Source organism: Pelophylax lessonae (genome assembly GCF_965119305.1).
Source record: "Pelophylax lessonae genome assembly, chromosome: 4".
NCBI lineage: Eukaryota > Metazoa > Chordata > Amphibia > Anura > Ranidae > Pelophylax > Pelophylax lessonae.
The window spans coordinates 481914652-481984892 of NC_138771.1; the positions used below are offsets into that span (position 1 = coordinate 481914652).

The 70241-nt window shown below is 44.2% G+C and overlaps 1 protein-coding gene across 1 annotated transcript; it reads right to left on the minus strand.

The window, feature by feature from the left end:
* Nucleotides 1-17574: 17574 nt before the first annotated feature.
* NDUFA9 (NADH:ubiquinone oxidoreductase subunit A9) lies at nucleotides 17575-58564 on the minus strand. The gene is made up of 11 exons (XM_082254884.1): nucleotides 58426-58564; nucleotides 50442-50612; nucleotides 50212-50309; nucleotides 41563-41654; nucleotides 39411-39552; nucleotides 35182-35284; nucleotides 33833-33900; nucleotides 31073-31149; nucleotides 25655-25750; nucleotides 21614-21680; nucleotides 17575-17846 (listed from the first exon to the last, which is right to left on the minus strand). Exons 1-11 carry the CDS (start codon nucleotides 58472-58474, stop codon nucleotides 17676-17678), a joined length of 1134 nt encoding a protein of 377 aa, XP_082111010.1. The 5' UTR covers nucleotides 58475-58564; the 3' UTR covers nucleotides 17575-17675.
* Between the last annotated feature and the right edge of the window lie 11677 nt (nucleotides 58565-70241).

Sequence of the window (70241 nt, forward strand, 5' to 3'; positions counted from 1 at the left end):
AAAAATTAGAAAAAGCAAATGTTTTCATCATTATAGGCCAATTCGTATTCTGCCACATATTTTTGGTAAAAAAAAATCCCAATAAGTGTATATTGATTGGTTTGCGCAAAAGTTATTGCATCTACAAACTAGGGGAAAGATTTATTTCATTTTTATGTAATTATTTGTGAGGTGTGAATGGAGCCTTAGGCTACGTTCACATGTAGGCGTTTTGGGGTGTTTTTCTGCTCTAGGATCAGCTCTAAAAACGCCCAACAAGACAAATCCTATTCATTTCAATGGCCCCTGTTCACATCTGAGTGTTTTGACACCGTGAGCAAAATGCCCAACACTCAAAAAAGTACTTGAGCTTCTTTTTGGGCAGATTACAGGCGTTTTCCATTGGTCTCCAGTCAATCTAAAAACGCCTGCACAAAAAATGCCTGTAAAACGCCTGCAAAAACGCCCATAAAAATGCCTGTAAGGCTCCGTTCACATGTTAGTGTATGGATCACGGGCAGAACCGCCGCGGTTCTGCCCGCGATCCGGAGATTATTGCTAATCGCGGGACGCCTGTGCGTTGCCCGTTGATTTGCAATAGACCCCCAAACGCTGAGCGATGTTGCCGCGATTTCCGCCTGCCGAATCGCGGTAACATTGCGCAAAAAAAAATCGCGGGACGCATTACGACCAAAAAAGTACAAGAGCTTCTTTGGATCGTATTGCGTCCCGCGATTTTTTTTGCGCGATGTTACCGCAATTCGGCAGGCGGAAATCGTGGCAACATTGCTCAGCGTTTGGGGGTCTATTGCAAATCAACGGGCAACGCACAGGCGTCCCGTGATTTGCAATAATCTCCGGATCGCGGCCGGAACCGCGGCGGTTCTGCCCGTGATCCATACGCTAACATGTGAACGGAGCCTAATAGCAATGCCAAGATGTGAACGGAGCCTTATAGCTAGCCATACACAGTTTGTGTTCTATCATTCAGCCCAAGATAAACAGCAAGGATGAAAGTATTTCCATTGCTGTCTATTCTAATCAGAGAGATGCAGCGTGTGTGGCTGCCTGAATTCCCAACCACTGATTGTATCCGATAGGATGCAGTCACTGTTCAGCCAGTAATTTTTAATTCATCCCAACTGATTTTTGAACCAGGTTTTTTAAACAAGGTGGTGCGAACGGGGCCACCCATGGCTCAAATGTTGGACAATTCTGTAGGAATCTAACAAATACATCCTGCCACCTAGTGGACAGTTTTCATATTGTAACCCTAATAAAAAAGATACAAACAGCTGCATTTCAGCATCAGGTAGAGATAACACTGCATATCTGGAATCTCTACTTCCGCTTTTTAAGTAGTTGTTAACCACTTCCATACAGAGCAGGTACACCCCCTTCCTGCCCAGACCAATTTTCAGCATTCGGCGCTCTCACACTTTGAATGATAATTACTCAGTCATACAACGCTGTACCCAATCAAATCTTTTATCATTTTTTTCACACAAATAGAGCTTTCTTTTGGTGGTATTTAATCACCACTGGGTTTTTAATTTTTTGCGATATAAGTGAAAAAAGAGCGAACATTTTGAAAAAAACTCATTTTGTTTTAGTTTCTATTATAAAATTTTGCAAATAAGTAATTTTTTTCATAAATTTGGGCCAAAATTTATATTTCTACATATCTTTGGTAAAAAATAACCCAAATTAGTGGTTATTATTTAGTCTGTGTGAAAGTTATAGAGTCTACAAACAATGGTGCGAATCATTGAAAATTGATCACACCTGATGTAACGCGGCCTATCTCATTTCTTGAGGCCCTGAAATTACCCCTTTTTGGAAAGTAGACATTCCAGGGTATTTAGTAAGAGGCTGGGTGAGTTTTTTGAAGTTGTAATCTTTTCCCACAATTCTTGGGAAAATGAAGAAATATTATTTTTATTTTTTTTTACACTAATTTGTCATAATAAGTTATTTCTCACACACAGTATATGCATACTTGCAATTACACCCCAAAATACATTCTGCTACTCCTCCTGAGTATGGCGATACCACATGCAGGGAGCACCGTTAGGTGTTCTAGGAGCATAAATTACACATATAATTTCCTAATGACCTATCACACTTTTGAAGGCCCTTTTTCCACAAGTTTTTGGAAAATGTGGAAAGAAAATGAAAACGCATTTTTATTTTTACACAAAAGTTGTCAATTCATAAGATATTTCTAACACATAGCATGTACATAGCAAAAATGTACTCCTCCTGAGTATAGCGATACCACATATGTGGGACTTTGTCACAGCATAGCCACATACAAAGGCCCAACATTCAAGGAGCACCGCCAGGTGTTCTAGGAGCATAAATTACACATATAATTTCCTAACGACCTATCACACTTTTGAAGGCCCTGGAACCCCAGGACAATGGAAACCCCCACAAAATGACCCCATTTTGGAAAGCAAACACCCCAACACATAATCTAGGAGTGCAATGTATAAACTCTGCGCGAAGGAATTCTAATTGGATAAGACAAGGATGTGTAGCCTAGGTGTATGAATGTGAAAATGTAAATTAATTTAAATAAGAATAGGCTGCAGCCGCCCTGTGTTTCAGTCCGGAGACTAAATATAGAATGAATAAAGAGTAGGGTGATGGTGCTGCCTATAGGTGAGGTTAAGAAACGTAATAAACACATTCAAATAAGGTGACTGTTGCAAATAAATAAATCATCTCTTATAATGTGCACATTATAAGAGATGATTTATTTATTTGCAACAGTCACCTTATTTGAATGTGTTTATTACGTTTCTAAACCTCACCTATAGGCAGCGCCATCACCCTACTCTTTATTCACATAATCTAGGAGGCATGGGCTGCAGACAGGTACTCAGGTACACTGATCGGCTTCAGAAAGGTACTTGGGTACTCTGATGAGCTTCAGAGAGGTACTTGGGTATTCTGATGGGCTAGAGACAGGTACTCGGGTAATCTGATGGGGTGCAGATAGGTACTCGGGCACTCTGGGCTGGAGACAGGTACTCGGCTACTCCGATGACGGGTACTCGGGTACTCCGATGACGGGTACTCAAAGTACCCGAGTACCTGTCATCGGAGTACCCGAGTACCTGTCATCGGAGTACCCGAGTACCTGTCATCGGAGTACCCAAGTACCTGTCATCAGAGTACCCGATCGGGGTTGGGCTCAGTCTGAGGGACGAGCCTCACCCCCGATAGCCGCCGCTGATTAGCGGCGAGAGCGGGCAGACGTCATATGACGGCCACCCGGATCGGCAAAGACTTCCTGCCGGCGTCATTTTATAATGGCCCGGTATGGAAGTGGTTAAGTCACTTTATACCATCCTGTCTGGTCTGTTTAATAATCCTGCTCACGTGGCCCATCGGCTCTCTTCTCTGTCCGACAGCTGCCTGCAGCGGGCGGGGCCGAGGAGTCCTCACTGATGTCAGTCGGGTGGGGAGGGGGAGAGGAGGAGAGAGGTGGCAGGTAAAGTAAGCCGCGAGTGGCACTCTGAGAACTTGTAAAGAATGGCTTATTTTTATAAATCCCAGACACAGGGGCACACAGGATTATTAAACAGACTGTAGGCAGGATATGAAACTTTAAGTAAAACTACAGCAGCAGGAGGGGAGGGGGAGGACACTGACACAGGAGCAGACAGGCAGGGAGGGAGGGGGGAGAGGACAGAGGAGGACAGGAGTGTTGCAGATGACGGAGGCACGTAAACTGGCCACGGTGTCAGGGCTCAGCAGCCATGGTATACCATGGTCAGGGCTGCTGCTTGACTATTTTGCGCCCTAGGCAAGACTAACAAACACCTCGCCCCCAACACCGCACGCCCAGCCCAGCGGTGGGGGAGGGGGCGCTAGTCTTGCTTAGGGGGGCATGGGTGATTTCAGCAGGGTCAGAGCAGACTCACCGGGGCAGGATGATTTTGCCTACGTCTGGAGACCTGATGGTGCCCGCCTCATCCGGCTCCCCAGTGTCCCCTCCCCACTGTCCTCCTCTGCCTCCCCAGCTATGCCTGCCTTCTCAGGCTCCCCAGTGTCCCCTCCCCACCGTCCTCCTCTGCCTCCCCAGCTGTGCCTGCCTTGTCGGGCTCCCCCGTGTCCCCTCTCCACTGTCCTCCTCTGCTTCACCAGCTGTGTCCACCTTGTCTGGCTCCCTAGTGTCCTCTTCCCACTGTCCTCCTCTGCCTCTCCAGCTGTGCCCGCCTTGTCCGGCTCCCCAGTGTCCCCTCCCCACTGTCGTCCCCTGCCTTTTCAGCTGTGCCCGTCTTGTCCGTCTCCCCAGTGTCCCCTTCACACTGTCCTCCTCTGCCTCTCCAGCTGTGCCTGCCTTGTCCGTCTCCCCAGTGTCCCCTGCCTTTTCAGCTGTGCCCGCCTTGTCTGTCTCCCCAGTGTCCCCTCCCCACTGTCGTCCCCTGCCTTTTCAGCTGTGCCCGCCTTCTCAGGCTCCCAGTGTCCCCCTTCCCACTGTCCTCCTCTGCCTCCCCAGCTGTGCCCGCCTTGCCTGTCTCCCCAATGTCCCCTTTGTAGAACCACCTTTCACTGCAATTACAGCTGCAAGTCTTTTTGGGTAGGTCTCTACCAGTTTTACACATCTAGAGAGTGACATTTTTGCCCATTCTTCTTTGCAAAATAACTCAAGCTTTGTTAGATTGGATGGAGAACGTCTGTGAACAGCAATTTTCAAGTCTTGCCACAGATTCTCAATTGGATTTAGGTCTGAACTTACACTAGGCCATTCTAACATGTGAATATGCTTTGATTCAAATTAGCCTTTTTCAACCAGGGTGCCTTCTAGGTTCTTCAGTGGTGTCTTGACAAAATGCCTAAAATTTGCCCCAAATTGCCCATAAACTCATCAATTGGGTGGATCAGGTCTGCCTTTTTGTTAAACAAAGCCAGAGGTTTTTATTGTGCAGCACTGGAACCTTGGGCACTGTGTGGGCTAGATGCCAGCATCTAAAAACCAATGACATCATAGGTTGATAAGGTGGACATCAGGTGCTTGAGGACATCCTAATTTGCCCCTCCTCTGCTCCTCTTTTTCAGCACTTTGGTCAAGTTAGCTAAGTGAGGGAGAGAAACTGAGAAAGAAGAGAAACACATAATACTAGTCAGTACCAGCGTGCAAAGGTGTATTTGCTTTTTAAAAATAAATTGACTAATTTTGGGTGTCCTACGTGCGTGCCGCAAATGAAAGAATATTAGTTTTTAGAATTTTAGAATGGGGTGCTTCATGCATCATTTTAAAGGGTGCCTTGACTGAAAAAAAAGTTGAGAAACCCTGATCTAAACCATTCCATTGTAGCTCTGGCTGTATGTTTAGGGTCGTTGTATTGCTTGAAGGTGAACCTTCGCCCCAGTCTCAAGACTTTTGCAGACTCTTAACATGTTTCCTTCTAAGATTTCCCTGTATTTGGCTCCAGTCATCTTCCAATCAACTCTAACCAGCTTCCCTGTTCCTGCTGAAGAAAAGCATCCCCACAACATGATGCTGCCACTTCTATGTTTCACAGTGGGGATGGTGTGTTCAGGGTGGTGTGCAGTGTTAGTTTTCCGCCACACATAGCGTTTTGCCTTTAAGCCAAAAAGTTCAATTTTAGTCTCATCTGACCAGAGCACCTTCTTCCATAAGTTTGCCATGTCCCCCACATGGCTTCTTGCAAACGGGACTTTTATGGCTTTCTTTCAAAAATGTCTTTCTTCTTGGCCATGTTGGACATGTTTAAGCTGGCCAACTGCGTCAAAGTAATCCTTCTCTGGCCACCCTCTACTCTACTCTGCAAAATACTTGCTTGCAGCATACTTCAGTGGATATAATGCCAATATGGGGCAAAAATCTTTAGGAGAGCTACAGGTTCAGGTCTGGTCACTGACCTCCACCATGCAATAAACGTAAGATATACAGTATCTGTGCTCAAATCCAAAGAGTTTGTTTGTATATATATATATATATATATATATATATATATATATATATATCCCATCAGGTGCTAAAGAGGTGTGACCACATGTTAACACTATATATTCTGACTGAACCCTCTACACACTGCTATATACCCTTTCTAGTAAACTTTGCACAAAAAACAGATTTTTAGTTTACATACATTGCAATACATGTTTAAAGGGTAACTCCACTTTCGTGGGGAAAAAAAAATAGCAAATGAAGAAAAATCAATAGAACATATGCAATTGTGACACAAATCATATTGTAATTGAATATTAAAAATGACCTTTCCTTTTCAATTTGCAGCTGTTGTAATTTTCTGAAAATGCAATTCAATATGGCTACCTGGAGCTGTTCTGTACACAGAATGTGTACTGACCACACCCCAGAAACATCATTTCCTGCTTGTGTGATTGGCTCACCAATTTTCCCTGAAGTCTGCCTAAAATGCAAGTCAGATGTCATTTTTGGTGAGATACTCCCAATAGGAACACATCTAAAAGAAATGCAGGCCCAGCATATTTCCTCATTAGAGCTCTGCAGCTGCCACAGCTGGTTGATAATTATGAAACCACTCCAATTTGACCCACTAAGCACAGGAGAACAGAGGAACAAACAATGATTTCGTCAGAATAACAAAAGGTAGGAATCTGCAACAAAGGACATTGTGGAAAAAAATTATAAAAATGAAACTGTAATAAATAATAAAATTGGAAAAATAAGTAAATAAATGAAATAATAAAAATAAAAAACTGACATCGACCACTTCTCTCCTACACCACCCCCCCCCCTCCAAAAAAAAAAAAAAGCATAGAGAAAAAAACTTACATAAAATTGCAACAAATAATAAAAAAATTTGAAAAATTATTTCAAAATGTATTCGCATGGGTTCTCTTGCACATACATTGTAAATGAGCTGTTCAAATATTTAATTTGCTTTCACAAAAAATTGTTTGCATTTTCATTTTATTTATTTCATTAAAAAGGCCCATTAACATCCTCAGCCCCAGGCCCATGATGCTCCTAATCTGAACAAAGAGCAAATGACTCCTGCGCTTGAGGAGTGGCCTTGCGGCTGGTCTCCTGAAAATGCGATTCAGGTCGAATTGTAGTAAATTCAGGCTGTGCTGCCATTCTCAACGGGTCATGGTAACCCAAAGCAGATACTAGAAAAGAGAAATGGACAGAGGGCGCACCAGCCTAGCGCATTATCTTCAAAACAATTTATTGTAATAGACATATATACACATTATACTCACAAAACGATTATGAAACACGGGCAATAAGCAATGAGGGACCACCAGGGGTCTCCACTGGGCAACCTCAGCTGCTGCAGGCCGTGGAAGGATGTAGACCTCCCAAAAAACGCTTACGCGTTTCAGGGTGTTCCCCCTTCATCAGAGCTCCTAATCTGCTCCTAATCAACTGGGTCACAATTGCAACCTGGCACCATGCTCCAGGGGCCCATGCGGCTCTGTTGTATACCATTTTCCTACTGCAGCTGCTGAATGCGTGCTTCTCCTCCTCTCCCTCACACAGGCATTCAGCAGTTCCAGGAGTAAAATGGAGGGGATCGGTTCCTCTATATTCCACCTCCACCATCCCTCCTATCCAGGTTACTTGCCTCCTGCTCCAGTAGCAATGGCAGGAGATGCTGCAGTGAGAGTCTGACCTTGGTTTTCCTGCAATGTATCTGGTCGAGGCTGAGTTGACGAGAGGGTTTCCCTTACACCTCTCTCCCTCTGCCTTTCCTCTACTCTCAGACTAAAATGTATTTTTTTTCCCCTACCCTATTCCTCTCTGTAAGTTAATAAATACATACCTTTAACCAACCACACCACCAAGCTTCTAATTCACTCCCTGGTTATCTCTCGCCTCGACTACAGCAACTCCCTCCTCATTGAATTACCTTAACATAGACCCTTCAGTCCATAATGAATGCTGCTGCAAGACTCATCCACCTTGCCAACTGCTCAGTGTCCTCCACCCCTCTCTGGCAATCCCTTCACTGGCTTCCACTCACCCAACGAATACAATTCAAAGTACTAACAATAGTTTACAGCGCCACCTACATCACTAACCTGATCTCAAAATATCAACCAAGCCGCTTTCTTCGGTCCTCCCAAGACCTCCTGCTCTCTAGCTCCCTTTTCAACTCCTCCCATGCTCGCCTCCAGGATCTCTCCAGAGCTTCTCCCATCCTTTGGAACTCTCTGCTTCAATCTGTTCAACTGTCCCCTAATCCAGTGGTCCTCAACTCCGGTCCTCAGGGCCCACTAACAGGCCAGATTTTAAGTATTACCTTGGGGAGATGCAGACTAGAGTACTGAAATCACTGAGCAGCAAATTATATCACCTGGGATGGATTTAGGTTATCTTGCAAACCTGGCCTGTTAGTGGGCCCTGAGGACCAGGGTTGAGGACCACTGCTAATCTATCCATCTTTAGACGATCCCTGAAAACCCTTATCTTTAAAGAAGCCTATCCGGCTTCTAGACTGTTTCACGTTCTCCATCGGCTCATCCCCCACAGCTATTACCTTTTGTATCAATTGACCCTCCCTCTTAGATTGTAAGCTCTAACGAGCAGGGCCCCTCTGATTCCTTTTGTACCAAATTGAATTGTAACTGTTATGTCTGCCTTCATTTTGTTAGGCACTGCACAAACAGTTGGCGCTATATAAATCCTGTATAATAATATTAATACCTAACATGTTTTTTTTTTTGTTTTTAATTTATCTGACTATAACTAACCCCTTCTCCCCCTCCCCCCTCCCCCTCTTCACCCCTCCCCCTCTATTGCCTCCCCCCCCCACTCTCAGACTAAATTGTATTTTTTTTCTTTCTATTCTATAACTAATTAAATACCTAGCTACCTAACTTGTTTTTCTTTTAATTTATTTGACAAGAACTAATGTGTCTGACTATAACAAACTCCCTTTCTTCCCTTTTCTCTCTTCTCCTCTGCTTTTCTCCAATTAGCTTCCTCCCTCATGCAAACACTTTCAGCCAGGTATCTTCTCTTTTTTTGTTTTTCCATTTTCTTGCCCCCTTATCCCCGAATCTGTCCATCCTTCTCTGCTCCTCTTATTCCTTCCTCTTCTGTTCTTCTCCTCTGCTTTTATCCAGTTAGCTTCCCCCCTCTTGGTAACTTATTTCAGCTCACCAAATTATTGCAATAAATCAAATAATTGACACCAAGTTGCGCAAAATTATTAACAGATGTGAAAAATCAGTAAATCATATAAAAAATGAATAATCTAGCTGTGCAAAATTCACGTATGAACAAACTCAAAATAATGAACACACACGGTGAACATAGCATTAAAGTCCCATAATCTGTTCAAAGCGACCTCACTGCCTAAAATTGGGTAGAGTCGCTTTATAGTGTAATCAAAGTTCCAAAATAATTATACAAATAAATAAGTGCCCCTGCTAGTGGCCAATAATCCTGGAATGGTGATCTTTTCAGTTTTTGAAATCTTAATTGGACTCTCCAGGTGTGGTTCCCGTGAAGACAACAATCACATTATTACACCACCACCAATGTGCACACCATCTCCCATCGGATGGTTCCTTACCGGAGACAGTGGCCCCCATTCTCATGGTATGGGCAAAAGCGCTTGGAAATAGCAGTATCAGTAATTCCCTCCCGGTTAGATTAAGCTCAGAGGGACCTCTTGTGCACAATTCCCATGAGATAATATGGAAGAAAGAAAAAAACTCTCCTCGTGTGATACTGGTTTAAATTAACAGATTTTTTAAACGAATCCTCCTCCCATTGCAATTTAATAAATCCACAATAAGAAGTGGAGCACCCCAGTGGCCCTTACCACCATCCATTTTTCCCTCAATTCTGACCAGTTTCCAAGTCCCAACTGCTAAAAAAACATCCCCACATCATGATGCTACCACCATGTTTCACTGTGAGGATGTGTTCTTTGGGTGATGTGCTGGGTTTGCGACAGAGATAGCATTTTCTTTGATGGCTGAAAAGTTCAATTTTAGTCTCATCAGACCAGAGCACCTTCCTCCATACATTTTGGGAGTCTACCACATGCTCTTTCGCAAACTCAGAACGTGCCATTTTGTTTTTTTGCTGAAAGTAATGGCTTTTTTCTGGTCACTCTGCCATAAAGCCCAACTCTATACAGCGAATGGCTTATTGTCCTATGTACAGAGTCTCCAGTCTCTGCTGTGGAACTCTGCAGCTCCTCCAGGGTTACATTAGGTCTCTGTGCTGCCTCTCTGATTAATGCCCTCCTTGCCTGGTCTGTGAGTTTTGGTGGGCGGCCCTCTCTCAGCAGGTTTTCTGTTGTGCCACATTCTTTCCATTTGGTTATGATAGATTTGATGGTGCTCCCGGTGATCATCAATGATTTGGATATTTTTTTTATAACCTAACCCTGACTTATACTTCTCTACAACATTGTACCTTACTTATTTGGAGTTCCTTGGTCTTCATGGCAGTGTTTGGTTAGTGATGCCCTTTTGCTTAGGTGTTGCTGCCTCTGGGGCCTTTCAAAAAAAGGTGTGTATATGTAATGACGGATGATGTGACACTTCGATTGCACACAGGTGTACATCATTTCACTAATTATGCGACTTCTGAAGGTAATTGGTTGCGCCAGAGCTTTTTATGGGCTTCATAAAAAAGGGGGTAAATGCATACGCACATGCCAATTTTCTGTTTTCAATTTCTAAAAAAAGTTTTATGTATATATTTTTCTCATTTCACTTCACCAACTTAGACTATTGTGTTCTGATCCATCACATACAATTCAGATTAACATAACATTGAACTTTGTTTGCTGCAATGTAACAAAATAGGTAAAAAAGGGGGGTGAATATTTTGCAAGGCACCGTATATGTGCAGTAAATATCTCCTGAACGTGCACCATTTAGGAGATACGGACTTTAGAAGCAGCTGGTGACGTCACCGTTGCATGTGCTCTCAACAAACGGCATACCCGCGCCGTTCCTTCAAAGCCCTGTGCCGCAAACAGTGACTCCCACGCACAAGCGCGGGAATGTCATCATCACAGTTTGGCCATTCACATTGCCGAAGCCCATGAACCCGGAATTAGGACAGGGTGAAGATGGAAGCTCCTTCAGCAGTGACAGCGCCCCACGGTGCATACTAGCACATTATGTCTTAAACCGCCCGGGGCCTATTTTTATTTTATTCTTTGTCGCGGTTGTTTACTACCACTTTAAAGCAAACCTGTGACAACAAATATATGGGAACTGCCCTCACCTTTTAAAGTCATGCTGATTCACTGACTTCATTACTTTCTAAATCATGGTCCAGAACATAAATGCAGATGAGAAGTTTGGATTTGCTCTGACTTTACTGGTTTAATTTCTTTCCCAAGACAATGACTCAAAAAAGGCCACAGAGCCAGGTAACTAGCATTTTACGGAGGCCAACAATAACATCCTTACTCTCTCAGTACAAGTTTCCTCTGAAAGGAAACAATATGAAAAGCTGTCACTGCTCACTTGTAGGCCCACCTACCTTCAACAAATAAGCAATGAGAATTCATACTTTTCAAGCTGGGTTGTCTGCATGCTTGTTTCAGAACCACAAACCACTTGCACTTGAAATAGGATGAGGAAGACTGACTTATCCATAGGAGCAAGCTAGGCATAAGACTTGTTAAAAAACAAAGTAATTTACATAGACACACCTATGGGGGCTGTCCCACTGGTCCAATACCCCCTGCTATCAGCCCTCCCAACTCAGTTTGGTAGCAAGCAGTTAAAGTCCACAGAACCCCAAATAGAGGGGCGGGGGCGGTGACTGTCAGAGGACTCAGAGAAAGGAATTTTATGGTAAGATTTTAAAAAAATTCAGTTTTCTCTTACGTCCTCTGACAGTTGCCGCCCACTCATACAGTCTTCACCAATGGGATGTCCCAAAGCAGTGTAGACATGAGGGGTGGGAAACGCAACCGTCAGAAAGGCAACGCAGCACCCACCGCAGAGAAAGGAACCTTATGTAAGCAGAAAGGTATCCTCTGGGCAACAGAAAAGCTCAACTGGAGCAACAACTCAGGAAAGCAAATAAACAAGGAGGAAAACAACCCCAACAGCCAGGGACCTGCAAAACTAGGGTCCCCTTAAGGCACTGCTGCACACAGAACTTTGCGGCCAAAGGAGGCATCTGCCGATGCCAGAACATCAAGTTTGTAGAATTTTGAAAAGGTGTACACAGACGACCAAGTCGCAGCCTTGCACACCTGGACCACCGAAGCCTGATGCCGGAAGGCCCAGGACGCACTCACCGCTCTGGTAGAGTGCGCCTTGACAGGGAAGAGCGGTACCCGTTCCTTAATCGAATAGGCCTGAACAATCTTCTATTATAGAGAGTGCAGCGCAATTTCATAAATCTCCAAAAAACTCTCATAGAATATTCATATATGTGCAGATAAGTCCATCTCAGAGAGTCCAATTAATGCAGATGAAACTGGTGTGACTGGAAAATCCTTGTAAATGACATCAAACACCCAGGTGCTGGTATAACCTGAAGTCATGCAAAGGACATACAATAGGTGTATATAATCCCTTCACCACAGATATCTCTGCCTCTCACCTCCACGATACGACCCTACAGGGTCTAAGCGCATATACACAAGTATACAGCAGAAGCGATCCTCCTCTTTCTCTCTACTGCCTCCGATGTATCCAATGTGAACAGCACTCCACAATACATCAACATATGGGAAACAATAATAAGAGATCTAACTGCTCTCTGTTGGAACTGTACACACTTTATTAATAGAAGAAAAACAATGCACTCACATGATGGTGGTGGATAAAAAGCATTGCTCACATAAAGCGCACAATGGTATGAAGTCGGCGAGGTCGGCGTCTCCCTGCCTCTCTGTCTTGCTTCCGGGATGGCTTATCGGTTCGTGCGGCGTCCCCCCGTACGCGTTGCGTCCGTGGGCGGGACTTCTTCAGCGGGGCGGGGACAACCACTAACGCTAGCCTATATATCCCTAACTCCGCCCATATGTAAATCGCGGGACACGTTGCCTCGCAACGGCCCGCTCTCCTTCCATTCTGGAAGTGAACATCATGGGACGTCACTACCGCTCTGACTGAAGCATCCGGATGTCATAGCAACAACCCGAGTCCTCTCAAGAAGGGAAGACGCTTCTAAAGTGCTTTAAAAGAGCGCAAAATAAATAAATAGCCCTCTTATCAGAACATCCTATGAGGCTAAAATTATTAAATATATCCTCCTTCCTATTAAGAGGATATCATATGTTAAATACTGCCACAAAAACCATACCATCTCGGAACCACCAGATGGCAGGAGTATAAAAATATGTGTTTTATATATTTAATAAGCATTTACATTTGTAATATGGATTTTATACGCGAGAGGTCGAGGTACTCCTGCCATCTGGTGGTTCCGAGATGGTATGGTTTTTGTGGCAGTATTTAACATATCATATCCTCTTATTAGGAAGGAGGATATATTTAATAATTTTAGCCTCATAGGATGTTCTGATAAGAGGGCTATTTATTTATTTATTTTGCGCTCTTTTAAAGCACTTTAGAAGCGTCTTCCCTTCTTGAGAGGACTCGGGTTGTTGCTATGACATCTGGATGCTTCAGTCAGAGCGGTAGTGACATCCCATGATGTTCACTTCCGGAATGGAAGGAGAGCGGGAGGTGAGAGGCAGAGATATCTGTGGTAAAGGGATTATATACATCTATTGTATGTCCTTTGCATGACTTCAGGTTATACCAGAACCTGGGTGTTTGATGTCATTTACAAGGATTTGCCAGTCACACCAGTTTCATCTGCATTAATTGGACTCTCTGAGATGGACTTATCTGCACATATATGAATATTCTATGAGAGTTTTTTGGAGATTTATGAAATTGCGCTGCACTCTCTATAATATATGTATTCGGAAGGAGTTATAGATTACCCTTTAGTGTTCAGCTGCTAGTTTTCTATTTTTAGTTTAGTTCAGCGCTGAATATCCTATTGTTTTTTTATACTGAATAATCGTCTGTCTGATCCATTTTGAAATGGTCGCCGCAGACGCAGCCATACCCTTCCGAGGTCCCTCAGGAAGGACAAAAAGAGAATCCGACTTCCCGACAGGATTCAGTGGACGACAGGTAGACCCTGATCGCCCGGACAACATCCAAGGAATGCAAGGCAAACTCCTTAGGATGTTTAGGATTCGCACAAAGCGAAGGCAAAGCAATGTCCTCATTAAGGTGAAAATCAGAAACCACCTTTGGAAGGAAGGAAGGACTGGTTGGGTCGCAAGACCACCTTATCCCTATGAACCACCAGGTAAGGGGAGCGGCGAGACAAGGCCGCCAACTCCGACACCAGAAAAGCAACCTTTTTCGACAGCAGAGGCAAAGAAATCTCCCGGATTTTTTCAAAGGGAGAATGTTGCAAAATGGACAGAACCAAGTTCAAGTCCCAAGGAAGTAGGGGCACCCTCTGAGGAGGGGCCAAGTGACACACACCTTGAAGAAAGGTGCGAATCAAAGAGTTAGATGCCAATGGGCGCTGGAAAAGGACGGCCAGTGCAGACAACTGGCCCTTAATCGTGGACAACGCCAGGCGCTGGTCCACACCAGTTTGTAGGAAGGCTAACACCCTTGCCACCGAGTAGGAACGAGGAGGGAAGCCTCTGGATTCACACCAGGCAAAATAAGCCTTCCAGGTACGGTAATAGATCTTACCGGATGAGGCTTTCCTAGCCTTGAGCAAAAGTAGGAATGACCTCAGAAGAGAGACCCCTGTCTCTCAGGAACTGGCTTTCAACAGCCATGCCGTTAAAGCCAGCGACTGTAAAGCAGGATGGAAGATCGGTCCCTGAGACAGTAGATCATCTTGTAACGGTAGCCGCCACGGAGGCTCGACGGCCAGTTGAATGATGTCCGCGTACCAGGACCGGCGTGGCCAGTCCGGGGCCACCAGAATCACCAACTCCAGGTTCCAAGACCAACCTGCGCAGGAACCTGGACAACAACTGGATCAGAGGAAAGGCATACATCAAACGATACCGGTGCCAAGGCACCACCAGCGCATCCGAGGCGTCTGCCAGAGGATCGCGAGTTCTTGCCACGAAACTTCCCACCTTGTTGTGTAGCCAGGACACGAACAGATCCACATCAGGGGATCCCCATTTCGCACACAGCATTTGAAAAACCACCGGGTGCAGGGACCATTCCCCCTGGTCCAGGTTCTGGCGGCTCAGATAATTGGCCTGCCAGTTCTCCACACCCAGAATGTGAACTGCCGAAATCGCCAGGACGTGAGTCTCGGCCCAAGACAGAATGCTGGTCACTTCCTGAGCCGCCCAGGCACTCCTGGTGCCCCCTTGGTGATTTATGTAAGCCACCACCAGTGGCATTGTCCGTCTGCACCCGTACAGGGTGGTCCTGAAGACGGTCCGACCAATGGAGCAGGCACAGCCTGATCGCTCTCAATTCCAAGATGTTTATCGGTAGGGATGACCCCTATACATGACCCCTTGATAAATCTGGTCCACCATCCCCAAGCTAGTAAGGGGGGGGGGGGGGCAGAATCAGCCACTAGGGTGCGTCTGAGCACCATGGTCCAATCCGCCACGGCTTGAGCCACCATGACAGAGGCGAAAATAGGTTTTAGCATGGAACCCGCCACCATGTAGGAATGTCGGGCAAGAGATTCCAGCCTCCTATTCCTAGGATCCTTAAACACCGGAGAATCCTCGGTGGGTACCAGAGTGGCCCTGTTCAATCTAGCCACAGTGTGATCCACTTTGGGAGCCACAGACCAGCGGGAATCCGTAGGAGACGCAAAGGGGTAGAGGAGTTGAAACTTCTTTGGCACCACAAAAGTGAGCTTCAAGTTGCGCCATTGTTCATTCACAGTTTCGTGGAACTCAGCGGGGCAAGGAAATACCTGCGCCACCTTACGGGATCTGTGGGTACCAAAAGAGGACCGCTTTCCCGGAGGATTGGGCTCATCCTCTAAATGTAGTGTTTCCTTAACGGCAATGATCAGCGCATCCATAGCTGCGCGGCCCTCGGCCGTCCCAGGGGGGGAATCATCCACCCCCACATCCTCCGCCTCCCCCTCAGACTGAGAAGAGCGAGACCCTTCAAGGGGCACACTATCTACGGCAACCATGTCAGATTCAGAATCAGAAGAAAGAGAGCCTAGGCCTTTTTCTAGTATCCCGTTCAGTCATCAAAAGATCCACTTTGGATGCTAAAGTCGCAAGTGCGGCAGTCAAAGCAGGCAGAGCAGAAGATTCAGAGGAACCTGAATCATCCACCAAAGCTGGGGGAAATTTGCTGTCCTGGGACTGCATGATAAAAAACTTTTTTTTTTTTTTCCAAGGTACTAGCCCTTTAAGCGCACCGCGATCCCCCGCTATAAAGGATTCTGCAAGCAGACCCCCAAACAGGAATAAGCTGACAGCCAGAGGTATTCCCACAAAAAAACAGCAAAAAGACAGACCCCACAAGTGTTACCACATGCCTGCCGATGTACAGAAAGAGGAAGGGATGTCACCGCAGGAGGCTGAACTAGGACTTCAGTCTAAGGAAACATGGTTGCCCATAGAAAGCAATGGGAGGCTCCGGGAAAATGGCTGCCGACATGTGCTCAGGAGAACACATTGTCACACACAAGATGGCGCCGTAAGGTGCCAAAATACACAACATACTTTGCTGCAGAAGCGCCCACAGTGAAGCCAGCATGCTGCCCACACCTAAAATGGCGGACCGGCGGTTTTTAACCCCGCAGCTGTCGCCGCACGTGTCTGCACCTCCACACACACCATAAAGTGTCACATAGGAGAGGGACCCCCCAAACAACCCCACATAGCGAACTAGCTGAGTTAGAGTCCCCGCAGGGACCGGGAGAAAGGGAGCCCCAAAAAACGCACAGACATTAGGGGATACCACAGACACACAGGACTGCCAGCCCCACACAGAATGTACTTACCATACCCGATGGCGTGGGTGCCTCACATCGACTGGAAACTTCCCACCCCAGATGGCGGGGGTGCTGTCAGCCAAAAACGCAGGACGCTAGCAACGCACGGAACCGTGGGAGAGACGTCCAGGCGAGGTGGCCACCTCACAGGCTTTCATCCCCGAGGACAGGAATTGGTCGCTAAATGCTCGATGGCGGGCTGGGATTCCATAAGGCCCTCTGTCCCGGGATACCAGGACGACCAGTGCGACTCTCAGCTCTGCGACGCCGTCATCTTCTTGAAGAAGTGACTAACTAAACGCTGATAAATAAACAGCTAGTAATGCAAAGAAAAAAACGCATTTGCAGAAATAAAATCATAAGAAATAGAAGGCTGAGACTGTAGCCCCATCACAGGGAGAGCCTATCTTACTCCTAACTAGGCAGAAGACAAACTGAGTTGGGAGGGCTGATAGCAGGGGGGTATTGGACCAGTGGGACAGCCCCCATAGGTGTGTCTATGTAAATTACTTTGTTTTTAACAAGTCTTATGCCTAGCTTGCTCCTATGGATAAGAGGTCAATACCCATTGGTGAAGACTGTATGAGTGGGCGGCGACTGTCAGACGACGTAAGAGAAAGGTCCAAAAAAAACACACGGCAGACACAAACTCTATATAATATTTTATTTATATACACATCAGGTGCAATCAGACATTAAACACCACATGAAAAACAGCTGGCACAAACTCTGAAATGGGCAGCAGAGGACGTTAATAGCTCACAGGTGTGGCCGGTTTTGCCACGTCTAAATCAGCATCCAACCAGCGGTATTTACGGTGACGGCGCAGGACCTCAATGGCTTTCTGCTCAAGGGAAGTGGGGATGATGTCAAGGTCTTCCAGGCCTGGTAGATCAGGGAATTTCTTGTCTGTAGTGTGGAACTAAATAGAAGAAGAAGAACAATGCTTGTGTTATAAGCTGCTTCTACTTTATTCCTGTGAAGACTTTTGTAGAGTTAAAAGTTATGAGACATAAGAGACCCAGTGTCTCAAACAGAGTAAAAGGAGGAAATAAGTACAGAAAGAAAACCATTAATGCAGGGGTCCAATAAGCCAAAACACAGCCAGAATGGAAACGGTTTTACTACCACAATTACCAAGCAACATGGAGGGGAATTGACAGGTGGCTTTTAACACATATTGTAGGGGAATAAGAAGTTTGTCCACTCAGACTCCTAATGTACCACACAACAAAAACTCTGCAAGCATGGAATATGGCTGACTTCAACAGCAATATTTGTTTAACATACACCAGTAATTTACACATCATAACAAAATATAGCCACAGTAATCACTGTTAAAAGTATATCTCTAGGAAAAACATTTTTCAGTTTTAGACGACGTGGTAAAGGAAAAGACCCTATGCCTGTTTTTTGTTTCTTTTTGCTGTGCGTGTCTCTATCCAGCAACATTTAGCCAAGAGGGGGAATTCCCAACTTACTGTTGCATCTCCGGGCAAAAAGCAAAGGGAAATGGTGGGGGCACCTGGTAGGAGCACAATCATCTCAATCAATAATGGTTACTGTGCATGTCGTCATGTCAATCCTATAAGGTGGGTCATATGTGGATGTCTCGCTTGAACGTGTGTTTGGTCTTTGATTTATTTTTTTGCTTTATTTTGGTTTTGTTCTGTTTTTTTTTTTTTTTTCTAGTTAGCTTTGTACTACTTGCACTAAAATGTTATTAAACCTACAACAGTAAAAAAAAACGGTCTGTAGATGCAGAACAACATGCTTGTTATACTGATTATGTAATTTTAATGAATAATGCTCTGCATTGTGTAAAAAGGCTGTGAGCCTCCACCTCCTGCACATTCACTATTGACAAATCCAGATAAGCCACAGTAAGTGTAGTTCAGCTGCACATGCCCAGTTTGGTCTCCATTGCTGGATAGAACACTTCCTGGTTTTAGCTGAGCTATTCAGGTCACATGGTATTATCATCACACATGTGGGCGTGTATACAGATCCTTAATGACAGCCCAGTCCCTCCCTCCTCCACACCCAGTAACTAAAAAAAAAAAAAAAAACAGTGGGTGGGATGTCACATCTTGATTGATGGATGATCTGCCTCCCATAAAAGCATGAGAGGATTTCAAGAGGCAGTGATTCCACAAAGGAGATAACACCACTGTACTGTACATGTTTTTGCAGTGTTCTTTTTTGACTTAACAGCATCAGTTACAGCCTGCATATTGAGTTAATAGATACTTCGAAACTTTTAAAAAATACATTAATTTCCCAATTGATAAATTCATAAATAATACAGATTGTGCCAAAAATGTGTTAGGTTTTTTTTTTTCATATTTGTGATCCTTCTTTTTCACTTTCTGTGCCTTTCCTCTCCCTCCCCTATGAGCCTCATTCCACCTGGCAATTAACACCCCACCCCCTGCCATCCTCATCTTCATCACACCTGGCAAACCCCTTGATACCTTGCTAACAGTCCACCCCTGCCATCCTCATTCCCATCACACCTTGCACCCCACCCCCTGCCATCCTCATCTTCATCACACCTGGCACCCCACTGCAACCTTGCAAACACCCCACCCCCAATCATCCTCATCACACCTGGCACCCCACTGCAACGTTGCTAAAACCCCAACCACTGTCATCCTCAGGTTCACCACACCTGGCACCCCACTGCAACCTTGCTAACACCCCACCCCCTGTCATCCTCATCACGCCTGGCAACCCACTGATACCTCACTAACACCCCACCCCCTGCCATCCTCCTCCTCATCTTGATCACACCTGGCACCCCACTGCAACCTTGCTAAAACTCCAACCACTGTCATCCTCATCACACCTGGCAACCCACTGATACCTCACTAACACCCCACCCCTTGCCACCCTGATCATCTTTATCACACCTGGTAACCCACTGCAACCTTGCTAACACCCCACCCCCTGTCATCCTCATCTTCATCACACCTGCCAACCCACTGATACCTTACTAACACCACACCCCCTGTCATCATCATCACACCTGGCACCCCACTGTAACCTAACATCCCACCCCCTGTCATCCTCATCTTCATGACACCTGCCAACCCACTGATATCTTACTAACACCCCACCGCCTATCATCCTCATCACACCTGGCAACCCCCTGATACCTTACTAACTCACTACACCCTGTCATCCTCATCCCCCTATAAACCACTGCCAGCTTCCAAACACCTGCATTGATAAAGCAACTTATTCCAATGTTGAGAGGACAAGGGTCTCTTCCCCACAAATGTGTGCTGTTGGGTATTGTGGTCTCAGGACGGAGGCATATTGAACAATAGATCTGGTCTTCTCTGATCATCTCCTAATATTTAGAGAGTCTATAGAGTCAGGCTGCTCAGTTTGGTGTGTATTGCTACAGAGTTTTTTTTTTTTTTTTTTTGGGGGGGGGGGGGGGGGGTCATGTGATTAGCACATGGTCAATCAGCACTGTCCAGACATGTTCAGACAGAGAATCAAGGATCTTGAAGCCTGATACGACAATCGTGGGAGAAACTAAGACTCCTCCTACAAGCTATCAGCACTCACTGATACAAGTCACAAGATTGCTCTAATTGCTATATACAGCTGATGAAAAAAGGTATTTATCAGTTTAGATTTACTAAAATAATTGAATTTCCATGTTCTCTGTACTGTAGGAGACCAGATATAGTGAATGCAGGATCTGGGTTTAGTAACACCAAATCCGGAAAGAGTTACAATTTGTGTATGGTTAATGTTTGTCAATCTATTTTCAGATGGAGTATGATCCTTTTATTCTTCTGACATGCAAATAGCTTTAGTGAATGTCCTGAGAAAGTAAAAAACATATAGACAGAAGCTTACATGTCTAGATTATAATATTACATTCCACGTTCATGGGAATATATTTTTAATATTGGATTTTATATTGTCTATTTAAAGGGGTTGTACACGTCAGAAATAAAGAAAATAAAAAAACCTGAAAGACAAAGGCATAATGATCTAGTTTGCATCACATACTAGCTCATTATGAAATACTTACCTTAGAACGGAGCCCCCGCAGAGCCGCCTGCTAACTGGTGACACAGCCGACATGTTCAGCCGTCTTCCTTCCGGGTTTGCGGTCTCCGCCCATCTGATTGGCCAGAGCTGCGATGACGTCACTCTCGTTCACGGCACAGGGCTCTAAAGGAACTGCACGGGCGGCCGTTCCTTCAGAGCGCATGCGCCAGTGATGTCACTGGCTGCATGCAAAGTAAATATCTCCTAAACGGTGCAAGTTTAGGAGATATTTACAGTACCTATAGGTAAGCCTTATCATAGGCTTACCTATAGGTACAAGTTACAGTGGAAGCCTTAAATGTTTTAATTGAATATTTTGTCATTAGGTTTCATGTAGAAAAGTTGTGTTTATACATAAGGTACACTGTAGCACTTCTCACTGCACATCACAGGAATCTCAAAATATTTTTTTTTTTTAATGTTATTTTATATACAATTCTTCATATTTCATCTTACATAATCCCTAGTTAACCCTATATAATTTTCTTCTCACCCTTCTAATTTGTTTTCCTTCTTTCAGTAGACAAACATTTTTGCACTTTCCTTAATTTAAACACAAAATAAAAAACAAAATAAACTAAGTTTTGAAGAAAATTAAATGTGATTGCTACTCACTCGATCCACTTTGTCCCTCGATGTCCATTTGTCAAAGGGATTAATTTCAAAGAATTTTGCAAGCGAGCTAGACAAAGTGAGCAAGAGTCAGAATGTAAAATCCTTTCAAAATGACAAGAAAATAACAGTTGCTGTAATTAAAAATTCAAAAGAATTATATAGTTTATGGGTGTATTAGGCTTGATTACCTGTAAATTCAGTGACAAGTTTTCAAGCCTAAACCTCTGCAAACATGCTGCAGGTTTCACTGAAGGTTTGCTGCAGAAAGCAGTGAGAGACTGAGAACATGTTACATGAGGCTAGTAGAGATAACTGCTATTACCACTTTATAAATCAATGCTTCTGCTCCCTCTACTGACAGCTGAGATCTGAGGGCTGCAAGCCAGTTTTGGTCATCTTCCTTAAATTTGGTAGGTCTCAAGTGCGGTCCTCAACATCACCAAAGGGCCGCACATAAGATTCAGTGTCAGACAGCAGAAACCACAGGATTTATAAACTACAGACATGATACAAGAGGTGTTTGAAACTGAAACATGTTTCAGGCGGCTGATGACCCTGGGGTCCAAGAAGCAGATCGTGGGAGTCAGCAGCAGTGGGAAACCAGGGAACCAGGAGCAGCAGCAGGCGACCTGGGGATCAAGTGGGGCGGGAATGATAGCGGGATCGGGAGACCAAGGAGGTGACAGCCTGACCGGGGGTGCAGGAGCGGGTAAGTGTAATTGCTGAGCGGGGGAGTGTCCGATTGTGAAAGGCAAAGGTGGCGGGAGCAGAGAAGCAGGCTGACAGAGAGGAGGAAGCCGCTGACCAGCCCTGCAAGTGTCAGTGTCAGTTTACAGGGACGGCTGCGCAGCAGCACAGAGACACAAACTAGTAAAAAAGACTGAGACTGTGTGTAGTGTGGACGCTGACTGAGCAGGGTGGAGTGTGAGTACCTGAGTACTGTACCTGAGAGGAGTGACTGTGTAGTGTTAAATACTGTGTGTGACTGAGGAGTAACTGTGTGCTGAGAAATTAGAGTCAGGAAGCTAGTAAACAGCTAATCAGAATTAAATTCCCAATCCCCATTAAATTAGTGGGTACGATGCCCAGCGGATGTGGAGATACGACTCGGTGTACATCTTGTGTCATGTATGCATTCCTCAATCATTCAATCGAGGGCGAATACAGCTGCGCAAAATGTAAGCACGTTGCTTCCCTGGAAGCTCAGGTCCTGAAGGAGCTGAGGGTCCAGATGTAGAATTAGCCAGCGGGGAGCAAGGTTCAGAAGGCATTTTTGGGGGCATTAGCGGTAAGGTGACCAGAGATCCAAAAACCAAGGTAGGTAGGCTGACAAATCGAAAGTGCAGCCGCGTAACATCTACCGGGATATAGAATGCAACCGGACAAAATTACAAGGTTTGTATGCCAATGCTAGTGGCCAACAAGATGGGAGAACTGGAGCTGCTAACGTATGAGGAGGATTTCGATTCTGTGGGAATTTTGGAGACTTGGTTTGACAGCTCTCATGATTGGCTGGCAACCAATCATGGGTTTTCCCTTTATCGCAGAGATAGAGAGGGTAAAAAAGGGGGAAGGGTATGTCTGTATATCAAGAAAAATGTGCAAATGAATAGGAGGATCAATATCATGATTCACAAATAGAGCTAGGGAGGAGGTAGAATCCCTATGGGTAGAGCTTCAAAGGAAAGGTACTATAGGGAAAGTAATATTGGGCATATGCTATAGGAGGGGGAGGCGGACCTCCTATCACAGTCTGGAATGGCAGCAAGGATGGGAAATGTCATTATAATGGGGGATTTTATTTATCCAGATATAGACTGGGCAGAAGGAACTGCGCATTCATCGAAGGCTCGTCATTTCTTAAATGCTTTGCAGGACAGTTTCATGGGTCAGATGGTGAACGCACCAACGAGAAACAATGCATTACTAGACCTACTGATTACTAACAATACAGACCTGATCACAAATGTAGAAATAAGGAGCAACCTAGGAAACAGTGACCATAGGTCAATTTGTTTCAGTGTAAATTTATAGAAATAGGAAACACAAAAGGTAAAACAAGGCCACTGAATTTCAAAAGAGCCAACTTCCCTAAACTGCACTTTGTTAGACAATATAAAATGGGATAAAATACTAGGAACAAAGAACAGAGAAAAACAGAGTGCTTTAAGAACATACTAAATAAAAGGTACTAGCCAGTGCATTCCAACAGGGAATACGTTTGAAAGAGCTAAAATAAACCCTGGGTGGCTAAACTCCAACGTAGAAATCCATAGGAAAACTAAAGAAAAGGCCTTCAAAAAAATACAAGGCTGAGGGGTCATTGGCAGCATTCCAACATTACAAAGAATGCAATAAAAAATGTAGGGGCACAATCAAGGTGGCTAAAAAAGAACACAAAAGGCACATAGCGGAAGAAAGTATAAAAAAAAACACCCAAGAAATTCTTTAAGTATATAAATAGTAAGAAAGGGAGGCCAGAACACAGTCACGTAAAGGGTTCTATACCGTCAGAGTGGTAAGGATGTGGAATTCTCTTCCACTAGCAGGGGTGTCAGCAGGGAGCATCAATAGTTTAAAAAAACTTGTTAGATGGTCACCTTAACGACCACAACACAGAGGTATACAATGTACTATTGACATAAACACACTCATAGGTTGAACTGGATAGACTGGTGACTTTTTTCAACCTCACCAACTGTGTATTTCTGTCCATCCTGAGATTTAAACAGCTCTGCCATACTTCTGCCCTGATCTGCAGTTTAAGCAATTACAGGTTTTGTCCTTCTCCCAGCCGGAGACTGGACAGTAAAAGGAGAAGCAGCAGACTGATTTTATAGATTACTCTGTTCTGTCCTACAGAGACTGCAAGGCTAATTTCATACAATTTCAGGTACCTACATTTATTCAATTTAAAAATACATCTGATGATGGATCAATAGATATATAGCTGCATTATTTGTCTCTCTTCTCTGTCTAGAGTTCAGCCTTAAAGAATTATCCAGACATGGTACATTATTATTATTTTTATTATACAGGATTTATATAGTGCCAAATGTTTGCACATCGCTATATTTTACATAGCTACATTGGTCCAGTTTGGACCATTGTAACTATGCATTTATCATACCTGGCCGATGCCCCTGAAAGCTAGAAATCACTGAAGTCGACACCACTACTCTCCAATGACCTCAACTTGTATCTGGATCCTGTACTGAGAGGCCAGCCTGATGCATTGTGAACACAGGTGGTCAGCTGCTCAGGACGGGTGCTACTCAAAACAATGTTTTGAATTTTCTGAAAAAATGCAAAGTGTTCTGTAGTTGGACAAGGTGAAGAGGCAGGTAGATGACGTCACTTTCTTTTTTATTGCCTGAAAAGTCTGCACAGACAGAGCTATCTACATAATTGTACATAGTTAGATGTGCTCTCATCAGAATAGTTCATCATTGGGTAACAGGGATAAATACTGTACATGCCTGGAAGATTTGTGTCGCATAAAAGAAAATTCTCAAAGTCATAACTAGAGCTGTTGAAATTAACCCCTTCACACCGACTGCATCCCGGCCCTTTAAGAGTTCTAAAAGCCTGGAGGTGGGCATTCAGGTCATGCGGCCGCTGTGATTAGCTGCAGCAGTCACATGATCCTGTACCAGCGGCTACTGCGCTGGAAGCACCCAGGAAGCGCTCTCAGCACGGCAAGTTTTTGTTACCAGGGCAGCATATATGTTAAAGCCCACCCGCACAGCGGCTGCATATATGCATGTGGCCGGCACCAAGGGGTTAAATAACTCAAAAGTTGCACACTTATTCTTCAAAGACATAACTCTCCACAAAAAAGATAAAATCCAATAGTGTTGCCAACTAACAATATCCAATGGTTAAGACAGCATATAATAAAGGAAAACAGATGTTAGAAGGGACAATCAATTCTTATTTGGTGCATAAACTGCAAAATATAAAGTCACCAGGAAATGCACTGCTGTCTAATAAATATAATCTGTCCAAGAACTTTCCTGCGGATAGTTATAGTGTACTTACTGGTAGATAGGGCGAGGTAACGGATACACGAACAAAGGTCTGTGAGCAACGGCGTAGATATATCGCACCATGTCCTGGAGGAGATATCGGTTAGGTCTAAAGAGAATACAATATGAGGACTATTAGAAGATGGGACATAAACCAAAACAAGATAGCTGATCTTTCATCAATAAATCTACATTTATGGTTAACCTTCAGGATCCTTTTCTTGGAGTACATCACAGGACCCAAAAGCATAATATCCATAACTAATTGAGTTCCAAGTATGGAGTTGAGTGCACTAGAGTGGAAACTATTATAGCTGCACTTTAAGGTTAGAGTGCACACTAAATGTTTTTTTTTTTAATTTTATTTAAAAAACTTTTTTTATTAACTTTATTGTTATCACAATGGATGAACATCATCCCTTGTGATAGCATGGGCTGTGACAGATCCTCTCTCCTGGGAGATCGGAGGTCTATCTGACCCCAGATCTCTCCTCTGCCCCCAAAAGGGTTTGAGCATATGCTTTATAAGCCAGTAAACTGCTTGTAAAAAATAAGCTGAAACTGACCGTGGTGTAATCCTTGTAGCTTCCAGTTTCTTACATAACAGAGGGGAGGCATGTACGGATGTAGCGATCCTAACGGTGGTGGTACTGGGCTCCCTGTTAGCACAGGAAAACCTGGTAAAAGGTGGCGGTCCATCCGCACACTGTAAAAGTAACCAGCTGCAGAGCTGTTCGTATCACTTCTACAAGAAAGCCAATCGCAGGCTGCAGCCATCATCCCAGTATAACCACTTCAACCTGAGGGCATACAGTTATGTCCTATTTGGTTGAAGTGGTTAAAAATGATAAAGCTCTACCTAGGAGATTATATTTTGTTCAAGATTTGTTCAAACTTATTCAATAAAGAGTACAGTAACCCATAGCAACTAATCAGAATCCAACATTTATTGGCTTGTCTTCAGTGAAGTCTGATACTGCTTACTTTTTATTGCATCCAAGTAGCAGCTTTTAACTGCTTAATGATCACCCGCCGCAGTTATACTGCGGCAGGCAGCCGCTCCTGTGCGAATCGCCGTAGGTATACGTTGGTCGCGCGCTGGCAGCTAGGGGGCGAGCGTGCGCCACGCTCTGGCCCCTGCTCGTCAGCGGGGAAGAGGATGCAGGGGGCAGGCGGCTCAGATTGTCACCTGACACCCGCGATCATTCCCCGCTAAGAGAGAACGGTCAGCTGTTGTAAACAAAGCTGATCGTTCTCCCTGGAATGATCACAGAGCTCCTGTGATCCTTCTATATATAGAAACATAGAATGTGTCGGCAGATAAGAACCATTTGGCCCATCTAGTCTGCCCAATATATCTGAATCCTATGAATAGTCCCTGGCCCTATCTTATATGAAGGATAGCCTTATGCCTATCCCATGCTTAAACTCCTTCACTGTATTTGCAGCTACCACTTCTGCAGGAAGGTTATTCCATGCATCCACTACTCTCTCAGTAAAGTAATACTTCCTCATATTACTTTTAAACCTTTGCCCCTCAAATTTAAAACTGTGTCCTCTTGTGGTAGTTTTTCTTCTTTTAAATATGCTCTCCTCCTTTACCGAGTTGATTCCCTTTATGTATTTAAAAGTTTCTATCATATCCCCTCTGTCTCTTCTTTCTTCCAAGCTATACATGTTAAGGTCCTTTAACCTTTCCTGGTAAGTTTTTTCCTGCAATCCATGTACTAGTTTAGTAGCTCTTCTCTGAACTCTCTCTAGAGTATCTATATCCTTCTGGAGATATGGCCTCCAGTACTGCGCACAATACTCCAAGTGAGGTCTCACCAGTGTTCTGTACAGCGGCATAAGCACTTCTCTCTTTCTACTGCTTATACCTCTCCCTATACATCCAAGCATTCTGCTGGCATTTCGTGCTGCTCTATACATTGTCTGCCCACCTTTAAGTCTTCTGAAATAATTACTCCTAAATCCCTTTCCTCAGATACTGAGGTCAGGACTGTGTCAAATATTCTATATTCTGCCCTTGGGTTTTTACGCCCCAGGTGCATTATCTTGCACTTATCCACATTAAATTTCAGTTGCCAGAGTTCTGACCATTCTTCTAGTTTTCCTAAATCCTTTTCCATTTGGCGTTTCCCTCCAGGAACATCAACCCTGTTACATAATTTTGTGTCATCAGCAAAAAGACAAACCTTACCATCGAGGCCTTTTGCAATATCACTTATGAAGATATTAAACAAAATTGGTCCCTGTACAGATCCCTGAGGTACCCCACTGGTAACATGACCTTGTTCTGAATGTTCTCCATTGACTACAACCCTCTGTTGTCTGTCACTCAGCCACTGCCTAATCCACTCAACAATATGGGAGTCCATGCTCAATGACTGTAGTTTATTGATAAGTCTTCTATGTGGGACAGTGTCAAAAGCCTTACTAAAATCTAGATATGCAATGTCTACTGCACCTCCACCGTCTATTATTTTAGTCACCCAGTCAAAAAAATCTATAAGATTTGTTTGACATGATCTCCCTGAAGTAAACCCATGTTGTTTTTCATCTTGCAATCCATGGGATATAGGAACACAGGTCTCTGTGATCATTTAACAAGCCACGCCCCCCCACCGTTAGAAACACGCCCCTAGGTACACATTTAACCCCTTGATCACCCAGTGTCATTATTACAGTAACAGCGCATATTTTTAGCACTGATTACTGTAATAATGTCACTGGTCCCCCCAAAAGAGTAAAAAATGTCAGTCAGGGGTTCGATCTGTCCGCCGCAATGTCACAGTCCCGCAAAAAAAAAAAAAAAATCACAGATCGCCGCCATTGCTAGTTAGAAAAACGCGATAACTTTTTCGCAAACCAATCCAAATATGTTTGAGATTTTACCAAAAATATGTAGCAGAAAACAAATTGCCCTAAAATGTTAAAAAATTTTGATTTTTACATTTTTTTTGAGGAATGTTATACAGCAGAATGTGAAAAATATTGTTTTTTTTTTCCAGAATTGTCGCTATATTTTGTTTATAGCGCAAAAAATAAAAAATCGCGCAGGTGATCGAATACCACCAAAAGAAAGCTCTTTTTTTTTTTAGGGAAAAAAAAGAACATCAATTTTATTTAGGTACAGCGTCGCATGACCGTGCAATTGTCTGTTAAATTAACGCAGTGCCGAATCACAAAATATGGCCTGGTCATTAAGGGGGCAAATCCTTCCAGTCCAGAAGTGGTTAAAGAAATTTGTGTGGCTCCTAAAATTATTTCTTTGGAACGTTAAAGCTGAACTCTGGGATAGGTAAATATTTTCAGGGGCACAGAAGAACTGGTCAGTTGCTGATTATATGGGGCTATTACATTAATGCTCAGGATTTATTGTATGCACTTTATTTTATATTCACTACAGTAAGTATTCTAAATATCTACCGTATAGCCTTTTTTCCACGCGATATTCATTTGCAGCACTGCATTTTTTATTAGTAATAGGTACCAGGGTGATAACTAAAAGCAACTGGGGGGTTGTATGCTATAGAGAGAGCAAGTAAAAAATGATAATATTTCAATAATGTCTGCCTTTGTTCATCTAGATTGCATTAGGATTGATGGGATTAGTAGTTTATAAAATAAAATTAACATTGTTTGTGATATCAGTGGTAAACAGGTGTTTTTAGTACTTGCTAAAAATGTTCTGAGCTGAAAAAAAAAGAAAAGAAATGCAGCCATCACATTAAGAGCCGGTTCACACTAGTGCGATGCCAGATATCGCATGTGATTTGCAGACCACATGTGATTGTCTGTGTGATGCGATTTCAGCCATACAAGCTGTATCGCTGAAATTGCATTCGCACCAAAATGACGCAGGACCCTTTTTTGGTCTGCACTGGAATCCGATTGCATGGGTGTTCACACACATGCGATCCAATTTCTGAGCCATTTCACAGTTTCACAGATCTTGGGGTATCATTAACTTTACATTGACACCCCCAGTAAGTTGCAGATCTCAGTGAGAAAAACTGCGCAATGCGGAAACTGGCACTGAAATTAGGTCTACGTCGCTGGACTCCTCCCCTGGTGGGCGGCATGCGTGCGGCGCCGAAGGCTCGCTCCCACTGTATTCAGTCACAGCGAGAGTCGGGCCAGGGGAGGAGCGGCGGGGATCGAGTGAGGAGATCCGCCCGCTTGTGTAAACAAAGCGGGCGGATCTCCTAAGTGACAGGCAGGGACAGATCACAGGATTCAGCATAGCTGAACCCTCGATCTGTCCTTGTGTCACACAGTCCCCTCCCCCCACACACGTCAGTAAGCACCAGGCATACATTAACCCCTTGATCACCGATAAAAGTTAACCCCTTCCCTGCCAGTGTTATTTTTACAGTAACAGTGCATATTTATAGCACTGATTACTGTAGTAATGTCCCTGGTACCCCCAAAAGTGTCAAAAATGTCAGTCAAGGGTCCGATCTGTCCGCCGCAATGTCGCAGTACCGCAAAAAAAAAAAAAAAAAAAAAAATCGTAGATCGCCGCCATTACTAGTTAAAAAAAAAAAAAAATAACAATAATAAAAAATTACATACATTTCCCGTAGTTAGTAGCTGCGATAACTTTTGCGCAAACCAATCAAAATACGCTTATTGCAATTTTTTTTTACCAAAAATATGTAACAGGAAACAAATTGGGCTAAAATGTTAAAAAATTTTGATTTTTACATTTTTTTGGGGATTTCATATAAAAAAAAAATGCCTGGACGTAAAGCAGGAAAATCCTCCGGTCCTAAACTGGTTAACCAGCACCTGGTGCCTGGAAACCCATTGACAGCTGACTCCTCATCAGTTGGTAAGGACGCCACGGCTGGCTTCCTAAAGCTTCTCTTTGCCTAAACAGGGCGCAGCATTACAGGGTGTTCGTCAAGGCGAGCGCCCGGAGAACACCCTACAAATTTGGGGATTTGACGAACGCCTGAACAGGCAAATGTTAGGCTCAAGCTCATGCTGGGGCCGAACCGTTCGTCCATCCCTAATCCCAGTTGGTCTGCAAAAGTGGAAATAACCTTTAACAGACAAATTTGTAATTCTCAAAATAAGCCTCCAGGGGTAACTTGTATCTTTGACTAACTGGGCAGTCATCATATTGGAAGCAGCACATACATCTACTCACAAACCAAAGAAAATCATTAGCTTGTGTTTTGTATCACATAAGTGGAGTGACATGTCGTGGCAAGTGTATACATAGCAACAAGGATTTCTTGCTGATGTAGTCCATGAGAAATACAAGATACAAGCAAGTGTTTAACTTGCATGCATCCGTAACTGAAATACCATTTTTGGGTGGAGTGACACTCAAAGGACAGCTACAAATCATAATAATCACAGTACCAAGGATAGAACTTCTGATGAAGATACTAAAATAGAGACCAAGAACATATCTTACCCAGCTAAAGCATAAGTCTTTGCTATCGAGTCAGGGTCTTTGGCGATGTTCACTATAGCTCGAGCAACATCTGCTACCTAAAAAAAAAAGTAAACAAAAAAAACACACTAATCAAGATTGTGTGCCACATACAAAGACAAACTGGGATTCTTAAAAAAAAAAATATATATAAATATATTATATAATAGCTCTGATTACCACTACTGAGTAATGATCACTACTAAAAGGAGCAAAAAGAGACAAAAAGATACTAACTGGGATAGCACCTAAAGTTATTTTGGTAAAGGGGGGGTTTTTTTGGTTGATTTTAATATCTATTGGCACCCATTTGCTCCCAAACAGTTCCCAGCTGCGTTCTTACTGCATCTGCAACAGGGGTATTTCCACTGCTCCTGTTGCAGAATATAAAAGAATCAGACATATAAATAGGGATACGTTTGCGGGTGCCAACCTAGGAAGTCATGCTCAGACAACACACCAGATCTGCTCCTAAAGTTGACCAGACATGTAAAAATCTCACTGTTATCTCCTTTAAATTTTTATCCATTACTAGGTAAGACAAGGGATGGTCCAAATTATTCCACTGGGCTATCGCACTACATGCAGTACTTGTTGGTTATTCTAGTGCACATATGTCAAACAAGGCAGCGGGCAAAATCCGGCCCACTAGGCCTTGTCGTGTTGACCTCACACCCAGTTTTGCAATCAAAGCATGGCGAGGGTCCATTCTGTAAACACAGAAGCCTAACCACAAGGGATAGCTTTGCTCTCAATGGCTCCCAGATCTAAAAGATTCCTGCACTCACGTATGGCAGGGCACGGCAGGGACAGATCTCCAGAAGCTGAGAGGGGGAACAATATCCCTGCAATGTGAAGCAGAGCCGCCTACCCAGGGAGGTACTAGAGCCAAATACATGGGAAGTAGAGCCGCCAACAAAGGGAGCTAGGCAAAAAAAGGAGAGAGAGATGCAAGGATGCTTTGGTTGGGGGTTTGAGGTTGCACACTGCATTACCCACTTCTGAACCATGCACTCTGTATGTAGTGCACCCCAGATACAACTGGCCTTTTAAGGGCATGTATACTGCTGATGTGGCTTGTGATGAAATTGAGTTTGACACTCCCCCTGATCTAGAGCTTCCCACACACATTTCAATCAGACTGCACAGTCCTATAGCTCTACTAATAACTATGTGGTGCATTTTTCATGGTTGTGGCTAATCTAAATCTAAAGGGGATAGCACAAAGATAGTACAGTCAGATTGTTAAATGTATGGCCAGGTAAATGAGATTGTACAAACTGGGGACACAGGAAATCCTTCAAGAAAACCAGTGAGGCATTCTGAACTTCATATGTAAATGTTTGATCTAAAAACAGGGACCACTGTTTATCATCTGGTATGATGTCCATTCTATCTTGATGTAACCGATACTGTCCCTGTATTTACTTTTGTATTACTTTTCATAATAAAAAACGATTTAAACATAAAAACAGGGACCAACAGTGTTTGCTCTTACTTCAAGGTATGCAGGAGCATGTAATTCACTCTATGGGATAGCAATAGGTCAATCAGTGCAGTCAGCAGGATAGTTCCTATTCCTGCATAAGATACAATTCCAGTGACCCATAGCTTACACAGGAACTGGCTTTCACATGCAGCAGCTGAATAAAGTGGTGTGAGAAAAAGGGGGGTGAAGAAAGGGAAGTGTGTGTGTCTTTGCTTTAAGGCCTGTGTCACCTGCCATTTATTGGTGTCAAAGCTGCTTCCATTCCCTTCATAGACTTCATACAAGTCTATGGGAATACAGAAAGCGCTTAAAGGAGGTCAAATGCATGTCAGAAGGAAGTCAAATGCACCTTTCAATAAATTATGATGTCAAAGGCATTCCAAACTGATGTCAGCAACATAACCCCTAAAGTAAACCTGTATCTTTGCCCTGCATAAGCAACAAAGCAAACACCACCCCTTATCCGACAAGAGTGCCACAGTGACTGTCATTGGTCAGAGGGATGAAAGGTGTGCAGGGACTAGTTCCAGTCATATGAACTAAACTGATAAGTAACAGAGTCCTGGAAAAGAGGTTCATAGAGAAGAGGCTTTTCTAAACAAATGTAGTAGATATCCCTTGAAGCTTCAATGGAGGGGGGCAAGTGGGACTTTAACGGTGCTAAATGATGGAGAAAAATCTGAATTCTCAAAAATTGTACATTTTATTACACATCAAAAGTGAGGACAAGACAATACATCAATATAAAATGATAAAATCAAGAAAATGCACTCGAAAATATCAACTCTGAGTTGATATTTTCGAGTGCATTTTCTTGATTTTATCATTTTATATTGATGTATTGTCTTGTCCTCACTTTTGATGTGTAATAAAATGTACAATTTTTGAGAATTCAGATTTTTCTCCATCATTTAGCACCGTTAAAGTCCCACTTGCCCCCCTCCATTGTAGTTACTCAATTAAAGGGATGTGGTGCTTTTCATTTCATCTCTAGCAATATCTCTTTAAAAATCCCTTGAAGCTTGTTCTTAGGCAGCACTTTTACTTTTAAAAACAGTTCAAATGGATTCCCTCCAACTCTTCAACCTCTGAAAAAAAAAGAATTGTGTAATTTTTATGGACTAAGTTATTTAACGCCACTAACTACCTCCATCCAGTTTTGTAAAAAGAAGCCCTGCTCATACAGGCACTGGAATCTGAACATAAAACAGACTGGTACATGAAAGTGTTAACTTGTTCTCATTATTACTCACATAAATAGGTTGTTTTACGGTCTTCTTGCCAAAAGATATTAATGGCACTCCACCAAACCAGCGCATGTCTAAGGGAAACATCAATATATAAAAAAAGGGATAAACGTTCACTGTAGGCACTTTTTAAAATATTTGCATACCGGTACTTAGACGGTGCCTGCGCCACATCTGGGCACAAACACAAGCCACGCCTAAGATTAAAACAGATCTAAAGCACAATTTTGCAACTTTAACATGCGTTAGAAAAACCATACATATCACCACAACTACTTTGTGCATCCAGGTGGATTATACCTTGTTTTTTTCAGGACAAATTGGGCTTTCATTTGGTGGTAAATGGTTAAGTAAATCTGATTTTTTTATTATCAAAGAAAAACTGTCTCAAAAAAAAAAAAAAATATATATATATATTTATTTTAGCTGTATAGTTCTTGTTACTACCATAACCTACCACCAAAGAACAACCCAAAATAAATTCTCCTGCTCTTGACGATTGCAGCCATACCAGACATGTGTAGGTTATTTGTTGTTTGTACCGGTAGTACAGCCCAGAAACAATAGTGTGCATCTTGCTTTTTTTTGTCCTACCTAAAACACACGGGCACTAATTAAAAATAATAATAATAATAATAATATCCTGCCCAAAAAATACAGACCCTGACTGAACCACTAACCCTGGCACTGACCTAGATCAGATCAAACCTTGATCTAGGTATTTTCTCTTTTCTTTATTTTTTTATTTTTTATACACACTTTTTTTTTCTTTCTCTGCAAGGAGAAAGAGATACAATGTATCTCTCTCCTCTATTCACAGAGAAACACAGGGGCAGGCTTCACAGTGACTGCTCACTGTGGTAGCCAATCAGGTCACTCGGAATCAGGAGTTCCGGGTCACGATCCTGAGTACGGGGCCCTGGGCTCTTAGCAAGACCCCGATCTCTGTGCTGGGAGTGCGCTGTGCGGCATGCTCCCAGCACAAAGGGAGATACGCATGTATGCAGCCCCATGGAAAAAAGCCCACTTCCGTGGGACCCAATATATGTGTTACATCGGTGTGAAGGGGTTAAACAGGCTAATTTATGCCTGAACTCATAATAAAAGTTATCCATCTCTAAAATAAACAATGGGACTGTACTATGGCTATAAATATAAACAGTGCACAGTAGAGGCACAGAGGACAAACGTAGGCAGCCAACATGACACTTGGGGAAAATGTTCACCATTGGAGAATCTATTGTAAAGTCTCCCTCCACTATTCTCCTTAGCTTTATGCTTTTGTCTACAGCGCAGGTGGCACTTTTAATTCCCTGACACATGCTTGCTAAGGTTTAGAAATTCAAGAGTCATACTTGCGTAATAGTTCAGGAACTTGTCCTCCCGACCGAATATTTCTGAGGGTTTAATGATAATGGCTTCCGGGAGGACCTCCCGCACTGCCTCTTCTCCAAGTGCCTATTAACAAAAGTATTTAAAAAGGATGACAACATCAGATCAGCAATTTTTTTTAATGAAACAGACAATGTAAGCTATTAAAGCCCAACTTCAGCTTTATCTGTTTTCATAGTTTTTAGTTCTTCAGCGGGTAGATATGATAATGACAGGATTGCTCCCTCCTGCCTGCTGCGTGGCACAGTATGGCGATTAATAAGGCCTACCCACAATGACACCTAGCATTGGGCACAAAGACACCTAGCATTGGGCACAAAGACACCTAGCATTGGGCACAAAGACACCTAGCATTGGGCACAAAGACACCTAGCATTGGGCACAAAGACACCTAGCATTGGGCACAAAGACACCTAGCATTGGGCACAAAGACACCTAGCATTGGGCACAAAGACACCTAGCATTGGGCACAAAGACACCTAGCATTGGGCACAAAGACACCTAGCATTGGCCACAAAGACACCTAGCATTGGGCACAAAGACACATAGCATTAGCCACAAAGACACATAGCATTAGCCACAAAGACACATAGCATTAGCCACAAAGACACATAGCATTAGCCACAAAGACACCTAGCATTAGCCACAAAGACACCTAGCATTAGCCACAAAGACACCTAGCATTAGCCACAAAGACACCTAGCATTAGCCACAAAAACACCTAGCATTAGCCACAAAAACACCTAGCATTAGCCACAAAGACACCTAGCATTAGCCACTAAGACACCTAGCATTAGCCACTAAGACACCTAGCATTAGCCACTAAGACACCTAGCATTAGCCACTAAGACACCTAGCATTAGCCACTAAGACACCTAGCATTAGCCACTAAGACACCTAGCATTGGCCACAAAGACACCTAGCATTGGCCACAAAGACACCTAGCATTGGCCACAAAGACACCTAGCATTAGCCACAAAAACACCTAGCATTAGCCACAAAAACACCTAGCATTAGCCACAAAAACACCTAGCATTAGCCACAAAAACACCTAGCATTAGCCACAAAAACACCTAGCATTAGCCACAAAAACACCTAGCATTAGCCACAAAGACACCTAGCATTAGCCACAAAGACACCTAGCATTAGCCACAAAGACACCTAGCATTAGCCACAAAGACACCTAGCATTAGCCACAAAGACACCTAGCATTAGCCACAAAGACACCTAGCATTAGCCACAAAGACACCTAGCATTAGCCACAAAGACACCTAGCATTAGCCACAAAGACACCTAGCATTAGCCACAAAGACACCTAGCATTAGCCACAAAGACACCTAGCATTAGCCACAAAGACACCTAGCATTAGCCACTAAGACACCTAGCATTAGCCACTAAGACACCTAGCATTAGCCACTAAGACACCTAGCATTAGCCACAAATCAAAAGAGTGAGTTCAAGCAGTGTTGTTGAGAGATCAGTAGGTTTATTTAAAGGGGAGTCAAACCTACAGAATGCCTTGGTTTGCTTCACCTGAGCTTACTCATAACCCTTAAGGGTAAGAGAAGATAGCGTGAAACGCGTCAAGACGTTTGGTACCATTCCTTTTTGAAAAAGGCAAACTGACCGAAACGCATCTGGTCCTGTCCAGACATCTCAGACACCTCCAGCATCAGAGACGTATTTATGGCCATGTTTTTATGACAATTGCTGTTTTTTGTTATTGTCTTGGTCTATCACATGTTCTGTACTATACATATTTTGTACTACATTTGTTTAATAAATTCTATACTTAACATACTCAAGTCCTGGTTATTGCCGTAAAAATCCCACCCCTTAGGGGAACTTCTTCCATAATAGATCTCATAGGGATGTTGGCAATTCCCAGGGCAAACACTGAACCCGAATAACTTTTTCCTTTATTTAAAGGGGAGTCAAACCTACAGAATGCCTTGGTTTGCTTCACCTGAGCTTACTCATAACCTTCATGGGTAAGAGAAGATAGCGTGAAACGCGTCAAGACGTTTGGTACCATTCCTTTTTTCTGTGTGACTCACAGATGTCATTTTCCTAGGGGGGGATTCGGTAAAAATTTGCAGTTTCAGCACATTGCACCAACTACATTTTTTTATAACGTGTTTTTTTTTTTTTTCAACTGAGTGTAGAAAGTTGAACTCTATACAGGTCTCTGCACTGTAGGGCATTAGGGCCTGCGGTGTTATACAATGGGCAGCAGCAAAATGTAGCATATTTTCATGTTTCCACAGCACATATTACACCAGCATTGCAAAGAGAGCAAGGCATATAGAAAGCAATGGTTTTCTGTGTGCTTGCATTGCAGTGACTGGCCTTGACCAGGTGCAGAAAAACAGCAGTCAATGCACATGGTGCGAAAGGGCCCTGAAGTGCACTAGGCAAGGCAGTGATGTCAGCAGAAGCAAAAGGCCTCTGTTACACTTGCTTTGCTGTTTGAAGCATAATCTGCGTTCAGATCGCTCTTCAGACAGCAATAGACAAGTGGTCAGGATGCATATCACTTCCTCATTGCCTGATATAACCCCTTAAACACGCACCCAAACTGCAAGCATTGTAAGGAATTGCAGGACGGTTGCAGTACGCCCCCATTCACTTAAGTGGATTGTGCTCGCCTGCCGAGCGAGACAGAGGGGATAATTTCTGCTGCAGCTAAAAAGCAAAGAGTCTCAACGTGTGTACACCCCCTGAAGCTCAGTCACATGGTGATACGCGTCTAAGGGAATAGAGCTCGTGAAGTTTACCGGAGTCGCACCATGAGGTGGTGAGTCGGATGACATTTGCAACGCATTTTTTAGTTGATGCTCTTGTGTTTTTAAAGCAGGGTTTCAATAAAATTGGTCTTGCGGTAAAACACTATGTCTGTCCTTTCTGCCTTAATATATATCTGCTGTGGGGCCTGTGAGGACGTAAGCTTATATCCATTCAAGGAGAGAAGGAGTTGGAGCCATTGATCCGGGTTGAGAGGAGATAAGCGGTTATGTATTTGTATGGAGATGAGCGGGCAATTTGCTCGGTGATGGATAATCACAGTGTGTGAAGATAATGCACTTAGTGTTTGATAGCAATCAACCACACATTCATGAAGGACTTCACCTATTTTGATGTTATTTTTAAGTTAGATGTGTATGTGTTCACATCTTCATGGGACTTTTTAGTCCCCGTTCACACTGGGGCGACCTGTGAGGCGACCTGGTCGCCTCACAGGTCGCCTTCCATAGGGAAGCTGCGGACCCGTTCTAATAGGAGCGACACAAGTCGCTCTGACTTAGAAAAAGGGTCCGGAGCTTCTTTGGGGCGACCCGAGCGACCGTCGGACTTCAATGTTATGAAGTCCGTGCCGGCCGCTCCGAGGTCGCCCCAGGAAGTCGGATCGCCCCAGTGTGAACGGGGCCTTAGACTGATTTAAAAAACAGCTGTGCTACACTGTATCTATTTTGCATACATGTACACACCCCCAGCCATGACTTCAGCAGCAAAAGGGGGAGTGGTTGAGGGGCAGTAAAATTGCTTAACACCATGCAACCACTTGATCTATGCATGGGTAATCATAGCCACACCGCAAGGCAGCTCTTGTTGTAAATGACGGATGAGTTGTGCGACGATCATCGGACTGTATTTGTAGACGCATAACTTTTAACTAAGGACTTTGTCAGGCAATTACAGAAACAAGGGAATTGTGGGAAAAGTATCAGCAGGAAGAAGAGTGCCATATAAAGAGAACCGGACGTTTTTCTCATTTAGGCACATCATTTGTTATACAACAGAAGTAACATGCTGTTCAATCAACTTGGCGATGGATGACCACACAATTGGCGAAAGAAGGGGATTCGTCCCCAAAAAGCACTAGCTTGCAGACATCGCCAATTGTGTGGTCATCCGTCGCCAAGTTTTTTTGGCTATTTGGGGCATGCTCTAGGCGTTTGCGCCCCGTGTGTTCTTTTGCAGCTTTTTGGTTGGATACCCGTCTGAGGAGAACTGCAACGCTGAAGTACTTTCCCTGAGGTTCTATAGACCCTGCATCCCAGAATGGCGATTGTCCCTTTTAGGCGCTGGAGAAATTGCTCTACATCATTTGCCATATGAACACACTGGCAGGTTCAAATTAGGATCAGGTCTCTTTTTTTTTGTCAGCAGTAAACATTCCTGTCTTGGTCACCTTGTTCCTCAGGTATCTGGAAGGGCTCTTGATGTCAGCATTCAAATGAGACACGTGGATGAATTTTTCCACTCCGGCTTCCTTAGCTAACAAAGCAATGTTTTTAGGGATAGTCACAAACACATCTTCAAAATTGAAGTTTCTAAAACACAAGAGATTATAATTTAATAAGAAAAAAATGTGTCTATCACATTTTAATGCGTACAAAAAAAATACAGTGTAAATTTCCTTTTAATACATTTTATTGATGGAGCTGTTTAAATCTGTAAATACAACCTGTAAACACTTTCTTAGACTGAAGCAGGAAAGTTGCAATAATACCTGGTTGTTCAGTCCTAAAGTGAATCTGTCATGACAAGAGTACCAGAGTCGCCATTGCTGACCTGAAAATGCTAGACACCTAGCGGTGTCTGATTTTAGTACTCTAAAGCCACAGACCCAAAACAAGCATGCTGTAAATGGGCTTTACAAAAAAAACTGTCAGAATTCCTTATCTCTGTATTTGTTCTTGCTCAGCTTCTCAAAACAGTAATGGGGCCAATTGGAGAAGAGAAGGATCACCAAAAAGACAAAACAATGTGGAGGTTAGAGAAAAAGGATAGTCTTTCATTATTATTTATTATTAGCCAACACGTTTCAGGGGTAAAGGAATTCTCAGTTATTGAAGCCATGTTGTAGCATAACAGCAAGGGAAACTGCTGTTTTAAAAGGAAAGATCCACCTCCATCATTCTCTCACAATAGAATGCCTTTAACCCATTCCCCAACCCAATAACAACATTAAAGAGGAGCTCCAGCCCCCCCCCCCTACCAAAAAAGTAAAATTCAGCAGCTACAAATACTGTAGCTGCTGATGTTTAATATTGGAAAACTTACCTGTTCAGGGATCCCCATGATGTCGGCACCCCAGATGATTTTTCAAACCGCTCTCGGGTGCTCCTGCCGCCATTCCTTGTAAGGGTAACCGGCAGTGAAACCTTGAGACTTCACAGTCGGTTCCCTACTGCGCATGCGTAAAGCAGCTGCGCTTTGTGAATGGCTCAGCGGTGGGGGAAGTAGGAGGTGGGAATTCTATGCATTTGGATAAAAAACTCTGTGTGCAGCAGCATCCCTAATACTTATCTGAGCCCCATCCAGCAATGCACGAGTGCCTCGGCTGTTGGGGACTCTCCCTCCTGATTGGCTGAGACACAGCAGCAGCCATCGGCGCCCGCTGCAGTCAGTGAGCCAATGGGGAGAGAGAGGGGGTGGGGCCAAACCGTGGCTCTGCATCTGAATTGACACACACAGCAGCGGCTTGGGTGTCCTCATATCAAGCTGCTTGCTGTGGGGGCACTCGTTAGGAAGGAGAGGCCAGCAGCGCCAAAGAGGGACCCAAGAAGTGGAGGATCTGGGCTGCTCTGTGCAAAATCACTGCACAGAGCACATAAATATAACATGTTTGTTATTTTTAAACTAGGGGGAAAAAAAAATAGACTTTTTTTTCCCCCTGTAGACCATTAACTAATGTCATCTAGATCCTCTTATTACAAACTTAGAGTCAGATCAGTGATCACAAGCTTGTGCTCTATCAGACAGCAAAGAAATCTGCTGTATCTGTGGAATAGCCAATGCCACATCACAAGAATAAAGAAACAAAAAAGGTGCAGGCACCACTTCTTCACTGAGAAGCTGGAAAACCATAAATCATTATTTTTCTTGTTCCTGGTCTGTATCCCTGGCCTAGGAGGAGCAGATATAGGCATCAATCTACATCTGCAAAGCACAGCAAAGACCAAACCCCCAGATCTTTTATTATAATACTATATGAAAGCCCATATTAGATCCCCAGTCTTCTCTGCCTCCAGCCCTTGCAAAGCATTGCTGCGAGTCCCCATTTTGCAGCTTCGTTGGCTTTACAAGGAGGTGCAATCAATGCAGAGAAGACTGGTTAATTGTAGCTGTAGAGGAAACATGGACTTGGCCAAATAAGCCACAGAAAAAGGACGCTTTTTGAAGATGTGCAAATCGTTTAGAATGTACCCAATACCAAGTTAACCATCCTAAATATGACAACTTACAAATATTTCTTAGACACCCCCATCATTTACATTCAAAACCAGACACTGCATGTTACGGCACGAAAACTCTAGGTGAATTTGGTCCATGTGTACCTGGTCTCCCATTCCCTTCCCACAAGATTAATCACTACATTGGAGGATTGTAGGGCTTGTAGAGTAGACTCTTTGTCTCTTGGGTTCCATTCCTAAAAGATGAAAATAGATTGGATGAATGAACTGCATTTTGCTGAGGTGTCATTTACATTGTCTACATCAACATTACCCATACTGTTTGACCTATAGCAGGGATTCCCAAACTACGGCCCTGCAGCTGTTGCAGAACTACACATCCCATGAGGCATTGTAAAACTCTGACATTCACATACATGACTAGGCATGATGGGAATTGTAGTTCCTGAACAACTGGAGGGCCGTAGTTTGGGAATCCCTGACCTATAGTATTGACTTCACTTTTAGGGTAGATTTAGACATGCATCGAAGCCTACTTTTCCTTGGAAGCATGACCTGTGTCCAGATCGCACTTCAGAGGCTATTGAAAGGCAACTGTTTTAACACCATTTTTGCAGGCAAACACGGCGCAACAATGTGCATTGCAAAACTTTCCTGTTTGGCTGGATGTGTCGTGCTACATGTCAAGGGTGCAAAGCAAGCAAAGCATCATGACTGCAGCATGTAAACACCCCCCCCCCCAATTCACTGCTTATTGCAGCTTAAAGGGGGGGGCAGCAAAAAAGGTAGCTCAACCGCTCACTTTTTCCACACCCCCTTCAACTGCACACCTAAATAAAGCCTTAAAGATAAATGTGTAGTGGTTTTGTACATCTTTATAATAAATACTCAAAGAATACAAATTTAGGTTGGGCAAATATAAAATATTGCATTATGTACTTGTTTATCCAACCAGCAGATCGTGTTCTATGCTTTGTTCACTACTCTAAGTTTCTACCACATAATGAAGAACACTTGTGAGATCAGTAGCTCAAGGTAAAAAGTTCACAAAGAACAGGAAGCGTTAGATCAATAATCCATTTTATATCAGACAGCTCAGTCTGAAATACAGCTGTATATGAGAGCTACTTTTGCTTTGCTGACTCTAGATATCCATAGTGCTTGGAGGAACCTTGGTTAAAGCTGAATGTTTCTTACAAAAAAATAAATGGGCTTCGGAGTCTAGCCTGTCACAATACTGCAATACTTAAGATGAAACAAGACATGTTGCAACTGAAAATCTGTACAGGAGAGAAAAACGGAATTTTTGTAAAATCTTACCTGTAAAATTCCTTTCTCTGAGTCCTCCGACAGTCGCCACCCACTTCATATTCATCACCAATGGGGGGTTATGTCCTTTATTCCGTAGGAGTAGCTAGGCAATAGAATATGTTAGTACAAAGACTTTTAACATATCCCACCCCCAGGGGGTGGTCCCCTCAGTACATAACCCTCCACTTCCTGTATCCAACTCAGTTTCAGTGGAATAGCAGTAGAGAGTACATCAAAACCCCAAAAGAGGGGCGGGGGCGGCGACTGTCGGAGGACTCAGAGAAAGGAATTTTACAGGTAAGATTTTACAAAAATTCCGTTTTCTCTTACGTCCTCCGACAGTCGCCGCCCACTTCATATTCATCACCAATGGGGATGTCCCAAAGCAGTGTAAATATGAGGGGTGGGAAGAACTCAGCCGCGCCCAAGGCAACGCCGTCTCCCCATCAGAGAAAGGAACCTTACCCAAAGGAAGGAAACCAGTTGGGCATAAGAACAAAACACTCGCTCAACAGGAGCAAGAAAACCCAGGGAAAAAACAAAAATCCCAAAAAGCCAAAGAACCCGTAACAAGGGCTCCAGGAAACTGCCGCACTAAGAACCTTGCGGCCAAAGGGAGCATCAGCCGATGCCTGAACATCTACTCTGTAGAATATCGTGAAAGTGTGTACAGTCGACAAGTCGCCGCCTCACACACCTGGGCCACAGAGGCCCCATGACGACAGGCCCAAGACGTACTCAGAGATCTGGTAGAGTGCGCCTTCACAGGTACAGGGGGAACTTACCCCCTCAAAGCATAGGCCTGATCAATGGTCCGTCAGATCCATTTGGCGATTGTAGAAGCAGACGCCGCCATGCCCTTCCGAGGACCTCCCGGAAGGACAAACAAGGCATCCGACTTGCGAGAAGACTCAGTCGATTTGAGATAGACTCTAATCGCCCGGACAACATCCAAGGAGTGAAGCAACACCTCCGTCGGAAGCTTTGGCTTCGCGCAAAGCGAAGGTTTGACAATGTCCACATTGAGATGAAAGTCCGAAACCCTTTTTGGAAGAAAAGAAGGGTAGGTCGCAAGACCACCTTGTCCAAATGCACAACCAGACACGGAGACTTGCAGGACAAGGCTGCCAGCCCCGACACTCGACGAGTCGAGGTGATAGCCACCAAAAAGGCGACCTTCTTGGATAACAAAGACAGCGAGATCTCCCTGAACCTTTCAAAAGGAGCACGCCGCAATACTGATAGAACTAGATTCAAGTCCCAAGGGGGAAGAGGGTCCCTCCTAGGAGGGATCAGATGACGTACCCCCCGCACAAAAGTGCCAACCAAAGAATCAGATGCCACAGGCCGTTGAAAAAGAACGGCCAAAGCAGACACCTGACCCTTGATCGTGGCCAGCGCCAGACGCTGGTCAACACCCGTCTGAAGGAAGGGCAACACCCTAGACACCGAATAAGTGTCAGGAGAGAAACCCCTGGATTCGCACCAGGCAAAATACGCCTTCCAAGTACGGTAATAAACCTTCCCCGAGGAAGATTTCCTCGCATTTATTAAGGTGTGAATGAACTCAGGGGAAAGACCCCTGTTCTTCAGGACCTCGGATTTAACAGCCAGGCCGTCAAGACCAGCGACTGTAAAGCAGGATGGAAGATCGGTCCTTGCGACAGAAGATCTTCTCGAAGAGGCAGACGCCACGGGGCGTCGATTGCCAGATATACGAGGTCTGCGTACCAGGACCGGCGAGGCCAGTCCGGTGCCACAAGAATCACCGTGGTCGGTTCCGCGAAGGAACCTGGACAGCAATTGAATCGGTGGGAACGCATACATCAGTTGGTGCTGATGCCACGGGGCAACCAACGCGTCCGACGCGTCTGCCCGAGGATCGCGCGTCCTTGCCATGAACCGTGGTACTTTGTTGTTCAGACGAGACGCGAACAGGTCTACCTCCGGAAGACCCCACCTCGCGCACAACATCTGGAAGACAGCCGGGTGAAGGGACCATTCCCCCTGGTCCAGGGTCTGGCGGCTCAGATAATCCGCCTGCCAAACTTCCTCCCCCGGAATGTGAACTGCCGATATTGCCGGGACATGCGTCTCGGCCCAAGACAGAATCGCGGCCACGTCTCGAGCCGCCCGGGCACTCCTGGTGCCCCCTTGGTGAATGATGTAAGCCACCGCCGTGGCATTGTCCGTCTGCACCCGAACCGGGTAGCCGTGAAGATTGTCCGGCCAACGACGAAGACAGAGGAGTATCGCTCGCAGTTCCAGAACGTTGATCGGAAGGGAGGATTCCTCCGTCGACCAAGTTCCCTGGGCGGACAGAACGCCCAGAACACCACCCCAGCCCGACAGGCTGGCGTCCGTGGCGATCACCGTCCACGAAAGGGGACGAAAAGACTCGCCCCCCGATACAGAGGGGGATTGAAGCCACCACAGAAGAGCCCTTCTGGTCCGAGAACTCCATGACATCTGGAGATCCAGAGACTGCGGACGCCCATCCCACTTGGACAATATCTCCGCTTGGAGATCCCGTGTGTGAAACTGGGCGAAGGGAATCGCCTCGAAAGCCGAGACCATCAATCCCAGACACCGCATGCACGTCCCAATGGACGAAGATGGAACGTCCCTGAGGGACCTGACTGCCTCCTGAAGAGCTGCGAGTTTTTCTTCCGGCAGGAAGACCTTCGCCTGGACAGAGTCCAGAATCATACCCAGGTAAGAAAACCGAACCGATGGGCACAATGTCGACTTTGGAAAAGTGATCGACCAACCAAACTCCTGCAGAGTCTGCAACGTGACGGACAGATCCTTCTCCAGACTCTGGCTGGTCGCAGACCGAACCAGAATATCGTCCAGATACCCCAGAACCGAAATGCCCTGGGCCCTCAACAAGGCCAGAACCGGTGCCAGCACTTTGGTGAACACCCTCGGAGCCGAGGCGAGACCAAAAGGCAATGCCACAAATTGGTAATGATCTTCCGCTATGGCGAATCGAAGGTACCTCTGGTGACCCTCGAAAATCGGGATGTGAAGATACGCATCCTTCAAGTCGATGGAAGCCATGAACTCCCCCGGAACCAGGGCAGCCACCACCGACCGCAGGGATGCCATGCAGAACTTGCGCACCCGCACAAAGCGGTTCAGCGCCTTCAAGTCCAGAATCGGACGCACCTAGCCCTCCTTCCTGGGCACGGTGAGCAGATTGGAATAGAACCCTCGAAATCTGTCCCGATGAGGCACCGGGACCACCACTCCCTGAGCCCTCAGGTCCTGCACCGCTAGATGCAGGACCCGCAAACGCTCCGGGGATAAGAGAAGACTTGAGGGAAAAAATCTGCTCTCCGGCCGAGAGAGAAACTCGATCTAGCAGCCAGATCGAACGATTTCCTGTGAATTGGGTGAGGGCGCCCCTTCAGGCCGCACTGTTGTGGGCCGCAGAACCGGATTGGCCGGACTTTTGCTTACCTGCCCACGGCTTCTTGCGGGAGCCTTGACCCTTGGACGGCTTGCCCCAAAGTGTGACCGAAAGGCACGAAAGGACCCCTGAGGGGGCCGAAAGAAAGCATTCTTTTTTCCAGGAGCCGTCTCAGTCTTGTGGGATTGAGGTAAGAGCGTGCTCTTACCCCCCGTGACCCCTTTAATTAGGGCATCCAGGGATTCGCCAAAAAGGCGAGATCCATCAAAAGGCAGATTGGCCAAGGTCTTACGTGAAGATTGATCCACAGACCAACACTTCAACCAAACCAGGCGGCGAGATAACACCGCCACACTGTGTACACGTGCAGCCAACGGAACCATATCCAGGTCCGCATCACACAAATACATGACACCCTGGTGGATTTGATCCACCATATCCAAAGTCGCCTGGGGGGCAGAATCAGCCACCAGGACACGCCTAAGCACCTGCGTCCAGCTCGCGACCGCCTGGGCCGCCATAAGTGAAGCAATTAAAGCTTTTAACATAGAACCCATAATAGAATAGGTACGACGGGCAAGGGACTCCATCCTCTTGTCCGTGGCATCCCGGAACACCGGGGTGTCTTCAGCAGGAATCGCAGTGGACTTGTTCAAAACTGCTAACGCATGGTCCACCGGAGGTGGGACACACCAACGCCCATCAGTAGCGGGCGTAAAAGGATAGCGCAGCTTAAACCTACTTGGTACAGCAAAAGGTTTGCGTATATTACGCCATCGTTCTTTCACAGCGCGCTGAAAATCATCAGTGCATGGAAACATCTGCGATGATTTGCGCCTTTTCTGCGTCCCATAAGCCGCCAAGGCAGCTGGAGGACATGTTTCCTCCTCCAAACGCAGAGTTTGCTTGATAGGAGCAACCAATTCATCCATGAGTGCAAGCTCTTCAGACGAGCCAGGGGGAGAATTATCAACCCCCTCTACCTCAGCCTCCATTTCTGACCCTATAAGGTCCAGGGAGGAATGAGACCCCGATAAGGAGATCTCTGCCACAGCAGCCCCAGTACCATCACCCTCTGAAACAGAGGAAATTGAAAACTCTGGGCCTTTTAGAGGATTGAGCAACCACCAGCATTTGCACCGGAGTCGCAAGGCTAGCCACAATCGCAGCCAAATCCCCCCCCGGGGGGGGGGAAACCGCAGTCCCCTGGCTTCCCACTAAATTGGCAGGAAACTAGTATTCCTGAGAATCCATGCCCTTGTAGCAGCAAAAATAAAAGGGTGACCGCCCCTTTAAGAGAGCGCTGCGATCGTAGCCCACTCACACTAGGCATCCCACACAAGGGACCCCCACAGGGACAAGTATACCAAGGCAGGATACAGGGAATAAAAAGAAATGAACCTGGAGAGATCGGTGCTGCTGCTGCTGCCTGCGGTGCTCCTGAAGGAAAGGAAATGCTGATATGCAGGGCGCTCTATGAAAGCCTATGGAGGCTACAAGAAAATGGCCGCCATGCATGTGTACCATGCGGCCGGAGCGAGCACAGCCAAAATGGCGCCGTTTGGCGCCGAAACCGCCGCTCCCTCACCTCATGAAGGTGAAATGAAAATACACCATAAGTCATGAATAACATGGTGGACCGCCGCAGCGGCGCTGTAATGTGCCCCAAGCATGATAGCATCAAGCCCCACAGCACACAGCCGTTCACACAGTCAGACTGACACAGAGTGCAGCACAGCCCCCCCTCCATGCAGCCCACAGCATGCAGTGTGAGAGATAGGGAAACATCAATAGTGTGAACACAGGGCAAGGTAACACAGTCCCAGACTGACACCCCCCAGACAGACAGGTCCCCACATAGATACACTTACCTCTTACATGGCGTGGGGGACCCGCACAGGCGAACAAGCCGCTGTACATGAGACAGGGAGAGTCGCATCCAGGACGCAGCAGAAGGTGGGTTGAGAAACCGCACAGCGTCCAGTGAGGTAGCCACCTCACCCTAGCATCCCTGCACGGAACAGGGATGGGTCGTTCAGAAAACTCAGGAGCGGTACCTGACTGAACGCTCGATGGCGGGCTGAGAAGCCACTGACCCACAGCCTGCTACCAGGGGGGTCAGCCCGAGACGCAGCCCGCATGATCCTCTTCTTCCGAAGAACTAACTAACGCTGGTAAAATAACAGCTAACAAGAAAGAGAGAAAAAACTGAAATAAAATCCAAAGAAAGGAAAGAGAGCTGAGACAAGGTGCCCCAGCACAGAAACTTCCAGCTACTCCTGACAGCTAGACAAATGAAACTGAGTTGGATACAGGAAGTGGAGGGTTATGTACTGAGGGGACCACCCCCTGGGGGTGGGATATGTTAAAAGTCTTTGTACTAACATATTCTATTGCCTAGCTACTCCTACGGAATAAAGGACATAACCCCCCATTGGTGATGAATATGAAGTGGGCGGCGACTGTCGGAGGACGTAAGAGAAATCCCCTTTCAAGCTTGCCAGATGCATTACAATGTGAATGTACAATCTCCTAAAAAGTGCTTCTAATGCTAATTCTCCCGGGACATTCTGAGAGCAGTGGAAGCCATTAGCTCCTACTGCTGTCAGTCAAATCTTGTGATTTGATCCCCTCTTCCCTCTTACCTGCTTGATGAAATACTGCAAAAAATTGACTTTACAACTGACTTTGATGTGGCTCTAAAGGAAAAATGTTACTTACCTTAAAGTGCTCCACCTAAAAAAAGGAAAGTTTCGCCCTAAAGTGCTTTTCGGTCCTGCCTCCTCTCTCCTGATTGGCTAATTAAGTTTGATTGACCGTGTCTTAGCCAATCAGGAGAAAGAGTCCGGGACAGCTGAGGCACTCGTAGACATCACTGGATAGAGAGGGAGCTCAGGTAAGTATTGGGGGGGGCGGAGGGGGGCTACTGAACACAGGTTTTTTTTATCCTAATGCATAGAATGCATTAGGGCAGGGATACTCAAACTACGGCCCTGCAGCTGTTGCAGAACTACACATCCCATGAGGCATTGTAAAACTATGACATTCACATACATGACTAAGCATGATGGGAATTGTAGTTCCTGAACAACTGGAGGGCCATAGTTTGGGAATCCCTGCATTAGTGTAAAAAAAAAAAAAAAAAAAAAAAACCTTCTGAATTTACAACCACTTTAAGGACTTGTCCCCCGCTCCTCTAAAATGCTCCTCTTGAACGATTGCCACTTTTGATCGCTAAGATTGGTCATAGCGATCACATGATCACAATGTAAACAACCTGTCATGAATGGCTTTCCGTGGGTGTAGTAGTATCCCTGATGATTTAGCGGGACTGCGACATTGCAGCAGACTGATTGGACCCCTAACTGACATTTTTGACACTTTTGGGGGACCAGTGACATAATTGTACTGTTGCACTGTTACTGTAATAATGACATTGACAAGGAAGGGGGTAACACATTGGTGATCAAAGGGTTAAGTGTGAGCTTAGGGGAGTGTTTTCTAACTGTATGGGAGATGGGCTTGTGAAATTACCACAGAGACCCATGATAATATATAAAAGGATCACAGGCGCTCTGTGATCATTTCAGAGAAAACAACGGTCAGCTGTGTTTACAAAAGCTGACCATCCTCTGTCAGTGGGGAGCAATCATGAGTGCCTGGTGGCAATCCGGTCCCGTCGATTGGCATCCCCGCTGTCTAGTGTGGGCAGAAGTGCGCCGCCGGCGGAATGCATTCGCCCCCCCCCCAGCACCACTCCATGCATTCGCCCCCGAAGCACCACTCCCGCGAACCGACGTATCCATACGTTGATTCGTGCAGCCGAGCCAGCCTGCCTCAGCATATATGCGGCCGGAATCGGCAAGTGGTTAAGAGGCTGCTGCACCCAATGCCTGCAGAAATGTCCCTCTTTACTCCTGTGGCAGTATTTCTTGAAGCATACAGCCAATAAACAAATGAATGCATGAAATTATAGACATCACAGAAAATAATTCAAGTGTGCCATTTCTTTTACCTCAATAATACATCAAAATTCTAAAAATTAAGAAGAAAAGTTAGATGCTTACAATGTAATGTATTTGTCCAAGATCTCCCATTGGTCGCAAATACATTATATCATACTGGTCACAGCGATAGGGTACTACAATCTGAGAGCCAATGCGTCCTAGAATTGCAAAAAAATAAATAAATAAAAGTAAAAAAGAAATACAATTCTAGAATCCAAAGCTGAAAGTCAAAAACATTAACCATCCTGCATAGATTAACACTTTATTGTATTGTGTGGATCAGTACTTACCAAGCCTGTTGACAACATATCGGCCCAAAAACCCTGTGGCTCCAAAAACTGTGGCCACCACACCGCTAACTGAGGAGCGACCGGGTTTGCCGTGTGGAATGATCGCATGGTGGACATTCCTCTGCTGCAGGATAACCGGGACAGACGCTGCCAGAGATGAAATCTGGGGCCCTAAAGAGAAAAAAATACGTACATTAATAACACATGTGCAATTGACAATGTGGGCTCTGAGAGGTTTCTTCATTGAGCGAGTTCTGAAAACATGGAATAGACTTCTTTAGAAGCTAGTCCTAGACCACTTAGTTGACTTTACAAAAGTTGACTTACAAAAGTGGATGTATTTCTAAGACCTCGCTCACAGGGGTGTACTGCAGGGTACTACCATGCAAGGGCTGTGTTTACCCGCAGGGGGATGTACAGGTGTACCGTACATCCCTGTGCCGGCAGTCCCATTTATGTTAATTGGTACTCAGCGGCTGCTCCCAATTTGACATCCATGAGGATGCAGGTGTGTGTTCCCAAACTCATGCGGTCTATATCCGGGCCCATGCAGCAACACAGATGTCGAATTGGGAGCAGTGGTTGTGTCCATAAAGCTGCTGCTTCCCAGTTAACATGAATGGGACTGCCTTGCATGGGGATGCATTAACACCTGTGCGGGTAAAGGTGTCGCTCACATGAACATATGCCATAGTATGCCCATGTGAACAAAGCCTAAAGCGCAGGTCACCTCTGCGATCAGTGAGGTCTGTGTTTGCACAGGCAGAGCAGCCCTTTCACTTGAATGAGCTTCTGTATTTACGGGAAACGCAGAAAAAAGGTTCCTGCACTTTTTTAAAACACAGCCACTGAGAAACTGCATGGTGCTTTTTCACTATGCGATTTTCCGCAACCACAAATGCACTGCATGTTTAGACGGGTGGGAGTGCCATTAGGAATGAATTGCAGCACGTCTGTAAATGAACAGTCAGTTTTGGCTACAGGTGCGGGTACAGGTGAGGGTACAGGGGAAGGTACAGGTGAGGGTACAGGTGAGGGTACAGGTGAGGGTACAGGTGAGGGTACAGGTGAGGGTACAGGTGAGGGTACAGGGGGAAGGTACAGGTGAGGGTACAGGTGAGGGTACAGGTGAGGGTACAGGGGAAGGTACAGGTGAGGGTACAGGTGAGGGTACAGGTGAGGGTACAGGTGCGGGTACAGGTGCGGGTACAGGTGCAATTCCTGCATGTTAAGTTTTTTTTACCTAGGAGTTTTTGTGTTACAAAATCACTGACTAAAAGTTGAAAGGGTGGAAATGTTTATTACTGCAAAACATATACATATACACTCACCGGCCACTTTATTAGGTACACATTGCTAGTACCGGGTTGGACCCCCTTTTGCCTTCAGAACTGCCTTAATTCTTCATGGCATAGATTCAACAAGCTGTTGGAAACATTTTTGGTCCATAGTGACATGATAGCATCACACAGTTGCTCATCCATGATGTGAATCTCTCTTTCCACCACATCCCAAAGGTGCTCTATTGGAGAGATCTGGTGACTGTGGAGGCCATTGGAATACAATGACCTCATTGTCATGTTCAAGAAACCAGTGGTGAGATGATTTGAGCTTTGTGACACGGTGCATTATCCTGCTAAAAGGAGCCATCAGAAGATGGATACACTGTAGCCATAAAGGGATGGACATGGTCAGCAACAATACTCAGGTAGGCCGTGTCGTTTAAACAATGCTCAGTAAGTACTAAGGGGCCCAAAGTGAGCCAAGAAAATATCTCTCAGACCATTACACCACCACCAGCAGCCTGAACCATTGTTACAAGGCAGGATGGATCCATGCTTTAATGTTGTTTATGCCAAATTCTGAATGCCGCAGCTAAAATCGACACTCCTCAGACCAGGCATAGTTTTTCTAATCTTCTATTGTCCAATTTTGGTGAGCCTGTGCAAATTGTAACCTCAGTTTCCTGTTCTTAGCTGACAGGAGTGGCACCTGGTGTGATCTTCTACTGTTGTAGCCCAACTGCTTCAAGGTTTGATGTGTTAAAGATGGTATTCTGCATACCTTGGTTGTAACCAGTGGTTATTTGAGTTACTGTTGCCTTTCTATCATTTCGAACCAGTCTGCCCATTCTCCTCTGACCTCAACAAGGCATTTTCGTCAATGTAACTGCCGCTCACCTGGAGATTGTCTCTTTTCAGCCCATTCTCTGTAAACCTATGAGATGGTTTTGAGTAAAAATCCCAGTAGATCCAGTTTTTGAAATACTCAGACCAACCTGTCTGGCACCAACAACCACGCCACGTTCAAAGTCACCTAAATCCCTTTTCTTCCCCATTCTGATGCTCGGTTTGAACTTCAGCAAGTCATCTTCACCACTTCTAGATGCCTAAATGCATTGAGTTTCTGCCGTATGATTGGCTGATTAGAAATTTGTGTTACCAAGCAATTGAACAGGTGTAGCTAATAGGGGTCGGTGAGTGTATATGCATTCTAGAGCTGCACGATTCTGGAATCACGATTTCTTTGCTTAGAACAAAGATCACGATTCTCTCATGATTCTTGGCGTAACATCATCTTTTACATTATACCAAAAAATTGGGCTAACTTTACCGTTTCGTTTTTTTTTAATTCATTAAAGTGTATTTTTTCCCAAATATTACTGCTTTTGAAAGACTTCTGAGCAAATACAGTGTGACATAAAAGATTGCAACGATCCCCATTTTATTTTCTAGGGTCTTTGTAAAAAAAAAAAAAAAAAAAATTATATATATATATATATATATATAATAATATTTGGGGGTTCCAAGCAGTGTTAATTTCGTCGACTAAAACGTTTTCGTCGACTAAATGAACACAATTTTAGTCGACTAAAATACGACTAAAACTAAAACAATTCAGATGACTAAAATACGACTAAAACTAAAATGGCATTTTAGTCATAAGACTATAACTAAAACTAAATTGAAATTTGCTGCCAAAATTAACACTGGTGCATGCTCAAAGCTTAATACCATAAATAATAACATATTCGATTTTTCACTCCAGGACCAGCAGTAGTATATAATAATGAGTTTGGAAATTGTAGAGAAATGCTTAAATAATGCATTACAAATTACAATTGAACTACACCCATTCGATTATAGATGACTAAAATGAGTTTTAGTCGACTAAAATGTAAGATGTTTCAGTCGACTAAAATGTACTGGAGTTTTAGTTGACTAAATACGACTAAAACTAAAACACTTGCAGAAGACTAAAATGGGACTAAAACTAAAATGCCATTTTAGTCCTAAGACTAAAACTAAATTGGAATTTGCTGCCAAAATTAACACTGGTTCCAAGTAATTTTTTAGCAAAAAATGCTGATTTTAACATGTAAGCAACAAGGGTCAGAAAAAGGCCGGGTCTTTAAGAGGTTAAACTGCCCTCACTTACAGACAGAAGTTCATTCCTTTGATCTAAAAGAAGGAAAAGATACATTGTAAAGCATTGTGTTTATAGTTATCTAGCAGCCCTAACAATGTTGATAAACATTTGCCTGGGCTTTTTTTTTTATGACAGCTGTAAGTGAACAGAGAATGGCTCTGTAAGAATGGAGGAAATGTCGTTTTAAGATTGTGGGGGGGGGTGAATCAAGACCGCAATTTTTAACGTTTATTCGTGCAGCTCCCATGCGTACATATGAGAAATATTCTCTACTTTCAGGTATGTGAAAACATGTGACTTTCTGCCTTTTTTCCCTGGATGCAGTGCTTGGAACTGAGCAGACAACTGCCTTCCCTGAACACTTGGAAAAGGGGAGACAACCATGAACCCCGAAGAAGCTCCAACACAGACTGATATATAGAGCTTACACAGAGATTAGTCCGAGGGCTCCAACAGATGAACGGAGTGCAGAGAGGATGGCAAAGCTGAGCTTCAGTAGCTATGGGTGGTAAGCTCTCAGGAGAGCCCGTCACTTAGTCCTGAATGGGTAAAAGGGACAATTTTCTTTAACTACTTCAGTACCGGTCTGAAATAGCCCTTCATTACCAGGCAATTTGTTCATTTTTTGGCACTGCGATATTTTGACTGAATGACAATTATGTACATGTAACACTGTGCCCAAATTAATTTATATCATTGTTTTGGGACAGATAGAGCTTTCTTTTGGTGTTATTTATTCACCCCCACTGGGTTGTTTATTTTTTCACTAGATTATTATTTCTTGGAATTGAAGAAACATGCTAGTTAAACCATTAAGTATGGTAAACATGCACTAGATGCTGTGAACAGATTTCATACACTTTGGATGAAGGGGTCAAATACAGTGGGAGGATGGAGATGGATGAAGGGGTTAATATGCAGGATAAGGGAGGTGAAGGGGTTAACATACAGGTCACAGGATGGAGCCAACCTATACTGGTAAGGGCAAAAGGGTTAAAACCAATCCCACAACAATATCTGCTGCCGGTGATCTGGAGCTAATAAACGATTCTTCCTTCCTCTGTTGTAATAGGAAGGGGCGGGATTTCAGATGTAAACACTACACTGTTTACATTAGTAATCGCTGTAATTGGCCAAAGTGATCACATGGCACAGAGCCTCTAGGATCAGCTATGGGATGAAGGCCACACCCAGATCTGAAGGTTTGCGAGATGATAGGCGAGCATCAAAAGATAACTCCACCTTTCTGACCAGGTTTCATATTACACCCACATTTCAGGATAGACAACATGCAGAGCTCCCCCCCTTTACAGGATCCCTACCAGTATGGCAGCCATGTCCCCAGTCACCCCCACACCAGTACAGTGTCACCATACCGGTGCAGCCTGCTATTGTCCCTAATTGTCACCAGTGAAGCCAGTCACAGTTAGGCCTTGTGTACACTGCTACTGATGAACGGCCGTTTAGGAGCTGTTGAGCTTTTTTTATTCAGCAGCCCCTGAACTCTCCTCTATATTATCTTATCTGTCCATGTACACTGAGTCATTTATAGTCATTTAGAGGCAGTTCAGTTTAGTGGCATTTTTTTTTTAAAGCAAAAAATTGCGTTCAGGGCAGAAGTTTTTTGGAATTTGAAACACCAAATGCTTGTAACAGTGTGAAAACGTGTCAACGCGTTTCGTTTATAGGAGTTTTCAATGGGGATACATTTCTGACAATTTTACAATGTAAAAACGCTTCTAAACATAAATGCCACTAAACGCACATAAACGTGGCATGTAAACATGGCAAAACTGATGTTTTTAACCATCGGTTACTAGCTGTCAAGTTCCAGTGTTCAGGAAAGGTTTGCAAACATCCCATGTACATGAAGCCTTAGTTGTGTCATTAATCCAATAATAAAAATACTACAGGTCCCATCTGTCACTGGGGCAGATGGGACTTGTAGTTCTCAATGGTGCATCCATAGGTAAAGGTCTGTACCACAGTATGGACACGGGGCTGAAGGAAGTGTGCAGCAGCCAGAGCATTGCACCCAAACTCAAATCTCAGTTGCTTTGCAAGCAAAAACAAAAATGGACATTTTTACTTCTTGCATAATGGGTGCATTTATTCATTTTTTTCTAAAAAAAAGGTGGAATTCTCCTGTAATGCAGGGTAATGCTGTGTCCTGGTTGTAGGGACAGAGCCTCTTCAAAGTGAATCTTCACCTCACAGGGCACGTGCCGTTTCTTCAGAGCCCTGTGCTGTGAGGGGCATGCGCGGGAGTGACTTCACGTGGCTCCAGCCAGTCACAGCCGGAGTCTGCGAACCCAGGAGGAAGATGGGCAAAGATGGGTGCGGCCTCCAGTGGGGATGATGAGTGCTACATTTGCAGGTAAGTGTCACATAATGTGCTAGTATGCCTTTACAGATAATAAAAAAAAAAAGAAAAAAAAAAAAACAGAGTTTACTTTACACAGCTGGCGCCTGTGTCAGGCGGCTCCGATTGCCGCCTGACACTGTCAATCTCTCCCCGCTGACAGAGAAGGACGGTCGGCTGATGTAAACACAGCCGTCCATCGTCCTGCCTGGAACGATCACAGAGACCATGTGATCCTTCTATATAAGATCGCATGTCTCTGTGTTCATCTCACAAGCCCAACCCCCCACCGTTAGAATCACTCCCCTAGGCTTACATTTAACCCGTTGATCACCTATACTGTTAACCCCTTCCCTGCCAGTGTCATTTTTACAGTAACAATGCATATTTGTAGCACTGATCGTCGCTCTTTGTTTATAGCGCAAAAAATAAAAATCGCACAGGTGATCAAATACCACCAAAGGAAAGCTCTATTTGTGGGGAAAAAAGGATGTCAATTTAATTTAGGTACAGTGTCACACGACCGCGCAATTGTCCGTTAAAGTAAAGCAGTGCCGAATCACAAAATAGGGCCTGGTCCTTAACCACCTCCCACCCGGGCCATAGTACATATATGGCCAGGTGGGAGTCTCGTCCTTCTGATCGGACGTTCCGGAACGTCCTTCAGAAGGAGAGAGATTGCGCCGCCGCAGGCGCGCGCAGCAGCGCGATCTCGATGTGCCTGTGTCCCTAGGACACAGAGCAACAAGACTCGGCAGGAGGGCCCTGTGATTGGCCCTCCTGATCACATGACGGCTGTGTCCAATCACAGCCGTCATGTAATGTAAATACAGCCGTTGTAACGGCTTTGATCTCTTCTCCTCCTGACAGATCCTGTCAGTGTGAGAAGAAGAGGATCGATTCTGCAGCAGGGGTGATCAGTGAGTATTTCTGATTACTCACTGATCACAGGGGGGGGTCTGTGCTGGTAATCAGATGATTGATTACCAGTGCAGCCCTGGGGGGAGGGGGTGCCACTAGAGCCACCAGGGATGCCCACCACGGCCACCAGGGATGGCAAACAGGGCTCAGAGAGCCTGCCATTGGTGCCCCCCTATCAGTGCTGCCCACCAATGCCATCTATCAGTGCTGTCCACCAGTGCCGGTTATTGCCATCTATCATTGCCGCCCACCAGTGCCCATTATTGCCCACCAGTGCTGCCTATCAGTGCCCATCAGTGCCCCTCATCAGTGCTGATCAGTCTTGCCCATCCGTGCCATCTATCAGTGCCTATCAGTGCCCACCAATGCTGCATATCAGTGCTATCTATCAGTGCCACATATCAGTGCCCATCAATGCTGCATATCAGTGCTACCTATCAGTGCCACCCCATCAGTGCCTGTCAGTGCGGCGTCATCAGTGCTCATCAGTGCAGGAAAAAAACATATCTATTTACAAAATTTTATAACCTAAACAAAAAAACTTTTTTTTTTTTTCAAACTTTTCGGTCTTTTTTTATTTGTGCACCAAAAAAGAAAAAACCTGGGGGTGATCAAATACCACCAAAAGAAAGCTCTATTTGTGGGGGAAAAATTACACAAATTTGGTTTAGGTACAGTGTTGCATGACCGCGCAATTGTCATTCAAAATGCAACAGCACTAAAAGCTGAAAACTGGTCTGGGAAGGAAGGGGGTTTAAGTGCCCAGTATTGAGGTGGTTAAGGGGGAAAATCCTCCGGTCTGAAAGTGGTTAATAGACTGCTTTTTAATGCTTTCTTATACCCCAATGAGCTGTAAAAGCTTCCACTTTCTGTAACACCCCGCATATCTGCTCCTATCAGAGGTACAAGCCGACAACTATCCTAACAGTCTGCAGGAGCCAGACATAGCACCTGTGAAGTGTCAGGCAGCCCATAAAGAAGAACAGGTACCCTTTACATCCAATGTCAGGCACCCCCAGCTCCCTGCACTGGGGGGAGGGGAGGGGGGGGGGTCATCTCACCTCACCATCTCCTCAGCACTGTGCAATAGAGGCACTCCATAGAATGACACTGACTATACATGACCTGGAGGCCATTTACTTGCAGTCACAAGAGCACACTCTCCCTTTAACATATGTGTTCCTTATTACCCCCAATGAGCTCCGGGCTCCAATGTAAAATCCACCCTTGCTCCAATTCTGCCCCCTCACCTCACAGCTCCGGTTGACTTACGTGACATTGCCCGGCCTCCGGCCGCCCTGCAAAGCATAATCACCGCCATCTTGTCCGGCCTCCCACAGTCCTGTGCGACCTACGGAAGCTGCACTGTAGACTCCAGTTGGCATTGTCAGCAATTGGCAGGCTCCATCTAGCGGCCGCATGTGGTAATACCGCGGTTGAGATTACCATCAACTCCAGACGGGGGGCTCCATCTAGCGGCCGTAAAGTGTAAAACTGCAGTTGGGATTACCAGCGACTCATCGGCTACATCTAGTGGTCATATGTGGTAATACTGCAGGTGGGACTACTAAAGAGAAGTTAAAGTCTGGGGGGGGAATGAAAAGTCAGCAGCTACAAATACTGTAGCTGCTGACTATTAATATAAGGACACTTACCTGTCCAGGAAGCCCGCAATGTCAGCACCCCAAGCCAACCCATCCATCAGCTCTGGGTGCAAGTGCTAGCATCTACATTAAGGAGAACTGGAAGTGAAGCCTTGCAGCTTGACCGTCTGTTTCCTACTGCATATACATAGCTCCCAACTGTCCTGGAGTTCAAGGGACTGTTCCTAATTTGGAACAAAGTCCCTCTGTCCTCCTCATTTGTCCCTCATTTTAGTCTGATCTTTATAGTTCTCTATAAAAGGCACTACCTATCTTTCAAAAAGTGTTTCCCAGTGCTAAACCTTTCATCCAATTTCTAAATGTCTGCAATTGTAAATGTCAAAACCGAATATAAAGGAATAATAGTGGGATCGTTCAGATAGTAGAGAGTGCATTTCCCTCATCCGCATGTGGAGGGGAGAGGAAATGGCATTGGAGGCGATCCCCAGCCTCTCCATATATGCAGTGCGCATGTGTGTCGTAATGACGTCACGCGCCACCGCATCACATCCGGTCTCCGCGATGACAACATCCAGACACCAGAAGCACCCTCCCAGGTAGGTGCTAGGCAAAGCATAGGTGTGACCCTGTTCTGCTTATCAGGAGGGTTTGATCTGTTAGTTAGCCTGTCACATGATTCCAGGTGTGACCTGTTGAGAGTCTGGGGAGTCTCTCCACTGTATCCAATAAGGGACCTTGGTGGACAGTGGAGGAAACCTAGCCAGAAGCACACCAGGGTTTATGACTGTCCCAGTGGGTGGCCATTGCTGCAATGCATCCTGGGATTGGGAATAAATCCAAAGGGAGCATGTGACAGGGTGTCATTTGGCAGGAGCAAAGTCCCAGGAGGAGGTGGACGGCTGTCTCTCCTCCTGCTGATTTGAGGAAGGTGGTCCAGGCAGTCGCCTAGAGACCAGGGGTTGAGCTGTGCTGAAAGCATCCAGTGTGATGACCAAGTGGAGCTGCTGGGCAGAAGACTTCTGGAAAAACAGTAATTGTGAGTACTTAAGGGTCTGCCTAAGAGAGGGGACTACTCCAGAGAGGTCAAAGGGATCAAGGAGCCAGTTAACCCAGAGTGTTGCAGTAAAGGGGGTGCCAAGTTGTTAAGCCCTGAAGATTAGGGATAAAGGGAACACCCGTGCAATCCAATTCTGGTGTGGACCAAAAAAAGGGTCCTGCGCGGCTTTGTTCCAAATGCGATGTAAATTCAGCCATACAATCTATATGGCTGAATTTGCATCCCACAGACATCGCATGTGATTTGCAGAGCAGTGCAGTGCGAATCACATGCAATGTCTGGCATCGCTACAGTGGGAACCGGCCCTGACTGCTGCTGCATAGCAGATCAATGTATTTTATTGCTGTTTTGCACAGTTGGTGGCTGCTATGCCCTCTTCTTACTGGGCCACCAATCATGTAACATCTTTAGAGAGCGGATCAAAAGTCTCAGCCTATGTATACATAGCATAATTGGATTGACAGGGCAGGAGACGCCCAAATGATGTTCCAACACAGTACAGTGTCCCTATACTGGGCTAGCTGCTCTGGTAACACTGTACGACTGTGCAGCCAGCCAATGTCTCTGTTTACTAGTCACACCAGTACAATTTCACTATATCAGTGCAGCCAATCACAGTGTCACTCATTTCTAGCCACCCCAGTACAGTGTCACAATAAGAGTCCAGTCAGCCAGTGTCACCAAACCAGTACAGCCAAGAACAGTGTCCCTCATTGATCCCACACCAGTCACAGTGTCACCAGACCAGTGTAAGCCAGTCACAGTGTCCTTGATCCCTGCCACACCAGTCCCCTTTTTTACTAGACCAGTGTAAGGCCCCTTTCACACGGCTTTGTTCCATCAACGGAGCCGTGCTGTTCAGCGGGGGATCGATCGCCGATTCCCCGCTGAGCAGGCGGATGACAGCTCCGTCTCCGCTCTGTGTGCGGAGACAGAGGTGTCAGCTCTCCACTCTCCTCTATGGGGGAATCGGATGAGAACAAACCACCTGTCCGCTCTCATCCGATCCGCCAGACGGATGGAAAATAGGGTTTCCATCCATCCGAATTTGACAGACAGGATCAGATCAGATGTCAGCGGAGATGTCTCCGCTGACATCCGATACCCCATAGAGATGCATAAGGGAACCGTTCAGATCCACCTGAAAAACTGACAGGCGGGTCTGAACGGTCCGCAAGTGTGAAAGAGGCCTAAGCGATCAACGTTTCTGATCACCACCAGACAAGTATTAAGTCACTAACTGTGTCGCCAGACCAGCGTAAGCGAGCAACATTGTTCCTAACTGACACAACATAAGTTCCAGTGTTTCCAGACCAGTGCAACCAGCAAGTATTCCCGATCTCTGCCACACCAGTCCCAGCACTACGAAACCGGTGCAACACCACCCCAGTTCCATATTTGTCAGACCAATGTAAGCCAAAACCAGTCCTAGTGTCACCAGATGAGTGTAAGCCAGCAACAGTGTTACCGATCACCACCACACCAGTGCCATCGTTACCAGAACCAGTGCAGCCAGCAAAAGTGTCCCTGATCGCTGCCACACCAGTCTCAGTGTCACCACACCAGTGTATGCCAGCAAAAATGTTCTTGATCACTGCCACATCAGTCTCAGTGTCACCAGACTAGTGCATGCCAGCAAAAAATGTTCTTGATCACTGCCACACTAGTCTCAGTGTCACCAGACCATTGCATGCCCACAGAAATGTTCCTGATCACCGCCAACACCAGTCCCAGTTTCGCCAGACCAGTGTAAGTCAGCCACAGTGTTCCCAATCATCACCACACCTGAGCCAATGTTGCCAGACCAGCAACAGTGTACCTAAGTGTTGCCACACCAGTGACAGTGTCACCAGACCATTACAGCCATCAATAGTTTCCCTGATTGTCGACCACACCAGTGTAGTGTTACCTCTAACTGCCAGCTGTACTGACCCTGGTCTGTTTAGTGACCATGTTTCTGCCAGCTGTACTGACCCTGGTCTGTTTAGTGACCATGTTTCTGCCAGCTGTCTGGACCAATCCTTTGCCTGGTAATTGACAACTTCTCTGCAATCTGAACTGTCTTCATCTGCAAGTCCCACTGACTACGTTCCTGTGAGACACCAGTCCCAGAAATCTCCTGTGGACAACTCCATTCCTGGAACCACAGCTGACTATTTTATTCACACTTTGTTTAGCTTACTGTACTTCCTGGACAGTGAACATAGCATTTCTGGAGGCAGCCATATACCAGTTGACTAGACTTGGTCGGCTTTTAGGTACAGGGACTGTGATCAGTTACACTACACCAAGCTATATTCCTAAATGCAATTTTCAAAAGTCTCTCTGCCCTGCCACTTCAGGGCCTCAAGAAATGTGATATGTAGCCAGGAAATCAGATGCATTATTATGCCCCTTGAAAGCATGAAGGTGCCTTTTGGATTTTAGGCCCCCTTTAAGCATCGAAAAGGTCTCCCGCATGTGGTATCCCCATACTTGGGAAGAATAGGAGAATGTGTATTTGTGAGCATGCCTATGTCCTCAGAGAGAAATAACTTGTTAAATTAAACTTTGCAAAGTGAAATAAAATACAATTTTATTTACTTTCTTCATCTACCAAAAATGTGGCAAAAAAAATTACAACTTCAAAAAACTTATCATTCACCTTACTATATATCTTGGAGTGTCTGCTTTGCAAAAAATGGGTGATTTGGGGACATTTGCATCATCCTGGAATTTTAGGGCCTCGAGAATTGAGATAGAACATCACAGTTGATACATTTAAAATATATACAGTATGCCATAACTTTCACACAAACCTATATATTTTTTTTTTCCTTTTTTTTTTTAACCAAAGAAATGTAGTAGAATACATTTTGATTTAAATGAATGAATACAGATTGTAGAATTGCAAAATATAGCAGAAAGAGAAACATTTTTTTCCTTTTTTTAATTTTCAGCCTTTTTTCCTTTATATGGCAAAAAAAATCTAAAAACCCAGTGGCGATTAAAATACCACCAAAAGAAAGCTCTTCCTCTCAAAAAATTATATAAAATTAATTTAGTGTTGGATAATTATATAATTGTCAAAGTAATACAGTGCTGAAAACTGAAAATTGGCCTGGACAGGAAAGTGGTTGACAATGCCGGTCTTGTTAAAAAAAAGGAACTTTTTTTTTTTTTTTTTTTCTTTTCATATGGAATAAGACACCACTAGTTTGACGAGGGACTAAGGATCCCATTCACATAAAATGTATAATCTGGGTGCAAATAAAAAAAAAAAAAAAAAAAAAATTGCAACATGCTGCTGTTTTTTTTGTTTTTTTTTTTAATTGTATGGGAACGCATGTTAACTGAAATGATTACACAGGCGACAAAACACACATGAAAATTATTTTATTGTTCAGATGTTCTTTTTCCAGAGAGAGTGTAAACATGACATTTCAAGTTATTATACATGCAAAATTAGGATGAGGTCTTTGATATAAAGCAATGCTGCTAAAACTATGAAAACCCGACCTCATTATAAAGTCTATTTTGCCCCTGTTCTGGTCACTGCTGCAATGTATCAGCAACCATATTCCAGCACATAAATGGATACAGTGAAGTGTATTTCTTTTATTTGAAAAAATATTATCAGATTTACAGTGCCACATATCGGCAGCTTCCGTTTAATAAAAGCAATGACATAAGAAGTAACACTGACAGCCATTTTCAAGTAGCAAAATTCATAAAACTATACATTTTCTCTGCAAATCAGAACATGCGTCACTGACATCACTAGTGGTTATTGAACAAATAAGCTAAAATCTCAGAGGTTTAGAGAGACAAAATGGCTTCTAGTCTTTGCCATCTGGTTTCTAAGTTCAATGGGGGGCCCTGCTTGTAAAAACACCCCTTTTTTTTTCTAAAAGAATAAAATCAAGCCCCCAACTCATTTTGTCAATCTGCATCCATTTGAAAAGTGCACATTTTCACTATTTATACTGAACAAGCTGCTTCTAATAGGATTTAAAAGAAAATAATAACTGTGATTGATCACTATAGAACGATCACGTATATGATTTTGTGTGGTAAAAAAATGATTCACTCTGGCATGCTGCACTTTTTTGTGCAGGAACACTTAAATAACAGTAAATAATGGTAATGGTAGGATGGAAGATGCCACAGCTATATGCACATCCGAATAGTTACATGCATACAAAGACGGATGATTGGCCCTGGATGCAAACTGTCTGCGCCAGAGAGCCGCTTACCTGTCCTTGTACAATGTAATCATGTAAGGTGACAAGCAGGCCTAGCACACGGACGTGTCCTTTTCCACACTGAGGTGGATATGTTTTATGCGGTTTTACTCTTCATGTGTTGTAGGTATGTTTTTGGCATTTTTTTACATTTTCAAAGGTGTCGAAGGGTAATGCACTAGGCGTTTGCGCCCTCTTTCTTGTTTGCTTTAATGTAAGGTGACAAGCTTACAGCCGTGGTGTCTGTCAGCCTTTCATTGAACTGTACAGGCTTGTAGCAAAAACTGTATACATACACCTGGAATTCCCAGATGCAGAAATACGCTCTTTCCTGATGATGTACGGCCCCTGCTTCCATGTAGATGGCCTAAACAATGTTTTATCTGCACAATCCTGTGCACTGTTTTGTTCCACTTCCGCATCTATGAATACCTATTCCCACCTCGGCACTGTGGTTCGTCTTCCAGGCTTGTAAATCAGAGGAACCACAGCAAGTGGTAAGATAATCAGGTATTTAACACACCCAGAAGTCCTGGGTATCTGCAGTGGCCAGGGAGAAGCAAAAGTGGCAGAGTTAGAAGACAGGCCACAGGCTAGGTAAGTATGCATGCCCTTTAGCGTGGACTTTGTTTACAAGTAAGATATTCTTTTTTTCAGTGTGGGCTTTATTTACAGATAACATGCTCTTTTTAGTATGGGCTTTGTTTACAAGTAATATGTTCTTTTTAGTGTGGGCTTTGTTTACAAATGCAATGCTCTTTTTTTAGTGTGGGCTTGGTTTACAAGTAATATGTTCTTTTTATTGTGGGCTTTGTTTACAAATGCAATGCTCTTTTTTTAGTGTGGGCTTGGTTTACAAGTGGCTCTCTTTAGGCCCCTTTCACCCTTGCGGACCGTTCAGATCTGCCTGACAGTTTTTCAGGCGGATCTGAACGGTTGCCCCATGCATCTCTATAGGGCAGTGATGGCAAACCTTGGCACCCCAGATGTTTTGGAACTACATTTCCCATGATGCTCATGCCTTCTGCATTATAGTTGAGCATCATGGGAAATGATGTTCCAAAACAACTGGGGTGCCAAGGTTTGCCATCACTGCTATAGGGCATCGGATGTCAGTGGAGACATGTCCGCTGACATCCGATCCTGTCCATCAAATCCGGACGGATGGAAACCCTATTTTCTATCCGTCTGGCGGATCGGATCAAATGAGAACGGACAGGCGGTCTGTTCTCATCTGGTTCCCCCATAGAGGAGAGCAGGGGTCTGACACCTCCGTCTCCACACACAGAGCGGAGACGGAGCCGTCATCCGCCTGCTCAGCGGGGGATCAGCAGATTGATCCCCCGCTAAGCAGCACGGCTTCGTCGACGGAACGGAACCGTGTGAAAGGGGCCTTAGTGTGGGCTTTGTTCACAAAGGATAGGGTCACCTTATTTGCTGAATGACCCACTAGGAAAAAAAAAAAAAAAAAACTATCAGTAAACATGGTTCTCTGGAAGACAAATAACTGAAGCATATTTAGGCCACTATGGCATTTGATTCAAATTAGAAAGCAAGATAATAAATTGAGCAACTGTAGAAATTCACTAAACTATAACCAATGAAGTATTTTATTCGTCTTCCTTCCAATAGCACAGCACCTAATTTGAAGCCCAAAGCCCAACACCCTCACATACAGTGTGTCAGAATTTATCCTCTACACCACATGCTGGTACAAAGCACAGGTTACATAGAAATAAAAGTGTATGCTATAGCTTATAAAAGAAATAAAAGTGTATGCTATAGCTTAGAAGTTGATCTTCTCATATGTGACAAACCAAAGAGAAGATCCAACACAAATCATAAGCACATCATTTAAAACATTCCTATGACAGAAAGCTGCCTATGGTCATAGGGAAAACCGTGTGTATAATATGACAGCTAACAAAGGTATAAAGCATTATTCACCTCAATAATTGTACAGCTTCAGGTAAGTTTAAAACGCAAAGGCCCTGATTTATCAACCTGCTTAAAAAAAAAAAACTTAAGACCCCAATGTGCACTTAAAGCATGCTAAAATAGCCTCTAATTAACTCATCACTGGAGCATGCTTTATGTGCGATCGCAGCTTTATGAATCACGGTCATAGTTTTGAGTTTTATCTCACGTAAGTACCTTTTTCATTCTAGTTTAGTAGTAGTGGAATATTGTTTAGTGCTAGCTATTGATTATTGCAGAAGGTTTAGAGTTTAAGTGATACCCATTTCAGCTCCACCTAGACGGGCTTTAAACCCTTGCAGTGTGAGTGGCAGGGCCATTGCCAGGGTTTGTTTCCTCTATTCAGGAGTTAGGCTTTAGGTTAGCTAATAAATGGTATTACCTAAAGTGGAACCTAACTCACTATTTTTTTTTTTTTTTTTTTTCATTTTATCCCCCCTTCTATAAAATGTATTTCAATTTTTTTTTCTGTTCTTTTTTGTGCTGCAAGGCAGCACTTCCTGGTTTCCTTAGGCTGGGCCCTGCTGCCTCTTCTGATTGCTATGTCATAGCTATCCCAGAAGGCAGTGTGTTACTATGTTTTTGCGGCAGATTTCTATATGTGCACACAAATGCTAGCTGGTGCTATAGTGCCAACTTGCCAGAAACTTGCGGCATTTGTGCGTATGCACTGAAATTTCTCAACGCTTGCGCAGATGCACCAATGTTCTTTGCCAGGTTTCAGGTAGGAATAGACTGGCAACACATCTGCACAAATGCCAGATTTTGTAAGACAGTGGTACAGAAGTGGGGGCATACATGTAATTGTTAGGTTCTACTTTAAACTCGAAAAAAAAAAAAAAATTGCCTCTTTGGTTAGTGAATTATTAAAAAATAAATTCCAGGCTTTGTATACATAGTTACATTGGTGCAGTTTGGACCACTATAACCATGTTTATACCATAGCTGGCCAATGCCCCAGAAGCTGGAAATCACTGACACTGCTACTCCGATGATCTCCACTTGCTTCTGGATCCCATGCTGAACAGCTGGCCTGCTGCATTTTGACACAGGAGATCTGCTGCTCAGCATAGGTGCCATTCAGAGAATGTTTTACATTCTCTAAATGAATGCAAATCATTCTCTGATTGGATGAGATGGAGTGGCGGGGCAGTGACATCACACCCTCATCCATTTCCATTCATACAACAATTATAATCTCAAAATCTAATTTTTTGATCCCACATATATGTCCAACATTACTGTTATAGTGAAAGAATCTTCCATGCAGTATGTTCGTTTTTGGCACTGTAATCTTTGGCTCAGTAAATGTTTAAAAAACACAATGTCCCTGAATTCCATCTTTTACCTAACCCCATATATTAACACCAAATACTAAACCCTCATAATCATCTCCTGGTCACACCTGTGCATATACATTGTTGAATACATGTAGGTGTGAATGAGCCCTTATAAACTGAAGCACTTCAATGTTAATCAGTTGCATGGCATATGAATAGGATTACTGCTTCAAAATGTATAATTTATGCTATAAAACAAAAAAAGACAAATGCGAATGAGCCCTAAGAGATATAATTATATATATATTTATTTATTACACACACTTATGTATATATACATATATAAATATATACACACACACACACACACACACACATATACACACACATTATATATATATATATATATATATATATATACACACACACACACACACATACACACATACATACACACACCGTATATAAGGTTTGTTTTTGTCTAGGGTACCACTAAAAGTTTTTACAAGTCTGCCCCCCCCCTCGCTATCACAGGCTTCCTCTTGTGTGTGACTGTTCCTCTGAGGCCACTTCTCTTCAATGCCCTTTTGGTCATAATCTGACCTCATCATATACAATGCAGGACACCAAGGTCAAGTTCATAACATGAAACATCGGAGAGAGGAATAGAGTGCAAGCTGCTGGGGGAGTGAGGGATTCTATGAGTAAAACAGCTTTTTAAATGTTCCCCTAGCCAAAGAAAAAAACAAGCATTTAACCCTTGAAGTGCGGGGGAGCCCCAGTGCAAGGACAGTTTTACATTTTTCTTATTTTCTCAGACTAAATCCTAAAACATGAACTATAATTAAAGTATTATAAAGCTGGGGGGGAGGCATCAGCTGTGACGAAACGCGTCGGGACCAGTGTGCTGACGTCATCACACAACCCGGAAGGATGGGCCGATACGGAAGCCGGACAGCTTTGTTTGTGATTTAGCGAACACTGTTCTACTGAATGCGAGTTATTTTCCTTTATCTAATAAAGCGTTTTTAAAACATATTACACTATGGAGCTACCTTTATGTTTTTTATGATGACATTCCTGACTGGAGCCTTGAATGTGCCAGCTGTTCTCTAGTGCTGTGCCTGCCTAAATTGGTGTTTCCCTGCTGCCTGGATCCTCTGTGGGAATCGTTACCCTGACCCATATGTAGTGGATTGCTCGATTGGCACATTACTTACTGGCATCTGGTAAGCGTAAGGGCATGCATTGGTGATTGACGCACCGTGGTGGAGGACGACACATTTGCACCTTATATTTTTCATCATCCTTTGTCACTATTTTTGGGACTATAATTACAAGTTTTTACACATTTAATATTTATTTTCACTATTATTTGGGACTGTGTTACTAAGTTGGAATTATTCACTGATTTATTCCACTTATATACATTTATATTTGATACATTTATTTGTATTTTTGTCAAGCTTAGCGCAGCTTCTTTATTTGATAAAATAATTAAATTTAAAAAAAAAATTTATTGGGAATGTTTTATAGCAGAAAGTAAAAAATATGGCGTTTTTTTTCTAAATTGTAGCTCTTTTTTGTTTATAGCGCAAAATCTAAAAACCACAGAGGTGATCAAATACCACCAAAAGAAAGCTCTATTTGTGGGGGGAAAAAAAGGACATCAATTGTATTTGGGTACAGCATTGCACGACCGCGCAATTTTCCGTTAAAGCAACAAAGTGCTGAATCGCAAAAAATGGCCTGGTCAATAAGGGGGTAAAACCTTCTGGGGCTGAAGTGGTTAAGGCATAGAATTCATTAAGATAAAAAAAACCTTCTGCCTTTACAATCACTTTAATAATTGGACAGGCACATTATGAGTTAAACTTAACGAGGTGCACTTACCTCTTTAATTTAGATCTGACAGTTCTATGGCACTCCCCACTCTGGGGCTCTGAGAGGAGTGACGCTGTGTTCTCACTCACAGCACCTCTGATAGCGCGCCGCGTGACACCCCCCCCGATGCCCATTCACAAAAGTCTTTGTATTTTGTGAATGAGTTCCCAAAATACAATTTTTTTTTTTTTTACCTATTAGTCATGCAATATCAGTGTCTTCTCAGATTTTTCCTACTAATTTATTTTTTTCAATTCCAGCACCATGCAAAACTCAGCTGTGCACTGTGAGGGCTTCCAGTGAGTGTGCACTCCTGTTCACTTCACATACCAGTGCTGAGCAGAGATGCAGGGAAGATAGGGGAAGATAAGATGCCAATATAAAGAGAGATTCTGGTGCTTATGCTAGCAGTTTTTGTAATAATATTTAGTTCATATGTAATTCATTAAATATTTTTTCTAGGTTTTCCTGTATAAAGGTTTAATTTTAGAACACACAGTATCTGACCAACTAAAATTGATACAAAACATTATATTTCATGTTAAGACTTTTTTTTTTTTTTACACCACTTTTTGCAGATATCTCTGTACTAGGAAACATTGTATTGGTTGTCTTGAAACAATATAGCATTGAAATCTGATATAAAGCAAGATATGCTAAAATTCATTAGAACATCCAATGACTGCCAAAACAAAGAAGCAATCTGGAATTTGAACCTGGGAGAGCACAGGAAAGGTGTTCCGTGGTTCCAGCACCCCCTCTTTGCCATCTGCAGTCATTGTTAAAAATAAAGTTGAGCCCCATGACTTATTTCAGCTTCAAATGCACATTGTGAGAAGATCACAGTGTGCAGTGAAATCATAATAAGTAATTTCAGTACAGGGGAGGAGCCTGTACTACTGTGCACGTCTGCTTCTTTTTAGTAGTTAGTAACCAATTCCGTTGTAGCACACATATATACTAAATATACTGTGTATATATACAGTGGGTACGGAAAGTATTCAGACCCCCTTACATTTTTCACTCTTTGTTATATTGCAGCCATTGGCTAAAATCATTTAGG

What these genes read in the sequence shown, in the direction of transcription:
- NDUFA9 (XM_082254884.1), bottom strand. Translation starts at nt 58,474, where the DNA reads ATGGCGGTGATTATGCTTTGCAGGGCGGCCGGAGGCCGGGCAATGTCA. An exon ending in CGGAGGCCGGGCAATGTCAC is followed by an intron (nt 50,613 to 58,425) that starts GTAAGTCAACCG and finishes TTTTCTCTTTAG; the next exon opens with GGCCCCAGATTTCATCTCTG. An exon ending in CCGTAAAACAACCTATTTAT is followed by an intron (nt 31,150 to 33,832) that starts GTGAGTAATAAT and finishes TTTTTTTTTTAG; the next exon opens with GTAGCAGATGTTGCTCGAGC.